Source organism: Felis catus, chromosome E2 (genome assembly GCF_018350175.1).
Source record: "Felis catus isolate Fca126 chromosome E2, F.catus_Fca126_mat1.0, whole genome shotgun sequence".
Taxonomy (NCBI): domain Eukaryota; kingdom Metazoa; phylum Chordata; class Mammalia; order Carnivora; family Felidae; genus Felis; species Felis catus.
In genome coordinates, this window is record NC_058382.1 from 10,409,777 (window position 1) to 10,477,225 (window position 67,449).

A 67,449-nucleotide genomic window follows, 5' to 3' on the forward strand; every position below is an offset into this window, starting at 1 on the left:
CTCTCTCTGCCCCTCCTTTACCTACACATGCATGCCCCCTGTTCTCTAGATAAACAGACTTAAAAAGGTGGAGGGGCAATGAGGTTATCTGCAGAATTGTGACCGCTGATTGACTATAGTTTGTCCCTACTAAGGTCCAAGCTCATTGGGACTCACGAGATCATTTCGTACTTATTTATCAGACCCTTCTGTGGCTCTTTCTACATAGAAGGCTCTAGACAAATATCTCGCTCAATCCTCAGAATGAGTCTATCTGGTAGATAATGTTATGACCCCCATCATACAGATGAGGAGACCGAGGCACAGATGTTAACCAAGTTTCTCAAAGTCACGCAGCTAGAAAGGGGCAGGGCTGGGGCTCACACGCCCTTCCCCTCCCCCTAGTCTGGTTCCAGAATCTTAGCTCTCAAGAGTACCACCGCCTCTCCAGCTTACGACCAGAATGCATTCTGGTGCAGGAGGGTCCTAGAAGAGGGAGGTTCTCATATGATCTTCTGGGCCCTGGCCTTTAGGGAGTCAAGGTCTGTCTGAGAAATGGGTATGAACACTGGAGCTGGATCTTGAAGGTTGTAGGGGGACACACTCGGCGTAGTGACACAGGCTGGCCGCCTGAGGGGGCGCCAGCCCGGCTCGCGGAGCCAGGGGAGCCAGAGGGAACCTTGGAAACCAAAGTCGGGCTCAGACTCTTAGGACCACAGAACGTCGAGAACAGAGCATCTTAGAATGCTGAGAACAAAGCCTCTTAGAACGTAGAACAAAGGCTCCTGGAATCGTAGAATGGTGAACGCAATATCCCGTACGATCTGGGAGACAAAAGACGCTTAGATTCTGTTCTGGTCGAATTATAGAATCTTCCACCCAGGCTGGTCTTCTAATTCCAGAATTTGGGATGTCATCGATCTCAGACTCTTAGTTAGAAGTTAAGACTGTCTACATGATTTGGGAAGCCTGCCGCAAGATGAAAATGCGGAGCCCCTTGTTCAAAAAATAAGAATTTCAAGACAGGAACAGCCGAATATTAAGCCAAGCACAGGGCCCTCCTAAGCTGGTCACACGCCGGTGAAGCCGGTCCCGCTTAGAAACATCATTTTATGGGAGGATGCCGGTCTTAGCCAGCCTGGTCCTCTGGTTACACAGCTGAGTGTCTGGGAAGGCTTCGTGGAAGAGGAGGCAAAATCAGGGCTCGACTCAATAACCCTCTCCGCCCCCTGCACAGCCTCAGCAGCTTAGGGTTGCTAGGGGTGGGGGGGAGAGGAACAGCTGCCAAACTGTCACGTGGACCCATTCCCTATTTATAGATCACCCCTTCCCCTCTCGCGGGACAGTCCAATGGTAGCCTGAGCTCGCCCGCAAGGGGGCGGAACCAGCTGCGGGACCCGGGAGGCACGGACCAATGACGTTGAAGCAAGGGCGGACTTGTTTCATTGTGACGCGAGAGGGGGCGTGACCAGGCCCCAAAGGCTGGCAAGCGGTGGGGCGTGGCGAGGCCGCCCAGAAGCAAAGCGAGTAGGAAGCTGCGAGCATGCGTCGCGTCGGGGGGCGCGGGTGCACCGCCGAGCAGCTTCGTAAAGGAGGGTAGCAGCCAATAGGCGACGGTTGCTCTGTCGCCGGGGGCGTGGCCATGCAGATAAGGCGCGGGTGGGCGGCCCAATGGGCGGGCGCCTATGCAGATGAGACGGTGACAGCCGGGCCAGCGGGCGGGCGGGCAGGCGGGCTGTTGGGGCGGGGAGGTGGGACCCGGAGAGGGGTGGCCGTGGGGCCCGGCCGGGCTGGGGTGGGGGGCCGCAGCCATGATCCGGGCCTTCTCGTTCCCGGTGAGCCCCGAGCGGGGCCGGCTGCGGGGCTGGCTGGAGGGCAGCCTGGCCGGGCTCTGCGAGTTGCACTGGCTCCGGGAGAGGCAGGAGTACCGCGTGCAGCAGGCGCTGCGGCTGGCCCAGCCCGGAATGGGGGGCGCCGAGGCCGAGGACGAGGAGGACGCCGATGAGGACGAAGATGCGGCGGCGGCGCGCCGGGCCGCAGCGGCGCTGGAGGAGCAGCTGGTGAGGGGCCGCCTGTCCGTCCATCCCTCCGCCCCCGTGTGTGTCTATCTGTCTGTCTGTCTCGGTTGGATGCTCAGACACCCGTTGCGGTGGGGGAGGGGGAGAGGACAGGGGGTGGGGCTGGAGACCCAGGAGTATGGGCGGCGGGCGGGATCTGGCCTCCTCAACCCCAAACTGGGGAAGGTGGGGGGGGGGGGAAACTGCATCGCCTCCGCTGGGGCCTCGTGAAATGCACAGACCCTCTCCCCAAAGAAAATTCTTCTAGGCGCTAAGTATGTGTCAAGCCTGGGCCGAGTATTTGGTATGCGTTGTCTTCTTGAAGCTTGGGGGAGAGGAGGGTGATAGTCCTCATTTTGCAGAGAAAGAAGCTGAGGTTCAGAGATGGCAAGTGACTCACCCAAGGTCACACAGCCGGGATCCAAACATGCCCCGCTCTGGCCCCGCTTCCAGGGCTCCATCTTCCCTAAGTCCCGATGTGCTTGGAGATCTCCGGAGGGGGCGGGGTGGGGGGGGGGAGGGGATCCTCGGGCCTCCTGAGGGAGGGACCACTGCTGAGAGGAAGCTTGCAGTCCCTGAGGACCCCGCGGTCATCTTTACTCTCTGGTGACACTTTCCCTCCTTTCCTGCCTGGTCCCAGCCTTGGTTAACCCCAGAAGAGGCAGGTTGAGGCGGCGTGGGGGCCCGACTTCTGAACTCCCCGAGTGCTCTCATGGTGGAAAATGAGGCAGAGGTCTCCAGAAGGACTTAAGGAGCACCACCCCTCTCTCCTTCTCTGTCATTTGTTCATTCTCCTGACCTCTTCCTGGATTCCCCTCACTCTCTCTCCCTGTTGCCACATCCCTGTGACTTTCAGTGTCTGTTTCTATCTTTCTTAACCCTCTGTGTCTATCTCTGTCTCCCCAGGCTTCCCTTGCATTTCTGCACCTCTCTGTTCCGGCCCCAAGTCCCTGTCCCCACCTCTCTCTTCCCCTCCCCCCCCCCCCCCCCCCCCAGCCTGCCAGGCCCCAGACCCTGGCTCTCCCCTTGCAGATCCCATCCCCAAGCCTGTGTGTGGTCAGAGCTTCCCGTTTGGGGAAACCTGAGCCGGGGTGGCGGGGGAGGGGGCTCTCCCTGCTGCTGACCTCCATTGCCCCCGCCCCAGATGGGGAATGGGGAGGGGGTCTGCAGCCAGACTCCGGGGCTGCACGCACAGCCCCTCCCCCGACTGGGAGCGGGACCCTGCACATTCTTCTCTGGAAACAGAAACAGCTGTGGAAGGCCCCACCCCCTCCCAAAGTTGGAGACGCCTTGTGGGGGCCTTCACCCCGCTCCCCCCCCCCCCTAAGCTGGCTGGGCTTGGGAAGGCACCTCCCACCCTACGAGGAGAGGGAGAAAGCACGGGGATGGGCAGGCTGTGTCCTTCCCTCCTGTCCCTCAGTCTCGCCCTCTCTCTGCCTCAGTCTCCTCTCTCTGTCCTTCAGCTTCCCCATCCCTGCCCCTAAGTCTCCCCCCTTCTCCGCCCCTCTGCCTAACCAACACCCCCCCCCCCCCGGAGGTGGTAGTGGAGAGGCCTCTTTCCCCCACACTCTCCAGGCAAAGCTCCGTCCCAGCGTCAGGGAGGAGGCGGTGGCAGGCAGCGGGAGAGAGCGGCACCGAGGGAGGAACAGAGAAACGCTAAATATAAACTCCTCTGCCGTTGGGGGTTCCTGGGTCCTTCTGAGGAGGGTGTGGGTACCTCCCCTGATCCCTGAGCCTCTGTCTTAGGATACTTCCCCTCCCCCCCCCCCTTGTGCCCCCCTCCCCTGCCCCAGGAATACACTCGCTTTGAAGCAACAAAGATTGAAGCCAGACTTGATTAGTTTCTAATAGGAATGGTGGGGGGTGCAGGTGAAGACGAGGGATATTCAGAGAAAAGAGGCAAGAATCCTGGATGGGGGTGGGGTGGGGGTTCTGTTCTCTCCCACCAAGAGAAAGGGTCCCCTTCCAGCAAGAAGGACTTAAGTTAGACTTGCAGAAAGACTTCCTAATAGAGATGAAGGGAATTGGACGAGCAGTGGGGGGTGGGGTGGGGACCAAGGTCTGGAAACGCTTGGGCAAAGGGGTCTCCAGGGGTCGTAACCCCATGCATGTTAACCCTCCCTGGATGGCGGACGGTCCCCTGGCAGAAGGGTTTGCACAAAAAAAAAAAAAAAAAAAAAAAAAAAGGGTGAGGGGCATTGTGGGTACACAGGGAGCTAGATTCAGGCCAACATAAGAGTTATCATTGCTTCGCACCTGGAAGGGATGGGGGTCAAACTTACAAACAGTGAGAGTGTGTAGACTAGGGTGGTGTTGGAGGGTCCAGGTGCGGGGGAAGGGGAGGCCTCTCCTGTCTGTCCCCCTTAACTCCTTCTGGGAACCGACATGACACGGGCAGAACTTCACCCCCCCCCTCCCAAATCAATTGTTTCATCTTTATTTTTAATTACACGAGTGAAACACGACTTTCTATTTTCCTTGTTGAGACATTCAGCACTTTGGGGGCGCCTGGGTGGCTCAGTGGGTTGAGCGCCCGACTTCGGCCCAGGTCACGATCTCCAGGTTCGTGAGTTCGAGCCCCGCGTCGGGCTCTGTGCTGAATGGCTCAGAGCCTGGAGCCTGCTTCGGATTGTGTCTGTCTCCCTCTCTGTCTGACCCTCCCCTGCTCGTGCTCTCTCTCTCTCTCTCTCTCTCTCTCTCTCAAAAATAAGTAAATAGTAAAAAAAGAAAAAAATTCAGAGCTTTCGTGTAATAATCAAAGCTAGCATTTATTAAGAGCTTAAAAGAAACTGCTATTTTAGTTCATTTAATCCTTATGACACCCCATAAGAGAGGGAGTTGAATGCCATGTTGCAGAGGAGGAAACCAGGGCCCAGAGAGGGGAAGTAACTTGTTCCGGGTCTCCTCGGAATCGACACTGTTGTCACCTTGGCGTGAGAGCCTCCAGACGTCTTCCACAGCCTACATACCAAGAAGTGTAGTGTTTTGCTTTGCTTTTTAATTTTTATTGTACTAAAATTTTTTTTTAAATCGATTTACAGAGAGAGAGCGCGCGCGCGCGCATGGGTTAGGGGCAGAGAGAGAAAGAATCTCAAGCCGGCTCTGCGCCGTCAGCCGGAGAGCCCGACACATGGCTCGAACTCACAAACCGTAAGATCATGACCTGGGCCAAGATCAAGAGTCGGATGCTTAACCGACTGAGCCACCCAGGCGCCCGATGCTTTGCTTTCTCACAAATTCCGGTCTCTTGGGTGAGGTCCTTGGGGGGACAATGCCAGCGGTTCTCAAGGTGTGGCCGCTGGACTAGCAAGATGGGGGGGGGGGGGGAAACTTGCAAGATATGCAAATGGAGCTCCAGAAGCTCTGGAGGCGGGACCCAGTAATTTAGGCGCGAACAATGCCCTTCAGGTAATTCTGACTCCCGCTGGTGCTATGCCCTTTCCTTGTCCGCCTGGAAGCTCTTTGTGAGTGACGCCTGTATACACATATGGCCTCCTTCCGTTTTGACAGCTGCATAGTATTCTGCTGTATACGTTCATCCCTTCAGCCAACATCTCCTGAGCGCCTACTCTGTGCCAGGCACTGTGCTATGCACTGGGCTTGGGGTGGGGGTGTGTGTGGGGGCGGGGGGGGGGAAGTGGGGGAAGGACGCTGCGGCCAACAAAGCAGACAAAACGCTCTGCCTTCCAGGAACGACATTTAGTGAGCAGACAAAAAACAAATGACAACCCAATGTATCATTCTGAGCCAGGAGGTCATGTGGGGGTGGGGGTGGGGAATGAAAGCAGGGCAACAGGGTGCAGAATGACTGGGGAGCTATTTTGGAAAGACTGGTCAGAGGAGGGATCATGTAAAGCGAAGATCTGAACCGAGCAAGGGAGGGAGCCAGGGGGAAATTCAGGGGAAACACATCTTACAGAGGTAGGAGCTGGCCAGGCGCAAGGCGTGCTGGGGAGGGGGGGCGGGGAACAGCAAGGAGGCCAGTGTGGCTACGGCAGAGTGAGCAAGGGGGCGATTAGTAGGGGGGGCATGACGTGGGGTACGTGGGCGCTCCGGGAAGGCGAACGCTTCTAGCCACCCCTGATATGACACAGTTGGGCTGCCCTCTTGGGTTCTGCTCAAAGATGACGCCACGCTGAGCATCTCTGCACGGCCCAGGGCAGGAGCCCAAAGTGGACCGATTTGTTGACTTTGCTCCTATAAACAAGCCCAGAAGGGGGCTTCTGTTCTGGGGACGGCGGGGGGGGGGGGGGGGGGGCAGGAGAGCGGCCACTGGAGTAGGAAGCTGGGGGAGGGAGGGGGGGGGCGTCTGCGGGGGAGCCGGCCCGTCTTTCTGCCCTAAATAGGCAGGGCTGGGCGCCTGGCCTCCCAGCTCCTCCCCCCTCCCTGCCTCCCGCCCGCCGTCCAGACAAGCCGCTTTTGTCTGAGGGTCAACCGTCGGCCCGCGGCTGCCGCCACCTCTGGCCTCACCCAGACCCATGTGGGACTCTTCCTGGATCTGTTTTCCAAAATGGGGTTAAGCCCTAGTGTCTCAGAGGCCCCATCTGTGTTGTTTCAGCCCCACCCCCTTCCCTAATGACGGCCGCTCCGCTAAAAGGGTTTTCACCTTCATTCATTCATCCCTGATAAGAAATGGTCATTTCCTGCAGCAAGAAGGATCCGGGATAGACTCAACAGAAATTTCTCCTGGGGATGAGGGGCGATGGGAGACACGGGGGGAGGGGGGGGTAGAAGGGGGGGAGGCTTCTGGGTAGGAATGAAGCAAGGGCAGGAGGAAGATGCCGTCCCCCAGGCAAGCGAACCTGCTGGGGCTTGTTGCTGTAGTACCCACTAAGGCTAGACTCACAGAAGGACTTGCCAGTAGGTGTTGGGGGGCGGGGGAGTGGTTCTTCCCAAGAGAAGGAGCAAAGGCCTTAGCATGAGTCGTGGTCTGCCTATTGTATCCATATGAGGGAAAGAATCGGTCTGCTGCAGGAAGGACTTAAGGAAGCCTTGCAGAAGGACTTTCTGCTGCCGATAAGGGGCGGTGGGGGGAGATGGGAGCATCCAAGAAGAGAAGGTCAAGGACTGGAGAAGGTGGACCCCATGGCCAAGGGATCTGCTAGGTAGCAGCAAATTGCCCTTCCAGCTGGACCACCTGAGCTTAGGCTCGAAGAGGGACATCCTAATAGGTGTTAAGGGGCCACGAGCACAAATGGAGGGAACACCTGATAGGGAGCAGGCCTTCTGAAGCTTAGCACACCCAAGAGACGGTGATGTCGCTGCGGCACGAAGGACTTGAGTTAGACCATCGGAAGGACTTCTACTGGGCTGAAGGGACAGAGAACTTGAGGGGGGAGATCCTGGGGCTTGGGTGCTTTTACCCTTTCGAAATCAGAGCCTCATTGTCAAAGTGAAACCCTACCCATGGTCTGGGAAGATGTGGGGGGCTCCTTGGCAGAGGTTGGGGGGCGCATTCTGACCAATCTGCTTTCCTCATGCCCTCAGGAGGCCTTGCCTGGGCTCATCTGGGACCTGGGCCAGCAGCTGGGAGATCTGAGCCTGGAGTCTGGGGGCCTGGAACAGGAGAGCGGGCGCAGCTCAGGTAAGCAGGGCGTGCCTGGGATACCCCCATCTTCCCTCCTGCCCCTACCTCTCAGGCTGCCTCTTGGTCTCTTCCTTCCCCCACCCCTGGCTTCCCCGCCCAGGCCCCTGATGACCTCTCCTCTTCTCCTTGGAATCCAGGCTTCTATGAAGACCCCAGTTCCACGGGGGGTCCAGACTCACCACCCTCTACCTTCTGTGGGGACAGTGGCTTCTCTGGATCTGGCTCCTATGGACGCCTGGGTCCCGCTGAACCCCGGGGCATCTATGCCAGCGAGAGGCCCAAGTCCCTAGGTAAGGTGGGTGGGGTTGGGGCCCTGAGAACCAGGGAATGGACAGTAGGAGAATGGTTTTGAGCCCAAGCTTCTGAGTCAGACTGACCTGGATTCGAATTCTGGCTGTGACATTCCCCTTTCGTGTGATTTTGAGCCTGTTGCTTCTTTCGGGGCCTCCGTGTCTCCCTCGGTTAAAGTGGGATTGATAACAGCACCTACGACGTAGGGAAGTTTTGCATATTCAGGGAGCCTCAGCCCTAATTGCTATTAGACTTGGCACCCACAGTAGCCACTCGGGAAACAGGAACTGCTGTTGTCCATTTATACAAGTAAGTTTCTGAGCCCCTACTATGTGCCGGCGTAGCCCTATCCTAGTGGTGAGGGATGCAGTCGTGGCGGGGGGGGGGGGGGGGGGCGGGGGGGGGGGGGAAGACCTCTGTCCTCAAGAAGCTGACTTTCCAGCGGGAGAGACAGATAATAAACAAGATAAGTCAGATATAGACAGAGAAGAAAGTTAGGGGAAGGGGACCAGGGAGGGCGTCCTCTTTGGAATCGGCGAGGAAGTTGCCATTTTAGAAGACGCGGCCCCGGGGAAGAGGTCACTGAGACTGTGACATTTGAGTGGCGTCCTAAAATAAGTGAGGCAGTGGGCCAAACAGATATCCTCAGGGAAGAGTGTTCCAGGTAGCGGGAACAGAAAGTGCAAAGGCCGTGAGGCTGGAGCGTGACTGGCAGGTGCAACCAGGAAGCCAATGTAGCCGGAGACCTCAAATTACAGAGGAGAGGCGTCAGAGACGGAGGTCAGAGAGGCAGGGGCGGGACAGACCATTCAGGGTCTTGTGAAGATTTGGTTATGAACCTGGTATGAGGGAAGGGGTGGGGGGGGAGAGCAGGGTTTTTGACGACAGTGGAGGAGGAGGGGTAGGCAACTTGACCCTCCTAGGCTCACCTTAGAAGGGGCTTCGAGAGTCTCTCCACTCTCTTCCTTTTTTTTTTTTTTTTTTTTTGCCTCCCTCCCCAGGAGACGCCAGTCCTAGCGCTCCAGAGGCGGTGAGCGCTCGGGCAGCCGTGCCGCGATCGTACTCGGCGCCCTACCCGACGGCAGCGGGCTCCGCGGGCCCGGAGGCCTGCTCCTCCGCGGAGCGGCGGGCCCGCGCGGGGCCCTTCCTGACGCCCAGCCCCCTGCACGCCGTGGCGCTGCGCAGCCCGCGGCCCTGCATCCGGCCTCCTGCGGACTCGCCGGACGCCCCCGGCACGGGGCGGCCCCTGGACGGCTACATCTCGGCGCTCCTGCGCAGGCGCCGCCGCCGGGGGGCGGGCCAGCCCCGGACCAGTCCCGGGGGCGCGGACGGGGGCCCGCGGCGCCAGAACAGCGTGCGCCAGCGGCCGCCCGACGTGTCCCCGCCCCCCGGAGGCGCGCGGCCCGCGCCCGAGCCCCCAGTGGAGCGCGCGGGGGGCCGTCCCGCCAGCCCGGCGCCTTTGGGGCGCGCCTGGGCCTCGCCGTGGGAGTCGGAGACGGCGCCCGAGCCCGCCGCGCCGCCCGCCGCTCCCTCGCCCCCCGACAGCCCGGCCGAGGGTCGCCTGGTGAAGGCGCAGTACATCCCGGGAGCGCAGGCCGCCACCCGCGGCCTCCCCGGCCGCGCGGCGCGCCGCAAAGCGCCACCACTGACCCGTGGCCGCAGCGTGGAGCAGTCCCCACCCCGGGAGCGTCCCCGGGCCGCCGGCCGCCGCGGACGCGTGACGGAGGCCTCGGGCCGCCGGGGCTCGCCCAGGGCTCGCAAGGCCGCGCGCTCCCAGTCTGAGACCAGCCTGTTGGGCCGCGCGGCCGCGGTGCCTCCGGGGCCCCCCAAGTACCCCACGGCCGAACGGGAAGAGCCCCGGCCGCCGAGGCCCCGTCGCGGCCCTGCGCCCACACTCGCGGCGCAGGCCGCGGGGTCCTGCCGCCGCTGGCGCTCCACGGCGGAGATCGACGCTGCGGACGGACGCCGCGGCCGTCCCCGAGCCCCGACAGCCCGCGGCCCGGGGCCCGGCCCATCCCCGTCGGCTCCGCAGCGCCGTCTTCTCTATGGCTGCGCGGGCAGCGACTCTGAGTGCTCTGCGGGGCGCCTGGGGCCCCTTGGACGCCGGGGTCCCACCGGCGGCGTCGGCGGCGGCTATGGGGAGAGTGAATCGAGCGCCAGCGAGGGGGAGTCGCCTGCCTTCAGCTCCGCATCCAGCGACTCAGACGGCAGCGGTGGCCTGGTGTGGCCCCAGCAGCTGGTGGCAGCCACCGCAGCCTCGGGGGCAGGGGGTGGTGCAGGTGGAGGGGCCCCCGCGGGCCCCGCCAAAGTGTTTGTGAAGATCAAGGCTTCCCACGCGCTCAAGAAAAAGATACTGCGTTTCCGTTCGGGTTCTCTCAAGGTCATGACTACAGTGTGAGTTTGGGGGTTTGCTCGGGCTCCCCCTTCATGGCCTCTGCACCACCACACTCCCAATCACTGACCCTTCCATACCTCCCTTCCAAAGACCACCATTTTCTCTGCTTCCAAAGACCCTTCCTCACTGCCCCCATCCACTGCAGTCTTGGTTGAAAAGGCTCCCCCTCCACCATAGGGAGGAATGGGGGAGGAGCCCTGTTTGACCCAGTTCAGCTGCTGGCTCTGCAGCCCTTGGGCAAGAAAGTTCCCTTTGTCCGGGCCTCACTTTCCTCATCTGTACTATGGGTGTAATATGGTATGCGGAAGGGGTAATTCAGTTTGAATTTCCCCATTTTAGTTTAGACACTTAGTCCGTTTGTTCCCGTTCACCACTGTCACTGAGCCCTCTTATTCCTCCTTTCCATGCCCAGATCTGGTGTCTCCCCGCCCCTCCCCCATTCACAAAGTGCCCCCATCCATGTCCCTGGATTCTTAAGCTATCCCCTTGGCACCGTGGTCAGAGACGCTGTGTCTGACCCGGGTGGTGCCTGCAGAGTGCCCTGGGAAAGGAAGGAGCACTGACTTTGGGGTTTTGAGGGTCAGTTAGGAGGTGGTAGCACCTGGAAAGAGGGACTCTTTCGCCTCTATCCCGGGACAGTTATGGAGGATTAGGAGGTAGAAGAGGGGAAGGAAGATGGTTTCTATCTCATGCCCCCCCTTTTCTCCCCCCTCCCAAAGGGAGTGGGGAGAGCCCAGGATGACCCTCAGCTGTTCCAATCCAGTATTTTTTTTTTCTTTTTTAAAATTACTGTATTTATTATGACGATGGTGACTCCCCAGTGCACAGGGGGGCCAGATTCTGTGTTTCTCTAACCTCTTTGTAAATAAATGCACACTGTTCCATACGTGGTGGACTCTCCTTCTGTGGTAAAATGGCTTCCCTTTGGACTCACGTTTAGTGAGCAACTACTATTTGCTTTGGCAGATCTCAGGGTGGGTCTCAACCTGATTTTCCTACCATGGGGCTGTTTTACCACAATGAATCTGACCTTTGATTGAGTTGTGTTTGGTCACAAACATGGTTTCATAAAAATATAAGTGAAGGGCCAACCCAAATTTCTTTTCTCAAAAGTCATCATAGTCAGTTTGATGTGTATCCTTGAATGTTTCCCTTTATGTGTTTGCATACATATGTGAATTTAAGTAACTATATAAATATATAACTATATTATACATATATACCATGTATATGTACATATATACATATATAAATTGAACCATATGTTTGCATTATTTATCACTTTTATTCTATTATTATTATTATTATTATTATTATTTTCATTTGGTGGTGTTAAGTCATCTGTGTCCAAAGATTTCTTTATGGGAAGGATTTTAATTAAGAATTAGATATTGGGGGGGGGGCACCCGGGTGGCTCAGTCGGTTGAGCGTCCAACTCTTAATTTTGGCTCAGGTCATGATCCTAGGGTCCTGGGATAGAGTCCTGCGTTGGGCTTCATGCTGAGCCTGGAGCCTGCTTGGGATTCTCTCCCTCTCCCTCTCTCTCTTTCTCTCTCTCAAAAAAAAAAAAAAAAACACAAACAAAAAAAACAAAACAAAAAACAAATCGGTTTCTTTGATGGTTATGGTACTATTTAACTTTTCTATTTCTTCCTGTGTCAGTTTTACTAAGTTGTATTCTTCTAGGAAATTGTCCATTTCATCTCAATTTAGATGACATTTTCCTATCGTTGTATAATGATTGTTTTTTAAAGATTTTATTTATTTTATTATTTTTATTTATTTATTTTTTTTTTTGAGAGAGAGTGTGTGAGTGAGCAGAGAGAGAGGGAAAGAGAGAGAGTGTGGAGCCCGAAGCGGGGCTCAAGCTCACCTGAAGCAGGGCTCGAGCTCACCCAAAATGGGGCCGGAACTCACAAACCCTGAGATCATGACCTGAGCAGAAGTCGGATGCTTAACCCACTGCACCACCCAGGTGCTCTAAGATTTTATTTTTAATTAATCTCTACACCCCACATGAGGCTTGAACTTACAACTCCAAGATCAAGAGTTGCATGCTCTACCGACTGAGGCAGCCAGGTGCCCCCTTCACTGTATTATTATTAGCTCCATAAGAGTCCACTGGTGGGATTGTCAGCTCTCCCAATTATTTTGCTGTTAGGGACCTTGCTGGAGGAATGTCCTTGTACATATCTCTATGTGCATATATGTATGTATTTCTGTAGGCTTCATTCCTAGAAATAGAATTGTTTGGTCATTAATGTACACTCATTTAAAAACTTTTTTTTTTCAACGTTTATTTTTATTTTTGGGACAGAGAGAGACAGAGCATGAACGGGGGAGGGGCAGAGAGAGAGGGAGACACAGAATCGGAAACAGGCTCCAGGCTCTGAGCCATCAGCCCAGAGCCCGATGTGGGGCTCGAACTCACGGACCGCGAGATCGTGACCTGGCTGAAGTCGGACGCTTAACCCACTGCGCCACCCAGGCGCCCCTGAAAACTTTTAATTGAGGGACGCCTGTGTGGCTCAGCTGGTTGAGCATCCGACTTCAGCTCAGGTTCACGATCTCATGGTTTGTGAGTTCGAGCCCCTCGTCGGTCGGGCTCTGTGCTGACCGCTCAGAGCCTGCAGCCTGCTTCGGATTCTGTGTCCCTCTCTCACTCATGCTCTGTCTCTCTCTCTCAAGAATTAAAAAAAAAAAAATTAAAAACTTTTAATTGACATTGCCACATTTCCTCCCACTAAAAGCGCCCTCAGCTGATATTTTCATTTCTGTTTTTTTTTAACCTTTTGTGATTTTATTTTTTTTAAGTTTTTAATTATTTATTTTATTTATTTATTTATTTATTTATTTATTTATTTTTTGAGAGAGAGAGACAGAGTGCTGGTGGGGGAGGAAAGGAGAGAGAGGGAGACACAGAATCTGAAGCAGGCTCCAGGCTCTGAGCTGTCAGCACAGAGCCCTACGTGGGGCTTGAACTCATGAGCTGTGAGATCATGATCTGAGCCAAAGTCAGACGCTCAACGGACTGAGCCACCCAGGCGCCCCTCCCATGTTCTGTTTTAATTATCATGTCTCTCTCCCGTTCCCTTGAGGCAACACATACTTTGGTATATTCATTGGCCCACTTGTAATTCAGTGAATTGCCTGTTCATACTCTTTGCCCATATTTCTATTGGATAAGTTCAATAATCATACCCATTTCATGGATGGATAACTAGAAGTTTGGGGAGGGGCCATTACTTACTCTGATCACACAGCAAGGAGGAGGGAGTTAGGGCTAGAACTCATCCCCCACCTGACCCCACAGTCAGGTGGAGAATGGTATTTGTTCTGCTTTGACTTTGTGTCTAGATGGGTGGGTCCACCTCTCGGTAGCTTTGAACTCTGAGAGAGCAGGAGACCAGGCCAGCTGTGCTCACCTGCATCTCCACTGCCCACGGAGGCACTGGGAAAACAGCAAGGAACAAAACAGAAAAAAGAAGTTTCCTTCCTTGTGGAGTTTCCATTCTAGAAGGTGGGTGGGCAGTGCGTGTGTATGGATAAACAAGTATTTCTTTTTGCATACCAATGAATAAAAGTCATTTTTAAAAGTTTGCCAAGGGGTGCCTGGGTGGCGCAGTCGGTTAAGCGGCCGACTTTGGCTCAGGTCATGCTCTCATGGTCCGTGGGTTCGAGCCCTGTGTCAGGCTCTGTGCTGTCAGTTCAGAGCCTGGAACCTCCTTTGGATTCTGTGTCTCCCCCTCTCTCTGCCCCTCCCCCACTCGCACTCTGTCTCTATCAAAAAATGAATAAACGTTAAAGAAAAAAATTTTAATAAGTAATTAAGTAAAAGAAAAGTTGGCCAAGGGATGCCTGGGGGGCGCAGTCGGTTAAGCATCTCACTCTTGATCTTGGTTCAGGTCATGATCTCACGGTTCGTGAGTTCAAGCCCAGCATCGGCTTCTGCACTGATGGTGTGGAGCCTCCTTAGGATTCTGTCTTTCTACCCCTCCCCTGCTTGTGCTCTCTCTCTCTCTCTCTCTCTCTCAAAAATAAATAAAGATTTTTAAAAAATTGCCAGGAAAAGCCACTGCTTGTCAGGCCTTCCTTTGGGAATATTTGCCTCATCTCCATTCCATAAAAGTGGCAACTCAGAAAGGGAAAGGGACTTGTCCAAGGTCACACTGGCCACGGGGGTCAAAATGGTTGAAGTACACATGGATGACCTTTCTTCTTAAGATTTTGGTACAAACTCATTAAAAAAGAATAATAATAAATAAATAGCAGTGGGGCGCCTGGCTGGCTCAGTCTGTAGAGCGTGTGGCTCGTAATCTCAGAGTCCTGTGTCCAAGGCCCACATTGGATGTGAAGCCTACTTAAAAAAAACAAAAAACATGGGGCGCCTGGGTGGCTCAGTCAGTTAAGCGTCCGACTTCAGCTCAGGTCACGATCTCGCGGTCCGTGAGTTCGAGCCCCGCGTCAGGCTCTGGGCTGATGGCTCAGAGCCTGGAGCCTGCTTCCGATTCTGTGTCTCCCTCTCTCTCTGCCCCTCCCCCGTTCATGCTGTGTGTCTCTCTCTGTCTCAAAAATAAATAAATGTTAAAAAAAAATAAAAAAACAAACAAACAAAAAAACCCCACCCCAAACAAAAAATAACAGCTGACTGTGAAATTGAGCATTTATTGCATGCCAGACTCTATTCTCAGTGACTCAATCATCACAGCCTCGAGGGTATATTAGAGAGATGATATATGGATACTAGTATGCCCATTTCACAGATGGAGAAACCAAAGCACAGAGATGTTAAGTAACCTACGCGAGGCTGATAAGTAGCAAAGCCAGAATGGAAGTTCAGGTTGCCTGAGAGTCTAGGCTCTTAAGCGCTGTCCGACATAGCCTATATGGATTCTCTCTAGAAGGCTACAAAAGGAACTGCTTACAGGCGTGGGAGCTGGGGGGGCGGGGCAGGGGCGTTGACATAACAAATAAATAAATTCTGTAATTTGCTAAAGGTGACAAGGACTGAGCAGAACTGAGAACTGAGCAGAGCTATGAGGAAATTGGGTGGGGTGAGGGAGCAGAGATGTTTGTGATTTTAAGTAGAGTCATCAGGACGGTCTCACTGAGAAGGGGACATTTGGACAGAGATCTGAAGGAGGTGGGGGGAGTGAGGCATGTGAATAGCATGGGTGACGGACAAAAGGGTGGGAGTAGCCAGAGTGGGGGGGCAGAGAATCGTAGTGTCTACCACATCGTGTGGGGCCTCATGGGCCATGGTGAGGATTTGGGTTTTTACTTGGAGGGAGGTGGGAGCCATGGGAGAATTCTGAGCACAAGAGGGACTTAGGGGCTTTTTTTGGGGGGGGGGGGTGGGGGGAGGTGAAAGGGTTAACAGCTCTATTGAGATATAAGTCACATATCTGGGCGCCTGGGTATCTCAGTCGGTTAAGCTTCTGACTCTTGATCTCAACTCAGGTCTTGATCTCAGGGTTGTGAGTTCAAGCCCCCAGCTGGGCTCCACGCTGGGCCTGAATCCTACTCAACAAATACAAAAGTCAAGGGGCACCTGGGTGGCCCAACTCTTGGTTTCAGCTCAGGTCATGATCTCTCAGTTCTTGAGTTCGAGCCCCGCGTGGGGCTCTGGGCTGATGGCATGGAGCCTGCTTGGGATTCTTCTCTCTCTTTCTCTCTCAAAATAAATAAACATTTTTTAAAACGTTGAGATACAATTCACAGACCATAACATTCACCCAAATCGAGTTCGGTGGCTTTTAGTGCGTTCACAGAGTTGTACAACTCTCCCCACAATCAATTGAAGAATATTTCCATCCCAATAAGAATTATTTCCATCCAGTATCTCCAGCCCCTGACAACCACGAACCTACTCTCTCTGTCTCTGTATTTTGGCCCATTCTGGACATTCCATACAAAGGGAATCATGCGATAAGTGACCTTTTGTGGCCGACCTCTTTCACGCCGCATGTTTTCCAAGTTCATCCACATGGGAGCACGTACCACGGCTTGATTTCTCTTTTACCGCCGAATGATCGTCCATTGTCTGGACGGACACACCACATTGAGCTTTCCCGCGCCTCGGCGGATGGACATTTGGGTTGTTTCCACTTTGGGGCTATTATGACCAAAGCCGCCGGGAAACATTCAGGTACAAGTGTTTGTCTGGAGGTAGGTGTTCGTTTCTTTTACGTAGATACCTAGGGACTGGAATTGCTGGGTCCTGCGGTGACTCTTCAGCCTGTTAAAAAACTGCCAGGCTGTTTCCTCCCCTGGCTGTGCCGTTTCCCTTCCCACCTCCTCGCCGACACGGGCTATTATCTGGGGGCTCCCTTTCAAACAGGGCCCCTCTGGCTGCTCTGTGGGGCCCCGGATGAGGGAAGCCAGCGAGGAACTGTGGCTGGACCCGAGGGCCAGCCGCAGAGGAGGCGAGAAGAGACTGCCAGCCGGAGTTCATGGCAGTCGTTACCAGACCAGTCGTGGGGCGTGAGGGAGGCAGGGCAGGGGAAGAATGACCCCAAAGATTTACTATCAGCTGGCTGAGCCTGCAGTAGGAGGGGGTTTGGCGGATGGGGCTCAGTGTTGGACGCGTCGAGTGCGAGACACCCGCGGACACGCAGCCGGGAATATACAGTGGGCCATTGGGTATGGGACGCTAGAACCACTCCTGGCGTTCACGGCCCATGTCTTGAATAATTAAAGTCAAAGCGGAAGCCGAATCCAGGGTCTCAGTTTCCCCCTCCGGAAAATGGGCACAATAGCACCACTGACTGCTAGGCTCTCACGAGGCCGGGGCGACTCCTGGGCAGCACAAGGCGGGATTGCACGTCTGAAAACTGAAGTTACACGTCGGGTGGAAAGACGGCTGGGGGCTGCAGCTCCGGCGAGAAAGGGAGGGCATTTAGGTACGGTTCGAGCAGCGTCCGTCCGTCCGTCTCCCCGCCCCCCCGGCGTCTGGCCGCCGTCAGAAAGCAGGATAGGAGATTGGGTCGTCACCCTGGCTTCCCCCACTCTCAGCTGGGTTTCCTCCTTGGGGGCGGCCGGGGCCAAAGTCGCTGATGGAAAGCAGCTGCGGGAGGCGCAGAGGCTCGGCGCACGCCCAGGCCCCTCCCCGGCGCCGGCAGACCCCGCAGAGGGGGGAGGACGAGGGCGCCCTGGCTCCCCTCCCCCCTTCCGCAGCCGGGCCCGGGGCCCTGGCACGTCCGGCGCGCCTGATGCTTTCCAGATGTGAGCCCGGTTCCCTTCCCCCACCTGGCCCTGTGGCTTCTGCGGGGTGGCGGGGGGAAGCGGGGAGTCAGGGTCGGATACCCTCAGATCACCGGCACCCGGGCGGTGTCCCCTCCCCGCTCGGCTCGCGTCCCCGTGCAGTCGGCCAAAACCGCGTAGGGAAGGGCTGACGGCGAGGAGAAGCTCCCTCCAGGGCCTCCCCCTGCTCCCCCAACGCCCGCCCCTTGGGGCGCGCCTCAGCCAGCCCACGCCCCTCCTGGCCCGCCCCCCGGGCGCGCCCCTTGGGGGGAACCACGCCCCCCCGGATCGCCCCTAGGCCACGCCCCCGGGGCGAGCCCCGCAAGCCCCACCTCCGCCACCGTCCCCGGCGGGAGGCTTGGTCTGCGAGTTGGTGTCTCCGTGCGCTTCTGTGCGTGTCTCTCGGGTGTCTGTGTTTCTCGGTCCCTGTCTCGGCCTCTCCATTTCTGTCTGTGGGTCTCTCCTCTACCTTGCATGTCTCTGTCTCTCTGTCTTTGCGATCCTCGGCCTGTCTCTGTCTCACCTAGTCCCTAGGTCTCTGTCTCTCCAAATTTGTCTCTGCGTCCCCGTCTCTCTCGGCCTCTCCCTGCATCTCTCTCCCCTTCTCTTTGAATTTCTCCTATTCCAGTGCGTCTTCAGTTCTCTCCCTCTGGCCTCCAGCCCCGCCACCCTGCTGTGTCCCGGCGTCCCTCCCAGGTCTGCGTCCCCCGCGGGCCCCGCGGGGACGCCCTGCCCTCCCAATTTCCATCTCCGCCTACGGCTTTGGTGTCGGCGGGCCGCGGGCGCCCCCGTGTGGCCATCGGGGGCTGTCATGAGAGGCCCGAGGGTTGGGTATGGGCGCCCCCAGGGGTGTGACCAGTGCAAGACAGAGACCCTGTGGGTGCCCCTGATGACCCCGGGAAACGGCGTGGGACGCCAAGAGACTGTGTGAGCGTGTACCATCGCGAGCTTGTGACGTTGTGTGTGTGGCTGTGTGACCTGGTGACATTTTGCGACAACCAGAAATAGTGTGTCTGTGAAACCATGTGTTACGCAGAGAGGCTGTGTGCGACTGAGTGTGTGACATGAGAGGTCGTGGCACGCAGGTGGCTGTGTGGGACTCCGTGAGGCTGGATGTGCCTGCGACACCATTTGGGGGACTGTGACATCAGGAGGCCGGATGTGACAGCGAGAGGTTGTAGGGCACAGAGTGCAACATGGGGAGGACACGAGGGCGGTGGGGGTCACAGGGTGACAGGGTGAATGAGTGTGACACACCCAGAGGTGGCGTGAGAAGGCAGCGTGACGGGCCCCGGGCAATGGGTGTGACAGAGGGACCACGTGAGTGTGACCGTGTGTGTCAGCCACGCCGGTCAACTGTGAGAAACTGACGATGTGCGACACACGGCAGGTGGGACAGCGAGAGACTGTCACGGTGTTGGGACAGCGCGCGAGGCAGCGCGCCACTGTGCGGGGCACTCGGAGATGACAACACGAGAGAGACCTGGTGCGCGTGTGTCCCTAACATCCTGGGTGACGGTGAAAGCGCGGGTGAAGTTGCCACCGGGTGTGAACAAGACAGACAGAAGTTCCAGCTGCGTGTCAAGGTGTGTGACGTCTTGAGACATGGCGTGTGACGCGGCCGAGCTGTGTGTGCCCATCTGACACTCTGAGACAGCGTGTCTGGCTGCGGCGCGTGAGGCGGCATCGGTGATGCTGGGCCACGCGAGGAGAGACGGGGAGCCCCCGTGTGTGGCGCTGGGGGGAGGGGGAGGGGCCGCGACTGTGACGAGCGAGCGCGGGTCAGTCGTGAGACCGTGTGGCCCCCGCCGCCGCCGCGCGCGGGACACAGCGTGCACGTCGATCTGAGGGACGGCGAGGGTGAGCCTGTGTGCTGGGAGGGGTGGTCTGTGGCGGGACGACGCAGGTGGCCGGCGGGACGGGGTGGGGGAGCACGTGTGCTGGAGGGGCCGCGCGGGACCCGCATCCGAGGTCTGGGGGACATCGGGACGAGTGCAGAGCGTGGGGCAGGCACCCTTGAAGACTGTCTTTCCCTGCGAGTGAGCGTGTGCGTGCGTGTTTGAGAGGGACAGAGGCAGAGGCAGAGATGGAGAGGGGGACGGACAGAGAGAGGGGACCCAAAGAAACAGACCCGAGGCGGTGGGGGGGGGCGGGACAGCGGTGGTGGCGGCAAGGAGGAGGCGGGCCCTCGGGGGCTGCGCCTCGGGGGAGGGGGCGGGGCTGGCTAGGGAGCGTGGGGCGGGGGGGGGGGGGGGGGGGGGGGACCCAGACTCGGTCTCCCAGGCTCTGCCACCTGCCTGCCATCCCGGCCCTGAGCAGCAACAGGTAGGAGGCTCCGGTCTCACCCCACGGCGGATCCCTGTGCCCCATCGCAGCCGCCATCTGTCCCCCTAGGAATGAATGAATGAGTGAATGAATGACTTCCTACGTCTGCGTCTCCACCAGCCTGTCTCTCCCCAGCCCCTCCATCCCCCTCTGTCCCCCGTCCCCTCTCTCCTCTGTCCCTTTATCCACCCCCCCCCCACGCCTCTCTCTGCCCCTCTATCATTGTGCCTTCCTCGTGCCCCTCCCTCTATCCTTTCCCACCCCCTCTCTCCACCCCTCCTGGACCCTCCACCTCCCCTTCTCTGTCCCTGCCCTGTCCCTTCATCCCTCTGTCCCCCTTGGATCACTCTTTTTTTTTTACCCCTCTCCTTGCCCCCCTCCCCCCACATCGCTTCATCCCTCCACCTCTCTCTCCCGGGCCCAGTCTCTTTATTTCTTCCGTGCCTCGGTCTTTCTGTCACTCTGTGGCTCCCTCTGCCCCTCTATGTGTCCCTCTCTCCATCCTCTCTGCCCCTCTCCCAGTCATGGCCGAGTTGCCCGCCGCACCCCACCCCCAGCCCTCTGTTGGGCGGCTAATGAGCAGAGGCGCCTTTGAGGTGGCCAGGCCGGGCGTGGGGGAGCTCCCCAAGGGGGCCGGAGGGGGCAGCTGCTGCCAAGGCCCTAATGAGGCCCCCTCTGCGCCCTTCCCGCCGCGATCTTAATTCCTTGTTCTCCCCGAGCCGCCGCTAATTGGCCTGGGGAGGGCCCCCCTCCTGGCTCATGCTCTGTCCCCGGGGGCTGAGGACACCTGGATCCCCATCCAGCACCTGTGGCCCTGTTCTTCGGTCCCTCCCTCCACCTGCCAGGCAGCCTTATCACTGGACTTCCCTCCGGCCTTCCCTCGCCCGTCTTTGTCCTTCCCTCCATCTAGGTACCCGGTCTCTGCACCCCTCCATCCCTCCTCTGGCCCCTCTGGCCCTCCCTTGGCCTGCCTCTTGGTCGCCCATCTGTAGGTCCCTTCATTCCTCCTCTTTTCTCTGGTTTCCTGTCCCTCCCTCCACCTCCGGGCACCCCGTTCGTACGCTCTTCCATCCACACTCCTGTCGCCGGGTCCCACTACCGCTGCCACCCCTACCTGGGGACCCCGGCTTGTCCTAGCCTACCCCGTCAGCCCCTACTCCCGCCCGGCGTTTAAACTCTTCCCCGCCCTTAGCCATGTCCAACAACATGGCCAAGATCGCAGAGGCCCGCAAGACGGTGGAACAGCTGAAGCTGGAGGTGAACATCGACCGCATGAAGGTGCGGGGTGGGCTTGGGGAGGCCGGAGGGAGCTGCGGGGCCGGGGGCCGGACCCCGCGCTGTTGGAGGCGGGGCCCGCGGGAAGACCCTCTCCGGAACTGGGCGGGACCCGGGGGCGGGGCCGGGGCGGGCCGGGGCTGGGAAGGGGCGGGGGCGGGGCCTTGGGCGGAGAACGGACCGCGCCCCGGCGTCCGCAGGTGTCGCAGGCGGCGGCCGAGCTCCTGGCCTTCTGCGAGACGCACGCCAAAGACGACCCGCTGGTGACGCCCGTCCCCGCCGCAGAGAACCCCTTCCGCGACAAGCGCCTCTTTTGCGTCCTGCTCTGAGTCTTCGCGACAGCTTACCCCCTCCCTCGCCAAAGAGTGAATCCAATAAACGTGGCGGCTGTGGTGGTACCTGTGCTTTTGGGGAAACTGAGGCACGCACAGAGCTTGGGGCCATCACGGGGGACCCTGTCCCTCCACGGCCCTCCTGAGTGTGTTTGGAGTGTGTTGGGGGTGAGGATGTGTGGCGTGGGGGGGGGGTTGTGGATGGGGAGGGTGTACCGGAGGAAGTGAGCACCCCGGACTCTGACCTGCACTGGGCCCTCCGCGACCCTGAACTTATTTAATCATCCCCACAGCCCCAGAAGGCAGCTGGCTACTTGAATAGTATCCATTTTGCAGGGGACGAAACTGAGCCAAAGGAGGTCCCCTCACTCCAAGTTACACAGCTGGGAGGTAATGAGGGGTAGACTGTGGCCTCCAGCGCTGAACCCCCGAACCCCTGAGCTGGCCCCTCTCCTCTCCAGGAGCCCCCGTGCCGTGCCCACCCGTCCTTTCCCTCTCCCTGAGTGACTCCACCCCCTGCCACGGGCTTACCTCTGTCCGTAGCACTGACCTCTGTTCATTCATTTGTCCCGTTCATTCTTCCAAGCCCTCCCTGAGGACCTACCTACCTGCTCTGTGACCAGCCCTGTTCTGGGTGAAGCCGGGGACATAGCTGGGACGGAGACAGCCCTTGGCTTTGCCCTCTTGCGGCTCAGAATCCAATAGGAGACCCAGACCTGTCCCCAGATAGTGATGACCCAGACAGGGCAGGGCTGGGGTCGGGGAGCTCCGAGGGAGCGCTTGACTCAGCTTGGGCGCCGGGGAGGGCTTCCTGGAGGAGGGCACATCTGAGCTGGGACATGGTGGTAATAACACTTGGGGACCCAGAGGAGAGAGAAGCGTGGCGGGAGGGAGAGGAGACAAATTGAGGTGTGACGTTCCTCCCTTCGGTGGTTATTTTCTTTGTTCTGGGGACACAGGGCTGCCTCAGTCACAGTTCCTGCCCTGTGTTCCTCACTTCACACATTGGTGGCCCACAGGACATTTATAGCCTGCAGTTATATATATATATATATATATTTTTTTTTTTTTTTTTTTTTTGGTTCTCTACTTTTGGCCTACATAACGTTTAAAAATGTTCTTGACTTGGTTGCCAAATTGAAAAAATAGGAGTACTTCACATAAAAGTCCTTATTTCTGGCTTCTCCCGAATCGGAAGTTCTGGTGACCTCAGGCCTGCCTAAGGCCCTCGGGGTGACCCGGAGGCTGGGGGATGGGACCCGGGCTTCGCGGTTCACCAGAGTCTCCGCCCCTGTCCTACCGGCTCCTGGTTAAGGCGGCCCGAGTCCCAGGGGGTTCTTACCGCGGCGTGAAGAGAGTGGGAAATGTCTTGAATGTCGAAAATGAGGAGACGCAGACCGCAGACCCGGTGAGGTGGCTGGAGGGCCACTGAGTTAGAGACCCCCCCCCCCAGGGTCCTCACAGACTTCCTCTTCTCTCCAGAGGAACACCTGTGCTCCCCAGCTTGGGGCTAACGGGGTGGGGGGGTTTGCTGGACGCCTGGACCTGGATGGAGCCCCCTCACTGGGCCTCCCCTCCCTAGAGGGGGCCATGCGCGCTTCTGGCGAGCGCTCCATTATTCACATCGGATTGGGGTCCCCTGGGCCCCCACTCCGAGCTTCCTGCTGGATCGAGGCAGAAGCTTCTGTAATTACATCTCCCTCCTGCCTCCCACCTCTCAGCCGGCACCAGCCCCGGTTGCATCATGTCTGTGGGAGCCCCGGGGGAGACTGGGGACAGAGAGAGCCAAGGATGAGCTGGGGAGGAGGGATGCCGGGAGGGAAGTTACCAGAGGATTCTGGAATTTCTCAGGCCGGGCATCCTTGCCTCTTAGAACCTGAAAGGCGAAGGAATCTCCAATTGCAGGACCTCAGAGGGCCGCCATGCTGGAGTCTTTCAACCCCGGGGGGCCAGATTCCTCTTCCCCTGTCCGGCTAGGATCCAGAGCTCTGCACCTCACGAGTGTAAGAATCTCTTGAGCCTAGACTGTTGGGATTTTTAGAGACCCTTTGAGCTTCGAAATCTTGGGGCTGTATAGCGGAGATCCCTTCTCCTGACTTCCTGACCCCGTGTGGGGAAGGGAGGGCGGGCAGGAAGGGAGGTCTACCTGGAGGAGGCGGGGGAGGCCGGATGAGCCGGACAGAGCAGGTCCCGGGTGACCAGCATCTATGCGTGCAAATCTGAATAATCTTGTTAGCGGGTATGACTTGGGAGCACGGGCTTCTGGTGACCCGCTGCTCTATCCGGCCAGCCCCAGCTGTGAGGTCAGCTCTGGGGTCAGAGCCAGGCCAAGAGGCAGAGAGGTGACCGCCTGGGGAAGTGATTGCAGTCAGCAGTCCCCTCCCTCTTCACCCCCAACCCCAAGGGCTGCCCCTGCCAGGCTGTCTTCCCTCTGTACCCCACAGGCCCTGAGCAGTGCTTGGTTCTGCTGAAGGGGTCTGGGGGCGGTCCCGAGCCACAACTGTGACCATCACTTCCTGGAGTCCTGTTTCTGAAGCCCCACCTCACTTGATTGTTGGATAACCCCTTCCCCCCCCCCAAAGACCCGGTTTATCCCCATGTTTCAGACGTGGCATCAGGCACAGGGCGGTGACATCACCTGGCCAGTGGGGGCTTGAGGTGGGAGTGGGGGCCGACGGATGAGCTCTTCCAGAAGCGACTGGAGGTGTCGGGAGGGGGCTTGCAGGACGGAAGCGAGGGGCGCACCCCCCGCCCCCCGCAAAGGCAGGGCAGGGACGACAGGGGAGAGCCCCCTGGAGCAGGGGTGAGAGGCAGAGTCTGGCGGGTAGGCAAGGGCCCATTTGCGGTGCAGGGAAGGGCGGTGGGCAGAGGAAAAGGGCCTCTGACTGAAGGTGTTGGGACCTGCCGATGAGGGACAGGTCAGGATGGGCACACAGCGGCTCTCTGCAGCGGCCAGAGGGCACAGGAGGACAGGTAGGCTTGGCAGGTGTCAGAGCTGACGCGGCTGTGCTCACTCCTGTCTGTGCGTGGGGCGGGGAGGGGTACAGGGTGGGTCCATGCTTCTCCCTTCTCCCGGGGCAAGGTCAGGAGGCTGGGAGCCAAGAGAGGGTTGGGCCCAGGACAAGGGAGGGGCGTGAGCTCAGCCGCAAGGCCAGATGCGGCCCAGGCAGGCAGCCGGAGGCCTTGGCCAACAAGCAAGGGTGGGGGAGACCTGGGGGGCGCAGATGACTCAGGGGAGGGCCTGCCGCTCCAGGCTCCAGCTCTGACCTTCCTCTCCCTCCCCCGTCCCCTTGCCGCACACCGAGGGGGGCCGTGGACGGCGCCCTGCCTCGGAGCCCCTCTGGGGCCCTCCCCCTGGGCACACAGTTAAGCGGGTGGGAGTCTGTGGAAGGAATAACTAACGACCGCCAGCAGTTACCTGAGGGCTGCCTGGAGGCGGGGGGGGTGGCTTCTGCCCCCACTGTCCACACCACGCCCCCAGCAAGCGCGAGGCAGCCACTCGAGGAAGGAGGACATCAGGGCCGAGCTAGACCAAGTCGTTGTCCGGAGTCACACAGCAAGTGGCCGGCGGCGGGTGGCGGAGGGGGGGGCTTTCCAGAACCCGTGTCTTCCCAAGGCGCCGGGCAGCAAACCTTCCCTTGCAAACCGACACGGGAGACACAGCCACGAAGAGGCCCACAGGCCCACGGTACCCAGGCGCCAACACCCGCAACAAGACGCGTCAACAGACACCGACGGGTGAGGGGACCTTCGAGGGAAGGGACACCAGAGTGCACACACCCACACACCCACACACTCACAGCGCTCTTCCAAGGCTCACCCGGGTGACACTAATCCCACACAGACCCGCACGCGAAGGTCACACGTCCACCACGGTCCTTGGCACACCCCGCCCCCGGGTGCCCACCCGCCCCCCCCCCGCCCCACCCTGCCCAGGTTCTGTGCCGGCCGGCGCCAGCTGTCCCTGGGCTGTCCTCTCCTCTGCCCCTCTGTCCGCGGTCCTTCTGGGGACGCCTGAGTGGCGTTCGACCAGTGCGAGAGGGAGGAGGCTGACTCACCCACCCGGGGCGGCTCCTTCCCACGGTTCCCCCGGCCCGTGGAAGCCGCCCGCCCCTTCATAGCACAGCTGGGGCGACCTTTCACCCCAAGGCACCTGCAGGAAGAGGAACCCTTTGTGGCCCTTGCTGTGGGCGTGGCCCCAGCTGGGCAGGATGTCAGGGTTCCCGGAAAGTAAGTGGAAGTGTGTCCAGCACTGACATTGGCCCCGGGACTTCCGGCCCCCAGTGGCACAAGTGGATAAACTGAGGCCTGGAAGGGGGGCAGGGTGTGTGAGGCCTCACTGGGCATGGGAGCAGAGTGGACTTCCCGAAGGCTTCACATCCCCCGTGGGGACAGGAAGCCAGTGGGAGGGAGCCTCCAGGAACCGGAGCTACCCCCGCCCCCCCCCCCCCCCAACTCCCCTGATGCTTCGACAGGACAGAAGCCTGCCAGGCGTCATCTTTCATTAATATGATACAACTTCCTGAGTTCCCTCTGGTCTGTCTGGGGACCGCAGAGCATGGGGCGGTGGCAGGTTGGGGGGGGGGACCACATAGCTAGGAGGCCTGAGGCCCATACACACGGGTGCTTCCCCCCCTCAGAGCCCCTGCTATGGCCGAAGCTGAGGCCGGAAGCCGGGATGCCAGCTGGGCACGGGCGATAGGGAGAGGGGGAGAAGGGGTGCGGGGGTTGTGGTCACTGAGGGGCCTGGGTACAGAGAGGGGAAGTCTGCAGCTACCCAGGGTCCGGCCCTGGAGATCGGGAGCATCCCTCCTGGCCTTGGACATAAGCCAACACGGGCACAGGCTCTCTCCTTGTGACAAAGGGGGCTCTGGGATGGGCCACTGGCCGCGGTTGGCCGCCAGGCCCGTGAAGCTGGTGTTAGTTAGTGGTGGGATGGGGACAGGAGCTCAGGGCAAATGGAGTTTGTCATCCCTCTACTCAAACGGGCCTCCCCTAAGGGGTATCCGACAGGGTCTCAGGCCCTTAGGGGCGGGGAGGCTGAATGGGGAGCCGTTGACTCAGTGGGAACCAGGACCAGTTACCGGCTGTGCTGGAAGCTGGGACACGCAGACCGACCACACTGGCCCGAGGGCGGCGGTGGCCGGGGGTGTGTTTGGGGTGTGGGAGAGAACCATGTGACAGTGATGTTGGAGTCTTGGACTGCTGTCTGTGGCCAGAATTATTCCTGGAAGTCAAGGTCACCAGAGCTTGGCCTAAGGGCCTGGGATTGCTGGAGCAAGAAGCCGGAGGGTGGGAGGGCGCTCCCCTTTGGTGCTCTTGGAAGCCCCGGGTACCCCCCCAACCCCCCACTCCCCGCCCCCGACGGCGGGGACACCAAGTCCCAAGTCCCTCGAATCCCTCTTCCCAGACTCAGCTGGCTGGGTGAGCTTGCAAGTTGGGATGGGCTCCAGGGACTGGCATTTTTTCCTCTGGCTCGGCCACCTCCTTCTCCAGCCTTCTGGAAGGAGCGAATTGTGTCCGGGGAACAGAGATCGCAGTAATGCCTGTAAAACACTACATCGGGGAGGAATTTCCTGGTCATGTCTCAATCCCTGGGCAGTGTCCTAACCCCGGGGCCCGGAGCCCAGAATGGATCCCAGAGGCCACCCCCAGACGGCCTCTCGGACCGGTCAGCTGTGCCCCTTAGGTCTTGTCCCGGTGTGCCCCCGAGTGTGACATTCAGTGGTCCCCACGCGGGGCCACCGGGGAAGGGAGAAGAGCAGACAGAGACCCTCCTGCGAGGAAGTGGCAGGTGGCTCAGTGAGGGCACCTGGACCGGGCAGGGGAGATGGAGAGAGCCCCAGGTTGGGGAGGGGTGCCTCTAGAGCAAGCAGGGGAGGGGAAGGCGGGGCAGAGGGAGGAAATGAAAAAGCCGGGCCAGGCGAGGAGGGAGGGAGGGAGGGAGGAGGAGGGAAGCAGGGAGAAGCTGACACACACAGACCAACACAGACAGACACAGACCTCGGCTGACAGGAGAGCGGGGGACAGAGGAGGCACTGAGAGAGAAGGCAGACAGAGGTGCGGTGAGGCGGGGAGAGAGAGGGAGAGGCAGAGGCAGAGAAGGGGTGGGCAAGGGAGAGGACAGAACTGGGAGACGGAAGGGGGAAAGACAGGGAGAGAGAGGAGAGAGGCAGACAGACCGACGGGTGGACCTTGGGGTTGACCATGGGGAGGGCGGTGGGCATCTGAGTGGGGCTCGGGGGGGCAGACCCGGCTCCCCCTCACCCCCCCCGCCCCCTCGGGACCCCTCTAGTCCAGGAGGCAGGGGGGATGGCGGATTCGTGCAGGAACCTCACCTACGTGCGGGACTCCGTGGGCCCAGCCACCAGCACCCTGATGTTCGTGGCGGGCGTGGTGGGCAACGGGCTGGCACTAGGCATCTTGGGGGCGCGGCGACGGTCACGCCCCTCGGCCTTCACCGTGCTGGTCACCGGACTGGCCGTCACCGACCTGCTGGGCACTTGCTTCCTGAGCCCCGCGGTGTTCGTGACCTACGCCCGCAACAGCTCGCTGCTGGGCCTGGCCCGGGGCCGCCCCGCGCTCTGCGACACCTTCGCCTTCGCCATGACCTTCTTCGGCCTGGCCTCCACGCTCATCCTCTTCGCCATGGCCGTGGAGCGTTGCCTGGCGCTCAGCCACCCCTACGTCTACGCCCAGCTGGACGGGCCGCGCTGCGCCCGCCTCGCCCTGCCTGCCGTCTACGCCTTCTGCGCCTTCTTCTGTTCGCTGCCCCTGCTGGGCCTGGGCCAACATCAGCAGTACTGCCCGGGGAGCTGGTGCTTCATCCGGATGCGCGCCACGGAGCCGGGCGGCTGCGCCTTCTCGCTGGCCTACGCCAGCCTCGTGGCCCTGCTGGTGGCCGCCATCGTCCTCTGCAACAGCTCCGTCACCCTGAGCCTCTGCCGCATGTATCGCCGGCAGAGGCGCCACCAGGGCTCGCTGGTGCCCGGGCCCCGGGCGGGAGAGGACGAGGTTGACCACCTGATTCTGCTGGCTCTCATGACGGGCATCATGGCCGTGTGCTCCCTGCCTCTCACGGTGAGTCCTCTCCGCAGCTGGAGGGGGAGGGGGAGGGGGAGGGCGGCACTCGGCTCCGTCCTCCAGCGGTTGCGCCCGTTTCACGGATGGGGACGCTGAGACCCCCCCGACGAGGCCGGAGGCTTTGTCCGTGGCCAAGCAACTCCCAGCTTTCTGGAGAAGTCTGTCCCCCTCCCACCCCCACCCTGTGCTTCTGCCCTACTGGACCCCTGCTGACCCCTGGTCTCCCAGCCTTGCACATCTCCGGCACCCCTCCAAACACACCCCAACCTTCCCCTACCCCCGCGGTGATGACAAGATCCACCGTTCATTGCGCGCTTGCTCTGGGTCCACCCTGTGCTCTGCGGTTTACAAATTCTCTCCGGAATAATCTTCAAATGACCCGTTGCACCCATTCCACAAGCACTTAGCAAGGAACGGAACAAAGTTCCTGTCCCGTCGCTATTTTTACCGGTGGAGGGTCATGTGTCTTGCCCACATTCACAGAGAGCCAGGTCTGGACCCCAGATTCCAGGGTCTGCTTCCCCCCCACCCCGGCCCTTCCCACCCTAGCCCCACTCTCCCAGCCTCGCCCCTTCCCTGCAGAGCCCCTGCCTGCTTCTCTGGGGAACTGGAACGTGGCAAGGCCACCTGGTCATCCGGCCCTGTGTTCTGGGCCTCGGCTTCTCTTTCTGTAAAATGCGAGGGCTGGGCTCGTTTTGGGGGCCGTCCAACCTTAGGGGGTGGGGGTTATGGACAACTCAGAGGCTGGAAGGTGTGGACACACACACACACACACACACACACACGCAGGGGCCACGGCCCCGGGACACACCCACACAACCCCAGCTCTGTCCCTCTAGGCTGGTACTTTCCTGGGACTTTCTCTCCCTCTGCGCCCCGGATGCATTTCTCACTTAGGTTACATCTTATCTTATTTCCTTCCTTTTCTAAAGGCCGCCCCTCCCTGATTCCTGCCAGTGACCCAAGTGGAAGGCGGGGCGTGAGGGCAGGGGCGCGGGGGGGGGGGTTCTCGGGTGCTTCTTAATGCCCTCGCCCTGTCCCCAGGTCCGAGGCTTCACCCAGGCCATCGCCCCGGACAGCAGCGAGGTGGGGGACCTCCTGGCCTTCCGGTTCAACGCCTTCAACCCCATCCTCGACCCCTGGGTCTTCATCCTCTTCCGCAAGGCTGTCTTCCAGAGGCTCAGGACCTGGTTGTGCTGCCTGTGCCCCAGGCCTGCCCACGGCGACTCGCAGACACCCCTCTCCCGGCCCGCCTCGGGGAGGAAGGACTCGAGGGCCCCCACTGCTCTTGGGGGGAAGGAGGAGAGATGGGTGCCCCTGTCAGCCTGGGGCGAGGGGCGGGGGGGACGCTTACCCCAGGCACCGCGATCCGCCAGCACCACGGGAACGTCATCCAAAGAGGGGTCGGCGGCGGCCTGCTCCCTCTGCTGACCCGGCTGCCGCGATCTCCTGCCCTGTGTCCCGGAAGCAGGAGCCGGACACACAGGGGCGGCACGGCCGCTGGTGGACAAGTGGGGATGAGTCTCGGGGTCCTTGTCTGCTGGAATCTCGACCCCCTGAATGCGGGGGGTGATCAGCTGCTATTCCCCTATGTTATGTCTCCTTCTTCAGGGTGGCCACGGCAGGCTCTGGGAGAAGAGGGAGGGACAGAGGGGACGTTTGTCCTGGAACACAAAAAGGACAGGTCTCTCAAAATAACCGAGGGCCTGGCCGGCCCGCTCTGGTCCTCGCTTGCCCATCTATCTCACTGTCTAAATATTTAGAGGGCGGGAAAGTTCCAGAAGCTTCTGTGCACTCAGGTCTGCCCTGGTTCAGGTTCTGGCTCTGATCCTCATCCCTTCGGGGTGCTTGGCTGGCCCGCCCCCAAACCCCAGGGGACATCCCTGCCCTCTCCCAGGCCACTCCAAAAGCCACCCTCTCTGCTGCCTCATGAGAACCAGAGATTCTTGGACAAGCTCCCTGCCTCCCCTCACTCCTGATTTCCCATCAGACGTGGAAGAGATGGGGCGGGGGGGGGGGGACCGGAGGAAGGAGAGATTGTCATATGCTAGGTGGCACTCCGGACACGTGCCTGGGAAGCTGCATGGCTTGGTGGCCTGCGAGATGTGGACTGTGGGGGCGGGAGCCCGGGTGCTGGCGGAGACGAGGGCGGCCCGAGGACAATGGCACGGGAGTTAAGGATCCCAGGGACCACCCGGGCACAGGGACGCAGACCCAAGTCCCTGGGCCTGTCCCTGAGTAAACAGCCGCCCGCTTACTTACAAAGCCTGACCTCAGCTCATGTGTCCTCGGAGCCCTCACAAAAATGTCATTGATTCCTTCCACAGATAGCGGGCACTGACTCTGCAGGTGTTGGAGACCCTAGACCAGTCTCTGCCCCGCCCCGGGACTCCGCTGGGGTGATCGCCAGCCTTCTGGCTTCTGGCTTCATGGCCTCCGCCTGCCCACAGAGAGGCCCGAGATCAAGGGTGCTTGGGAGGGAGCTGACTGACAGGAAAGGAAGTGGTGTTGGGGGTGGTAGGCAGTGAATAGAGGGACAGCCGGGACAGCCTTTTCCCCCCAGTCCCTCCCAGTTCCCCTTTGTAGTTGCTCTAGGGTTAAAACCATAAATATGTACCTGGGGAGGGACCGGAGAGGGAGGCATGGGCTTCCCATAGAGATAACAGCAGCTGACATCATTGAGTCCTCTGCTCTGCCGGGGGGCGGGGGGTGCACCCTCTCTCCAGCCTGCTCTTCTTGGAGCCTTTCCACAGAAGCTGGAGTCAAGGCCCAGAGAGGGCCATCGCCAGCCTTGGGTCACACAGCGAGGAGGAAGCACCGTCGAAGGGTGCAGTTGATCTTTCTATCTCCGGAACCCAGCTCGCTTGGCTAGTGGCGGTGCCTCCCTGGGCCCTGGCTTCCTTTTGTGCAGAAGGGCGATGATAACGTAGCATTCAGTTCACAGGGCTTTGCTCAGGATGACCCCGTTCCCCCTGGAAAGCCGCGTAGCACAGTGCTTTCCTGGAATAAATACCCCAAGACGCGTTACTGTTATTGCCACCCTTGTCGCTGCTATTGTTGTCTGCGGCTTGAAACATGGGTTGAGAAAAAGCGACACTTTGCTTCCGTTGTTTCCCCATTTCTTTTTTTTGTTTTGTTTTTTTCCCCAGCCACTATGACTTGAATCACATTACCGGAGAAAGAGGGGTGTCTGGGAGAGTTAAAAAATAGGTCCAGGGGCGCCTGGGTGGCGCAGTCGGTTAAGCGTCCGACTTCAGCCAGGTCACGATCTCGCGGTCCGCGAGTTCGAGCCCCGCGTCGGGCTCTGGGCTGATGGCTCGGAGCCTGGAGCCTGTTTCCGATTCTGTGTCTCTCTCTCTCTCTGCCCCTCCCCCGTTCATGCTCTGTCTCTCTCTGTCCCAAATAAATAAATAAATGTTGAAAAAAAAATAAAAAAAAAATAGGTCCAGACGATCGTCTTTAATGGCCATGGGCTTCCTTTTGGGGTGATCAAAACGTTCTGGAACTAGGTAGCGCTGATGGTCGTACAACACTGAAAATATACTAAACGTCTCTGAATTGTACGCGTTAAAATGGTACATTTTATGTTATGGCCATTTACCACCATAAAAAAAATGCTAAACAAAATGCTAACGTGATGCTAAAAAATGCTAAAAAAAATCGAGCGTGTGTAGAAACTTTTATGACAGTCTTGCCAGAGTGACCTCTTGGTTGAATTTAATAATCAAAAACTTGACTTGTACAAAAACCAAACGGGGGGGCCAAGAAACATCAGGTGGTCTGGCTTTTGTCGCCAAACCTGGCCCAGCCTCAGTGAGAACCCACCCAAAGGGCCCTTGGAGGGCGGTGGAGAAACGATGGGGGGGGGGTGGAGGGATTGCAGAGGCGCATTTTGGGTTGGAGGCCAGGGAAAGGGGGCCTGCCTGTCCAGGCAAGACCCCCAGGGGGCGCCCGTCTCCTCTCTCTGTGCTGTCTCGGAAAGTGGGTCAGTTCTGTCTGGCCTCTTAGGGCTCCCTCAATGGCAGCACAGGGCTGGGCAGTTGAACCCACAGCTTCCAAGCCTGAGGTGGGTGCTATTGTCATCCCCATTTTTCAGATTTGGCTTAAAGGGAAGTGAAGATTAAATACCTAAGATGGCTTTTTTTTTTAAATGTTCATTTTGAGGTGGGGGAGGGGCAGAGAGTGACAGAGAGAGAGAATCCCAAGCAGGCTCCGAGCTGGCGGTCATCGCAGAGCCCAAGGTGGGGCTCGATCCCACCAACCGTGAGATCATGATCTGAGCCGAAATCAAGAGTCGGACGGCGCCCCTTGGGGCTGGTTTTCTGCTGGTTTTTAACCACCAGGCCTGACTTCTCAAGAATCTGTCCCCCCTCTGCATCCCACTGTTTAATCGCCGACCCCATCACCTCATCTTCCAGGCCAGGGGTTTTCAAGCATTCCTCGCCCCAGCTCCCAGCAGCCCCCTCCGGGATGATTTGGAAACTCCTCTCCTAGCTGGTGTCCTGACCCCTGACTGCCGGTGTAGTCTCTTCCACAGTCCCCAGCCGAGCGGTCATTCCCCTGCTTGCCAAGCTCCGAGGGCTCCCTCTGGTGGCGGCCAAGGGACAGCTCCCTCCCTGTCTTCTCAGCCACAGCAGACAACCAAGGTTTCCCCGAGGCCTGCGCAAGACCTATGTGGCCTCCACCCCTTTGTTTATTGAGCTCACCCTGGAACAGTGTTTCCCCTTTTCCAACCCTCAAAAGCACCCTGGCCCTTCAGGTCCTGCTTAAACTATTCCTTCTTTTTTCTTCTTAAAAATTATGTTTTTAAGTAATCCCTACACCCAAAGTGGGGTTTTTGAACTCACAACCCTGAGATCAAGAGTTGCATGTTCCACCAACCGAGCCAGCCAGGCGCCCCACTCCTCTTCCCAGAAGACTCACTCATTCCTATCTCAGCACTCTCGGCACTTTTGGGGCAGGTCCAGACTGTGGTGCTGGGGACACAGCAGTGACAGAGACAGCCCTGGCCCTGTTCTCCTGAGGCCCATAGTCCAGCGTGGGCGGGGCTGAGAGATGGGGGGTGGGGTGCAGTCTACGGGGACACCAGGGAGGGCTTCTTGGAGGAGGGGGTGGCTGAGTGGGACCTGAGGATTGCCAGAAAGTGAGCCCGGGAAAGAGGAATGTTTCTGTCCTCAAGGTGCTGTCTCTGGCCTCAGCCTCCTGCTCATCATTAACTCACCAGATTCCCTGCAGCCCCCTGGGTGGGGGGAGGGGGCCCAAGGCTGCTCTGTGCCTGCTGGGGATGTAGCAGTGACGGGACACTACCTCGGCCCCATCTCACTCACTTCCCAATTGGATGACATCACAGAACTAAGCCTCACGCTAAGCAGAAAAGATACAAACTTGCAAGCTGGGATGTGCTGAGAGCGCAGCACCTCTGGGAGAGCAGAGCCGAGGGGCCTGCTAGCGTGGAGTGGGTGTCAGGAAGCGAAGGAGACTTTGTTCGTTTATAACTTCATTTTAGTGGTTTTGGACTTCCTCTGGGAAGGCACTCGGCCTGACCCACAGATGGGACTGGTGCGCGCGCGCGCGCACACACACACTGGTCTCCACCAGGGGCAACTCCGGGGCTTTCTACAGCCATCGCCCCACCTGCTGGTCACACTGGGGATGACACTTAGTGGTCCCAGTGGCCACTACCGGCGGGGGGGGGGGGGGGGGGGGGGGAGGGGAGTGAGGGAGCCCTGGGTGGGCGCCCCCCACCCCCCGCTGGGTCACCTCAGCTAGTCACCTTCGAAGGACAGGTTTGAACTGGCCTGGCAGACCTGCGAGTCTGAACTGGAAATGATTCCCATTCCAAGCATCTCTCTACTCGGGGCTGGAGTCAGCTCCCTCAGTGCCTGCCTGGTGTCCATTAGAAGCTCCGAGTGCCGTCTACGTGTCTTTGATTAATAAAGAATGGGAAGGCGAAGTCATGATTATTTAATAACGCAGCCTGTCTGGGAGTAAAAGTCTTTCAAAACATAGGGCCCAAGGGGGAAAAACGATGACGGGCAGTAGAGCAGGGCAGGCAGTGCGAGGCGAGGCGGTGGTTAAAAGCATTGGGTGTTTGGGAATCCGAATGATCTGGGGTTTGGGGACCCGGTTCGGCCACGTCCAAGAAGTGTGGTGCAGGAGGCTTTACCCGCCCGGGGCCCTCCAGATTTTGATCATTATTTTAGGGCCAGATGCCCCGGCGCAGAGCACGGGCACCCCAACTGGGTGCGGAGTCTCGTTCGGACTCAATCTCGCCCGTGCGCCAATTAAATGAGATGTGTCTAGAAAGTGGTTGGCACAGCCCTCTGAAGTCGGTGGGTTTTTTTTCTTTAAATATATTTTTTAAATATTTACTTTTGAGAGAGAGCATGAGCAGAGGAGGGGCAGAGGGAGGAGAGAGAAGTGGACTCACTCGAAGCAGGGCTCGAACTCCTGAACCGTGAGATCATGACCTGAGTCGAAGTCAGATGCTTAACCGACTAAGCCGCCCAGGTGCTCTGAAGTGGATGTTTTTATGACCTCCCTTTTACGGGATCATTACTATTTTCCATTCTGCAGAAAGGTAAACTGAGGCCCACAGGTTATCAGGTAGGAAGTGGCACAGACGGACTGACCTTGAGGTTTGGCGAGCCCGTGGACTCACTGTAGCGAGTGCTCACACGGCTTGGAGCCCAGTTCCGTGGGTCACCAAAACTTGTCTTCCTCTCAACTGTGAGACCAGAATTTTCCACAGGTGTCCTGGCAGCTAAGAGGGCAGCTGCCCTCTCGGGGGTGGGGGTGGGGGTGGGGGTGGGGCAGGCTCTCATCCATCACACTCCACCTTCTCCACTGCGCCAGAAGGCAAACCACAGCCAGAGGGTAGAAAAAGGGGGCCCAGAAGCTGGGGCTCTGGAAGAATGGCCTGCTGCTCCTGACTTGCGCACCCGCGGCGCTGGGCTCCGGCGACTGGCCCACGGCGGGAAGGCCCAGCCCTGGCCTGAGGTCTCTGCCACCAGGAAGGCCCCCGAGGTTGGGCCCCGCTGCTGGCCTTCTCTAACCTCCCAAGGCCAGGGATGGGGCAGCGAAAAGTAGGTTTTTTTAAAATTCCACTCGGTTCAGTCCGTTTCCCTCCTGCCAGGTGGAGGAGGTGGAGTGTGGGCGGGTCAGAAGTTAGACCCTGTCCGTTAGCGGTTCATCCCCTGCACCCCCGGCAAGGGGAGCAGGTGGGATTTGCAGTTGGGGGCGGGGCTCATGTTTTGCGGAGGATGGTTCCGCGCCTCCCCTACGGAACCACCGGACCCTGTTTCTTTGCACCCCTGTGTCGTTTGGGGCTCGTTTCAAATCTCGTCCCGCGCGCCCGTGCCCTCTCGCCCCCTCCCAGTGAATGTCACCTCTTCCCCAGAGCACCCTGAGAACCCCCCAGCTGGGCCTCGGCCAGCTTGCTGTTGCCAGCTTGGGTCTGCCTCCCTGCTGTTCCCTGGGACGGCCTCCCTCCCAGTGTGAGCGCTCATCCTTCGGGTCTGGGTCTCGGCTCGATGGGACGGGCTGCTCTCATGGCCCGAACTGGCCTCAGGCCTTCCCTGGCCTCATCTTGGGCTCCCTCGCCGGCCGGATACAGGGGTCGGTGCACCCCCATCACTATGGTGAGCGCGCAAAGTTGATGGGCCACGCGGCCGGATCAGTATCCCGCCCTCAACGACCCGGACCCGTGAAATCTGGCTGGGATCAGAACTCCAGCCCAGAGGTCCCCTCTCGGCAGCCAGTGACAAGGACGAGGCTCTTGAGTGAGCATGGAGGAAAGGCTCTTCCAGGGCAGGGCCGCAGGGCCCACGCAGGGAGCAGGCCCAGAAACAGAGGCGAGAGGGGAAGACCCCAGTCAGGTAGTCACTGTATTTTATTGGAAAACATTGATATATATTTTTCTTCACAGCTTGAACTGAACACAATATTGCCCGGTTTAAAAAAAAAAAAAACAAAAAACAAAACAAACAAACCAAAACCTAAACCAAAACACTCCGAAAATGTCCACAGCCTCACGCCTACCTGCCCTTAACCCTCAGCTCTTGGCTGGGTCTCCCACTACGCCCCGTCCCTCCCCTCCCCTCCCCTCCCCTCCCCAGAGGCTGAGAGCCAGAGGGTGGGTGAGGAGATTCTCAAAGCTGGGCAGGTCCCAAGAAAAGCCACTCGAACGACCTGGGGGCGGGGTGTGTGTGTGTGGGGGGAGGGGGGGGCAAGATGAACTGAACAGAAAAAGGAAAAGAAGAATCCAGACGACCGAACTGCCCACATTGACTTACTTGTCCCAGAGGCGAAAATCAGAAGCAAGGTCACGGATCATGCTCTCCGCTGGGGGAGCGTGGGGGCAGGCAGGCGGGCGAAGGGAGAGAGGGCACAGAGACAGCACGGATGTTAAGGAGCCAACCAAGTCACCACGGAGAAGCGGGAGGGGCCGGCTGGCCAGTCCTCCGGGCAGCTAGCCGACAACACCGTTTTATTGCAGGTATGTTCTCTCGAGAGCGTGGTGGGGCTCGCCTTCCCTCTCCCCACCCTTCGGCTAGCCCGGCAGGGTCTTTGACAGAATTACTCTTAAGGGGCATAAAGAAAAAAAGAAAGAAAGAAAAAAGAAAACCAAACCCAAAGGATAACCTGTACATTACAAAGCAACATCCCCACATCCGTTCCAGCGAGGGGACCTCGGTGCGGGCGGGCGGGCGCCTCATGGCGGAGCGGCATGGGACGTTAGCACCAGGTATTTACAGAACAGCCGGAGATCGCTTTCGAATCACGGGTGTGGACAACCTGCAGAGCGGCCCGGCCGGGCGGCCCCCCCCCAGCCCAACCTCAGGAAGTCGATCGGATGGTCTCAGAACAGCGGCCGGTGGGATCTGAGTGTGGTCCGCTCTGTCCGTCCCCTTCGGCGAGTCGGCCCCCTCGACTGGTAAAAGAACACCGGCTTCCAGGACTCCCTTGCCCCTCGACCCCCTCCTGGGCCACAGCCAGTCAATACCACAACTCCTCAACTCCCCCCAAGTCCTTCTGGAACGCCTCTCTCGGCACCCCTGCCCCAAAAGGCTGCCGGGATGTGCACACGGAATCACGGGGCTGGTTGCATGCAACAGTAAAAGGCATGCTCTTCTGTCCGGGTGAGGCCTCGTCCCCTCCCTAGCAGGTCCCGGGACGGGGCTGGCAGCCACCCGGCACCCAAAATAAGATGACACACGAAAGGAAACAAACCAAAACGGAGGAGAGCCCCCGGGCTGGAGGAGGAGGGCAGAGGCTCCCCTCAGGGGAATGGGGCTTCGTCTTATGAACGCATCAGGCCTCGGAAGATGTGAACGGAAGGGGGGAGGGAGAAAGGAAGGGACGGTGGGCACGGGAGGGAGGAGGCTCAAGGAGGGAGAAAGAGCAATCATGCAGCTTGGGACAAATCTTTTGTTGCTTTATCAGATTCTCAGTCAATCGACTGGTGTTTGCTAGAACCGGGGAACGCGGGGGAGTGTTGAAGAGAGCGCGCGCGCGAGAAGAGAGAGATCACGAGAGTGGGCATCACCAGCTGCCCGGGGGGCCTTCACTTGGCCGTCATCATCTGTACAAACTCTGTGGAGTGAAACGGAGAGCGGGGGGTCAGCGGGTGAGCGCGGCCGGGCCGGCGGCCCTCCCGGGCGCCAGGGGCCTGGGGCTTGTTCCCGAAGCCGCGCCTCGCGGCCGCTCCGGAGCGAGCGCCTGGCGTCAGCTCACCTTCATAGTTGACCTGACCGTCCCCGTCGATGTCGGCCTCTCTGATCATCTCGTCCACCTCCTCGTCGGTCAGCTTCTCGCCCAGGTTCGTCATTACATGACGGAGCTCGGCAGCGCTGATGTAGCCGTTGCCGTCCTGGGTGTGGGGACGGGGAAGGGCTCCGAACCTGAGGCTCCGACGGGGGGGGGGGGGGGGGGGCCCAGGGGGAGAGGCAGCAGGGCGGGGACCGGCAGGCACCCATGCTCAGCAGGGGAAGGGGGGCCTCCCGAGGCCGCGCGGCAAGCCGGCACCGGGAACCGTGCCTCGCGGAAGCGGTGACCCGGGGCCCCAGCCACCCGTCTCTCCGCCGGATGCCAGAGCCACTCCGGCAAAAGACCGCTTACCTTGTCGAAGACGCGGAAAGCCTCTCGGATCTCCTCCTCGCTGTCTGTGTCCTTCATCTTTCTGGCCATCATGGTCAGGAACTCCGGGAAGTCAATGGTCCCGTTCCCTGGAAGCGGGGAGAAGGGAGTCGGGAGCGCTCTTGGCCCGGACCCTGGGAGGCCACACCAGAGCCCCGGCAGCGGCGGCACCCGCTCATCCGTCACCCCTAGGAAGGTGCCCCAGAGTGGGGCCGTCCGCCCGCGCCACGGGGCTCACCATCCGCGTCCACCTCGTTGATCATGTCCTGCAGCTCTGCTTCGGTGGGGTTCTGTCCCAGGGACCTCATCACCGTCCCCAACTCCTTGGTGGTGATAGTGCCGTCTCCATCCTTGTCGAAGAGGGAGAAGGCCTCCTTGAACTCTGGGGTACGAGAGGGAACGAAGCAGAGGTCAAGGACCACAGGGAAAACTCTCCGTGGACGAAGGCCAAGGGAGTCCGTCCTCCCTGAAGAAGTCAGAGCGAGACTTCTAGTCCGAGCCCCTCGCTTCGGGGCTCAGGGCAGACCCCTTCCTTCAGTCAACATTTATCGAGCACCTACTTTGTACCCGGTGGAGCTACCCGTTCCGCCAACCTAGCTCAGCGAGGACAGAGGGGGAAACACAGGCTGGCGGCTGCTCTTAGAGAATTCTACAGTTCTTGTTGGTCCCTGGCTTCAGCCTCTCCCTCAGATGATGAAACGGACTAAAGTCACGGAGTGGACAAGAGCCAAGAGAACTCCCTATCTGAAGTAGGCCGGCCAAGGCCAACCGGCTGGGAAGGGAAGGGGAGGCTGCAGAATGCCTTCGCCCGGCCCCGCGTCCCTCCCGACTGGTACCGCGGGCCCGGTTCCCCGGGCCGGCGCCTCCGGCTCCCCGAGGAGGAGCGAGTGGCCGCGTGTGACGCGGTGAGGGGGTGGCCGGCAGCGGGGTGCGGCCGACGGACGGACGGACGGCGCGTGGGGTGGGCGGAGGATGGAAGGAGAGGGGCCGACCGCCAAGCGGGATGGAGAGCTGGTGGCGCTGAGTGGGAAGGCCACAGCTGGGGACGCATCGGGAGCGGGGACAGAAGCACGCGGCTGCCGCCCTCCCACCGGGCCCATTTTCGCACCTGGGGCTCCCTAGGGAACAGATGCCTGGCAGCCTATTCCCAGGGGGTGTGGGCCGGGGTGACGTGGGGGACACTTTGCTAATGGGGACGGGGCGGAGAGCGTGCCGTTTGTGTCACACAAGGGCAGAGCTGGGGCGTGGGTGGCAGGTGCCGCGAGAGCCACACGCACAGCCGAGAGAGAAGCTGTGTCCCCCAGCCTCCGGGCCGCCGGGAGACGAGCCTCCCCAGGGAGACCGGGGAGGCCGGTCCCAGCGCCAAGGCCTTGCCGTTGCTGTGGAGGGCAGGGGGCGGGTCGTGGGGGCTCCCTGAGCTCACGATCACCCAACAGGGCGGTTCCCCAGCTCTCCTTGGCGGGTCTCCACAGCCACTGGGGGCCATTTCCAAACTGAAAGTGTGACCGACTGCAGGCTGGCGGGGGGAGGGAGGAGACGAAGGCAGGTGGACTCCGGCCTCCTCCCACTTCCGACGTGGGGCATTCAGTACTCATCACGCGGCCCGCCGGACCTGACGGCACAGCTGGGGTCTGGGGAGCTGCAGGGGCCCGTTCCGTGAGCCCCTCCCCTGTGTCTACTTCGTGCTGGCCCGCGGTCGTGGACGTGAACCGAGAGGTGCTTTCTGTCCTCGGCAGTGCAGTCTTGGAGAGGGAGACCGAGCGACCCGCTCGATCACACAAAAGTTCCTGCAGTGGTGACCTTTCTGGGCCTTAGGGGCCAGGTAGGTGGCCACAAAAATGAAGGAGATGGGGTCCCGGGATTTCTTCTGGCTTCCCGGGAGATGTACGGCCATTCGCTTATTCATTTATTTGGCCAACAAAACGTACGGAGCACTGACTATGTGCTGGGCACTGAAGATACGGAACGGACCCCCCCCAAAAAAAAGCCCCCAATTCAAGTTGCTCACACCTAGTGACAAGAGACACAGCGGGTAAAGATACAAAATAGTCTCAGATAGTGGGAAGAGCTACGAGGGGAGCGCCTGGAGTGACGTGCCGGGAAGCAAAGGAAGGTGATCTGAGACCGGGAGTTAGGGGAGGCCTCTCCAAGATGACATCTGAGCGGAGGCCCAAAGGATGAGGAGGGGCGAGGGGAAGCCGTTTCTGGCAGAGGAGAGCGGCTGCAAGCACGTGCAGAGGGGACTGCGGAGCGCAGGCGAGCGCAGAGGTGGGAGTGACGAGCCATCTCCTGGGAGGCTCCTAAAGTGGGACGGGAGCTCTGCAGCCCCCGAGGGAGGCTCGCCTGCCTTCGGAGCCCAACTGGAGCCCAACTGGCAGGAGCTGGGACAGACGGAGGGGTTCGCCCTGCAGCCGCGGGTTAACAAAGGCCCCCTGGATGACTCCAGCTCGGGAGAGGAACACAGACGTGGCATCTCAGGACCACGGGGGCTGGTGTAATCGGGGTGCGGTGCGCAAGTATCCACAGTTCCCCACGCTCAAAGCACAAGGCACGGCATTAAGCGACGTAGGGAACACACGAGCATATCTGTCGGGCGCTACTCCTGGCCGGGCGCTCGAAGGCCTTCCCGGGGCAGGACGAGGGGGAGGAGGGGAGAGGAGCTCACCTGCGATCTGCTCCTCGGTCAGCTGGTCAGCCTGGAAAGGCAAGGAGGAGAAAGTCAGTCACTGGGCCAGCCGGTCGGTCGCAGTCTCGCCGGCTCCGCCCAGCCCCCTCTGGTGAGGCCAGTTCCCCACGCCGGCCCACGCCAGCCCACGCACCCAGGCACCTCGGCAAAGGAGGCACGTGCCTGACGGGGCCCGAAGGAGAGCCGGGGTCTGGGAGAAAGTCTGGTGATTCAGGAAGCTGGGGCCTGAAGTGGCCTGGAAACCCAGGCTGCCCGACAAGGGCCCTGAGTAGGCTGCCCAGACCCAAGGGCTTCCGGTCTCAACCTAGCGTGCCTCGGGGCCACAGCGGCTGGGGGGCCCCAGACCAGCCGCTGGCACAGCACGGCCGCTGGGAGCCCCAGAGGCTGAGTGAAGGGAGCAGTTGCCCTGGAGGCCCGACCGTGCAGCTCTAGAAGGCTCCACACTGAAACAGGCCAGCCCTTGGGTAGGACAGAGGGAAGATGTCTGGGCTCTTCGCTAGTTTCTGTGTCACCTATTTGGAGGTGCCAGGTCTGAGCACAGTGGACCCAACTGGCAAAAATTCTCCTAACTGGTGGTGCTGAACGGCTCTGAGTACTTGACAGAACCCCAGGCGGGCCAGAGGCGGCAGCTGTGCGTCCCTGGCCTGTCCTGTGCTCTGTTCCATTTCTTCTGGAGGGGCAGGAGGGGCAAATGTTGGGGAGGGACTGCGGCGGCTGCGGCACAGCACCACCGGCAAAGGCTGGAGGACTGAAGTCAGCTTCCCCGGCTTCGCTGCAGTTTTTAACCCTTTCCAGTCCCGGCCACTCTGGGGACCGGCCAGTCGGTGGCAGGCAGCCCTTGCTGCATGCGGGGTTTGGGGGTGGGGCAGAGGAGAGGAGAGGCCGGGACCGGCTTCTGCACTGGTGTGCTGGGAATCAGCCAGGCCGGGGGACCTTCTGGACGAGGAGCTGGGGGCGGGGAGGGGGGGAGCCGGAGTCCCAACATTTAGCTCCAGGCGGCCAATACCCGAATTCTCCCTGGTTTTGGTGAATGCTGCTGACAAGGTGCCACCGGGCCTGGTGCCCAGGCGGCTGCCCCCTCCTTTGCTTCCACCGTCAGGGGGAAGGGGCTCCGCGTCCACGGCACGGCTCTCGCCGTGAGGCTGGACGCCCTCAAAACTGAGGCGAACTATCTGCATGGTGCTTCCAGAGCTTCCACCGGAAGCTAGCCACGACCCTCCCACCCCCACCCCGTCCCAAACACTAAGAACTGGTCACGTTAGAATTGGTCTGAGATGTCCCCTTTCCTTTCTTTTTTCTTTTAGATCTAAGGAAAGAGGAACTTGAGGCCAAGCCCCAAACAGGCGGAATGGGAGGGGGAAGCACAGTGATGATGAAAGAGAAAGAGACGGCTGAGGGAGGAGGGAGGAAAGAAGGTGGAGAAGGAAAAACACCACACGTGCACATTCTAGAAAAGTCCGAAGTCTAAAGGCGAGGAGGACGACCGGAGGGACGCTTCTGTACCGCCTTCAAAAAGGACTCGGGGCTGCTGGGCTCCTAAAATGCCGGCCCGGCAGCCCCAGCCCCCGAGCCCCCTGCTCGGCCCGCTTCCCTTGGCTCCCATGGGCAGAGCAGCCCGGTCCTGACACCCGAGGAAGCCGCCGGGGGGGAAAGGGAGAAGAGCGGATGGGCTTCTGGTTACCGAGGGCCAGGCAATGCCAGGGGAGTGGGAAGAGAGAGAGGAGGGCCGAGGAACAGTCCGGGGAGGAGGGCTGCCGTGCTACTGGTTCTCTCTCTCCCCCCCCGGCCCCGGATGGGGAGAGCCGGCCCCATCCGGGGCCTTCCACCCCTACTGCACCACGCTGCCTTCGGGCAGCACCGTCGGGGGCTGGGACAGGTTGACCGGAATGCCCGGAAGGGGCTCCGCAGGCCTGTGTCTGCCACTCCCCCCCCCCCCCCCCCCACGGCCAGCTGGAGGGTCCAGATGAGGTATGCCACGCGGGGTTCCGGGGCCGCTGCAAACAGGCGCGGCTCTGCCTGTAGAGCCTGTCAGACGCTCCCCCTCCCCGCACTAGGAGACCCTCTCCCCCGCCTGGTGAAGGAGAGGTCCAGCTCCCGAGCTCTCGATCTCAAAGCACGGTCACTGGCCAGAAGACCGATCACCCAAGAAATTATCATCGCCGGGCGGGCGGAGGTGGGGGGGGGCCCTCCTCGGGGTTTCTTCCCTTTCCAAATTCTGAAGATTTTAAGCTTTCACAAAAAGTGTCTCCAAGATCACCCAGCCGGTCTACTGCTTCCTTGGCCCTCATCCTAGGCTCCGGCCGGGGGCTGGACAAGAAAAAAAAAAAAAACAAAAACAACCCTTGGGGTGGGGGAGGGAAGAGGGTATTATTTCTCTGCCCTGACCCAGCCCCCAGCCAACGCCAGGGAGCAGTGTTAGATGAGATCAGAAACCAAGGCCAGGGCCCCTCACCCGGGCCAAGGTGGAGCCACAGCGCTCGGCCAAAGTCCAAGGCCGGTTCCCAGGGACTTGTCCCACCCATACCTTGCTGATTACAAACGGGAAGAGAAACCAGCTGGGGCCAAAGCTCAGGTCCCGTCCGGGACGTGGGGGGCCTCCTGGCACCCGCCGGCGCTTCTTCGGGGCCCCTCTAGCAAGTCCGGCCGGGGGAAATCGGGGTGATGGCAAGAGGAGCCACCGGGTCTGTGTCAGCAAGTGTGAGACCTGATACAAGCAGCGGCTGCTTGCGCTCCCCAGCCTTGCCAGGGAGGATGGCTGTGCACGGTTCCGAAGCTGAGCCTGGGGGGGCTGTGGGTGCTGTGGGTGGCAGGGCGCAGAAAGAGCTCGTCTGCTAGTTTTCTCCCAAAGCCCTGGCTGTGTGAATTCACAGAAGCGCCCGGGGAGGCCCCTGGGCGGAACAAGCGGCCTTCAGGCCGACGAAGGGGTCCCTCTGGAGGTCCGCTCGCTCGGTCCCAGCCCTGCAGCCCTGCAGCCCCCACCCCGAGGCCCCGGGAACAGGCGTCCGATTGTCACCGACGCCACACTGTACTGCACTGTCATTTGGCACAAGTGAGGAGAGCAGCACGGGGAGCGGGAGACCCGCAAGAAAACCGGGGCTCCTGTTTGGAAAAGGCCGCCCTCTTGGTCCGAAAGGGGCAGCGAGGGGGTGAGATTCTCCGCTTACAAGGCTGGCTCATTTGGTGCCTCCCAAACTTTGATCCCCCCACCCCCATTTCATGCGGCTTCAGTGCGCAATAAGGGGCCTGAACAACTCCGCCCACCTGCTCCCACTGCTGGGGCGCCTCCTGCCCAGCCCCATTCTTCCTGGGGAAGGGGGACCGTATGGCCACTCCCTTTGGCCTCTGCAGCCCCCTCCCCATCTACACGGACCAGTCTTTGTCCTGGTCTTTCCCTGGAGACTTCCAGGGCGCTAGCCACATCCACCTCCAAATCTAGGCCCACCTTGGCTGTCGTTCATCTTCTCTAACAACCCCCACCCCCACCCCCAGGCCTCCTTTCACCTCGCCTCCCACCACCGGAGCCAGAGTCCTCTCCCACCCCCACCTTCTGCTGGACCCAACACAACACTCAGCCCCAGCCCCCTCCCAAGAACACCAACCTCCCCAGTTCAACAGCCTCAACCCACTAGTAACCTCAGAGCCCTTTCTGGCCGCCCCCCAAATCAACCACGAGGCCTCCTGCTCCCCCACCACTGGCAGGCACCGGCCTCGCCATTCTCTCTTAACCACCTCGCCGACCCCAATCCTTTTCAGGCCCCGCAGGCTTCCAGAGCATCTTCTAACCTCCGCCGCCACCCACCGCAGGCTCTTCCTCCCCTAAGCTTGCACCTCGCCCTCCTCCTCCTTCCTCTGCAATGCCGGTCTTTGGAGAACCATCCCCCCCGCCCCCCTCCAGGGTCTGATCTGCAGAAGTCACCCCCATCCCTGCCCCTCTCCCCCACCCAGGTCCAGCTACACACGGCCCCCTCTCGGGAGCTCCCCGGCAGCCTGGCCTTCCTCTGATCTCCCTTCCCTGCATCCTTTTAGGACCCAAAGTCTTCATTAGGGCCCGGACACCCCCTCCTTCCCCAGCCAGTGTTTCTTACCTCGCCCCCTATGGGGTCCCAACACCCCACCTCAGAGACCAAACGCCCTTTCTGGCTCCAAACGCCCCCTCCGAGGGTCCAGATGTCCCATCCCGGGTTCAAACGTCCCCTTTGAGAGCTCGGGTGCCCATTTTGGGGTCTCAACACCCCAGCTGGTATTAAAAGTCGCTTTTCAAGCCCCAACCCCCCTTCTGGGATCCAAATGTCCCGCTCTGGGGTTGAACGTCCCCCGGGCCGAAGGGGGTCCAGAGGCGCTCGCCGGGGCCCCAACACTCCCCGTTCTGGGTCCCTTCGCCCCTTCGGGAGTCCTGCCCGCCGTGCCCGCCTCAGAGCCCCAGCTTGGGCGGTCTCCCAGCCTCACTCACCATGGCGAGGCCGGGGTGTCCGGAGCGCGGGGATCAAGGTTCCTCCGGCGGCGGCAGCAGCTGCAGCAGCTCGAGCTCCGCCGCGCGTCCGCGCCTCCACACTCACTGCCCGCAGCGCGCGCCGCCGCCGCCACCTCCCGCCCCAACGGTCCTTCAACGGCCGCCGCGCGCGCGCGCCCCGCCTCGCCCGGCCCCGCCCCGCCCTGCCCGCGCGCCGCCGCACTGCGGCTCCCACGGATCCCTCCGCGCCCCGCTCCGCACCGACGGGCCCGCGGATCCCTCGCGCCCACCCCGCGCAGGGCCGGGCTTTGCCTCCAGTCGCGCGCGCGCGCGCGCGCGGGCACGCGCCCCCGCCGCGGGACTACTTTCCGTGGCCGCGCGCCCCGCCCCCTGGGTCCCTTCCACTCGCCTCTCCGGCGGAGGGGCACCGCTCGGCGGCGCGTGATGCGTCCCTGTGTGAGCCGCGCCGCTATTGGGTCCGGTCCATGGCGGAAATGAGAGCGCGGCGCCGATTGGTCCGGCCTGCCCTGCAATGCGTCAAACTGGGGCGAGCCACTGCGCGGTCGTGGTGGGGAAGCCTGAAATATGTGGCTGCGGGCAGCCGTGAGGTGTAATGAGGCGAAGGGGGAGACTGTGTGGCTATTAGAGACGCAAGTATATTGTCCTGGTGGTCAGGGAATGGTAAAAGGGCTGGCGAAAGATGCAGAAGGCCTATCTCGGCCCTCCCCTCTCACAGGGGAAAGATGGTGCAATCCAAAATGCTGGGGTCTGGAAGCCCCGCCCCCAACTGGGCCCTACTGGCTGGCGGGGTCTTCAAGGTTGTGCTCGCGAGGGTTCCGCCTGTCGCGGCTGGTGTCTGCGCCCTGAGACACACCCCGCAGGTGTGCGGGACCACTGTCCCCGCGTCACGCGTGATCAGCTCAGAGTCTAGGAAACTGGGGCCGTCAGAGGACAGCCTCTGGGAACAGGACATTCATTCATTGACTTAACGAGCACGAATGGGGCGCGTGCTGTATGCAGCGACCTGTGTTGGGCTGGGCTGGGGAGACCATAGGTCCCAACCATTCTCCTTCTATCTCCTAGACCCACCCGAGTCTTGCACTTCTCCAAGGTTCCAACCATAGGAGGAAAGAGGATGCAAATATTAGCTGAAAACTGTTTACTGGAACTCCAAAACAACCTTGATTAGGAGCTGCCGGTTTTTAATGTGTCCCGCCCCTCATACCCCCACGATTGGCTGAGGAATGGACAAGGAAGTCAAGCTGGGCCAATCATTATGTCCCTCCTGGAACCGACTGTAGGCGGAATCAATGAGAGTCTTTCCCTGGGTTTTTGGCTGCAGGCTGGGGGGGCAAGAAGCCTTTTCCTTATGGGGGCCCCTGACTGATTCAATTGGTAAAGCATGTGACTCATGATCTTGGGGTTGAAGTTCGATCTCCACATTGGGCGTAGAGATTACTTAAAAATAAAATCTAAAAAACAAACAAACAAACAAAAAACCCACAACAAAAAACCCCACCGTTTCCTTATGCGTGGTGAGGCTTTGAAGGAATAGGTCCAGTGCTGGCTGTGGCCATCTTCCCACTGCTGGAGGAGAGAATAAAGTTGACACCAGGGAGAAGCAAACAAGAGATGGGGTGAGAGTACTGTTGGTTTTTACTTCCCTGGTTCCAGTACTCTCGAAACCAACTGCATACCGTCATGTCGGAATTTTGATCACATGAGCTGTTAAAATTTCCCTTTGTCCCAAACCAGTTAGAATTTTTGTCACTTGTAACCAAAGAATTCCTGATGGATATAATGTAGGCTACACTCGGTCTTGGTCGTCAGCACTGGCCCTGAAGTAGAAAGCCAAGGACCCCAGTCAACATTTACTGAGCAAATAAACAAAATGAAGTCAAGTTCATGCTCTCTCCTTCCCTCTCTCTTTTTCTTAGCTCTGAATTTCTACCAGGCAGATCTTAACTTCTGAATTACTTAGGGTTATGAAATAGTAAAATATACTACTAGTAACATCTTTGAGCACTTATACTCTGTTCCATGCACTGTTCCAAGCACTCTGCGTGCTTTAGCCCATTTAGTTCTCACAGCCTCTCTAGGGGTTTGTGCCTTCCATTTCCGCATTTGATGAACCTATTCTGTTGCCACTGGAATTAGATGAGACCAGAGAGGTCTGAAGGCTTGACCAAGAACAGAATTGAAGTACTTTGTCCGTGATCACACAGGAGAAGGTAGAGTCAGGACGCGAACCCAAGCAATTTGACTGAAAAGCCAACACTCCCTTAAAAAAAAAAAAAAAAACTTATTTATTTATTTATTTATTTATTTATTTATTTATTTATTCATTCATTCATTCATTCGTTCATTTTGAGAGATACTTTTTTCTCGTCATTAAAATTCCTTTTATTTTTCCTCCAGTGAAATTTAAGTATTCCCAGAGTCCTGAATCAATGATTTCTTCTCAGTTTTCCAACAGCTGTGATTTATCTTCTTTTGGTCTGTTCAGCGGAAAGTGAACTATCTGAAGTAGGACCCTCAGTGTAGAGCCCGATGTGGGGCTTGAACCCACAAACTGTGAGATCATGACCTGAGGCGGAGTTGGACACTCCACCGACTGCGCCACCGAAAGCCCACCCTCTGAAACACCACCTCACCACCAGTGGGAGAGATCGTATTTGTCTTCGATTCCCCTTTCTCCCTAACTTCCTGGAGCGCAGCCCATCCTTCCATCCCCAGTGCCAGACTTCTCCTGAAGATGGAAATAATCGGGACGCCTGGGTGGCTCAGTTGGTTGAGTGTCCACCTCTTGGTTTGGGCTCAGGTGATGATCCCAGGGTTGTGGGATCGAGCCCTGTGTCAGGGCTTGGAATTCTCTCTTTCTACCTCTGCCCCTTCCCTGCTCATACATATACATATGCTCACACACACACACACACACACACACACACTCTTTCTCTCTCTCTCTCAAAAAACAAAAGACAGAAATAAGCTTCTGTATTGCTTAAGCCACCCTTAGTTTGATCACTTTGTTATACCAGCCAAACATACGCTTGAAGAAGCTAAATCATCTCCATATCCCCTTGTTTGCCACCCTTGGTAACTGTCCTTGCTTTGGTGGAAGCTGACTCTTAAGATGCCCACAGTGTGGTTCAGACATAAGCCAATCAGCAGGTCCGACTTCCTTGCCTTTGATTGGTTCAGAGCCCCGTGTGTGTGTGTGTGTGTGTGTGTGTGTGTGTGTGTGTGTGTGTGTGGTATAATTTACATTCAATGATGTGGCACAGATCCTAAGTAGTCAGTTCAGTGAGTTTTGACAATTGCATATGCCCGAGTAACGGCTACTCAAGACAAACTATAGAACATTTCCATCACCCCAGAAATTAGCTCCCCTGTGGCCCTTTCCTGTCAATTCCTGTCCCCTCTGGGCAACTACCGTTCTGGCTTCTGTCATTAGAGGTTATTTTTGCCTGTTTTAGAGTTTTGTAGAAATGGACTCGCGTAGGGCGCCTGAGTGGCTCGGTGGGTTAAGCATCTGACTTTGGATCAGGGCATGATCTCATGGTTCGTGAGTTTGAGCCCCACTTTGGGTGAGCATGAGCCCCACATGGGGTGATGCGGGGTGAAGCCCTGCTTCTCTCTCTTTCTGCCCCTCATGGGATTCTCTCTTTCTCTCTCTGTCTCTCTCTCTCTCTCTCTGTCTCTGTCTCTCTCTCTCTGTCTCTCTCTCTCCCTTGCTCACTTGTGTCCTCTGTCTCTCTCTCGAAAAACAAACAAACAAAACAAATGAACAGCGGCGCCTGGGTGGCTCAGTCGGTCAGGCGTCCAACTTTGGCTCAGGTAATGATCCCCTGGTTTGTGGGTTCGAGCCCCGCGTCAGGCTCTGTGCTGACAGCTCAGAGCCTGGAGCCTGCTTCAGATTCTGTGTCTTCCTCGCTCTCTGCCCCTTCCCCGCTGATGTTCTGTCTCTGTCACTGTCTCTGTCTCTGTCTCTCTCAAAAATAAATGAACATTAAAAAAATAAAATGAGGTTTTCTTTTACTGACTTTTACACCAGGTCCAGTGGACCCATGCCACAATCTGGTGACCCAGTTATTTTTTTGATCTCACCTCCCTGTTCTCTGCCCCTTGCTCTCTCTGTTCCAGCCACACTGGCCTCTGCTGTCCCTCAAACATTTGTGTCTGGCTCCTGCCTTAGGGCTTTTGTATTATTTCCTCTTCTTAAATATTCTCCTCAAAAGAGCCAAATGGTGTAACTTTTCCTTAGCTTCAAGTCTTTTTTAAAAAAATTTAAAAATGTTTATTTATTTTTGAGAGAGAGAGAGAGAGAGAGAGAGAGAGAGAGAGAATGAGTGGGGGAGGGGCAGAGAGAGAGGGAGACACAGAATCTGAAACAGGCTCCAGGCTGTCAGCACAGAGCTCGAAGCGGGGCTTGAACCCACTTCAAACCGTGAGATCATGACCTGAACCGAAGCTGGACGCTCAACCGACTGAGCCACCAGGCGCCCCAGCTTCAAGTCTTTGTTCAAATGACACATTCTCGGGTCACTTGGCTGGCTCAGTTGGTAGAGCCTGAGACTACACTCTTCGTGGGAGTCTGTGTTGATAGAATCATTGTCGCGAGTGTATTAGTCAGTTTATTTTTTTTAATGTTTATTTATTTTTGGGAGCGGGAGAGAGACAGAGGAGAAAGTAGGAGCAGGGGAGGGACAGAGAGAGAGGGACACACAGAATCGGAAGCAGGCTCCAGGCTCTGAGCTGTTAACACAGAGCCTGATGTGGGGCTTGAACTCATGAACTGTGAGATCATGACCTAAGCTAAAGCCAGATGTTTTTAAATTTTTTTAAGTTTATTTATTTACTGTGAGAGAGACAGAGACAGCATGAGTGGGGAGGGGAAGAGAGAGAGAGAGAGAGAGAGAGAGAGAGAGAGAGAGAGAGAGAGAGAGAGAAAGCCCAAGCAGGCTCCACACCGTCAGTGCAGAGCTCGATGTGGGGCTCGAACCCATGAACTGTGAGATCGTGACCTGAGCCTAAACGAAACTGAGACTCAGACGCTTAACCAAATGAGCCACCCAGGTGCCGCTGGTGGATTGCATTTTAATTTTATCGAGTTCAAGGTATTTTTAAATTTCCCTTGTAATTTCTTCTTTGATCGCTAGATTGCCTATTATTGTGTGTAATTTCCAAATATCTGGGGTTTCCCCATGCTTCTTGTTATCGATTTCTAAATTAACTCCGTTGTGATCGGAGAACATACTCTTCAATCCTTTGAACTTTCTTGAGGCTTGTTTTTATGGGCCGCCAGTAGGTGGTATATATTGGGCAATTGGAAAGAATGTGGTTGTTAATGCGGAGTATTCTATAAATGTCTATTAGGCAAAATTGGGTAATAGTGTTGCTCAGGTCTTCTATGTCTTTACTGCTTCCCCTCCCCCCCCCCCACTTGTTCTAGCATTTACTGAGGAGGCAGTGTTGACACTTCTAACTGTGATTGCGGATTTGTTTATACCCCCCTCTCCCCAGACCTGTCAAATTTTGCTTCGTGTATTTTGAAGCTTTGTTATTTGGTACATCTACGTTTCTGATTGTTCCCGACAAATGGTGTCATAATTACGAAGTGACTCTCTTTATTATTTTTTTTTTTTGTAATGTTTCTTGTTCTGAGGTCTACTTGGTCTGATCTCAATATAAACACTCCACATTCTTATATTTTCTTTATATGTTTTGTTTGCATGATATATCTTCTCTACCTTTTTGCTTAAACAATTTTTTAAAGTTTGTTTATTTTGAGGGAGGGAGAGAGACAGAGAAAGAGAGAGAACGAGTGTGGTAGGGGCAAAGAGAGGGAGAGAGAACTCCAAGCAGGCTCTGTGCTGACAGTGCAGAGGCCAACGTGGGGCTCGAACTCATGAACTGTGAGATCATGACCTGAGCTGAGATCCAGAGTTGAATGCTTGATCAACTGAGCCACTCGGGTGTCCCTCTACCCTTTTACTTTATTTTTTATTTTTTAAATGTTTATTCATTTTTGAGACATAAGAGAGAGACATAGTGCAAGCAGGGTGGGGCAGAAAGAGAGGGAGACACAGGTCCCAAAGCAGGCTCCAGACTTTGAGCTGCCAGCACAGAGCCCAACGCGGGGCTTGAACCCACAAACTGAGAGATCATGACCTGAGTGGAAGTGGGATGCTTAACCAACTGAACCACCCAGGCGTCCCTCTACCCTTTTGTTTTTGATGTGACTCTATCTTTATATTTAGAGTGTGTTTCTTGTGGACAGCATAGAGTTGGGTCTTGTGTTGTTTTGTTTTGTTTTGTTTTGTTTTTTTGTTTTTTTATCCAGCCTGGCAATCTCTGTATTTTAATCCGAGTTTTTGGCTCGTTTATATTTAATGTGATTAATCATATGGTTTGAAGTTTGCCATTTGCTGTGCACTTTCTATTTGAAATCTGCTATTTGTTCCTATTTTCTTATCTTCTTTTAGGTTAACTGTGTATGTTTATTATTCTATTCTTTCCTCTGTACTTATAAAAACTGTATTTTAGGATAGTTTTAGATTCTAGAAAAGTTGTAAGAGTACAGAGAGTTCCATATACCCCACACCCAATTTCCCTTATTATTGATTTTACATTTGTCACAAGTAGTGAACCAATACTGATACGTTATCATTAACCCAAATCCAGTTTTTGGTGTTTATCTAAGGTCCTTTTTCTGTTCCAGGACCACACCACTTTTACTCATCATATCATTAGCCTCCTCCAGACTATGGCAATGTCTCAGACCTTCTTTGTTTTGATTACCTTGACAGTTTTGAGGAGTACCGGTCAGGTCTTCTGCAGAATCTCCCTCTACTGTTATTTATCTGGTGTTTTTCTCATTATGGGATTGGGATTATGGTCATTCTCATCACATCATAGGAAGGGTAGATGACTTTACCACTATTGACGTTAACCTCGATGAGCACCTGGCTGACATAGTTGTTCATCAGATGTTTCCACTGTAGACTTACTGTTGTTTCCCCTCCCTCCCCAGATGTGCTCTTCAGAAGGAAGTCACTGCACAGTCTACGCCTAAGAAGTAGAGAGTTCTGTTCCATCTCCTTGAGATGGTAATATCTACATACATCTTTTGAATATACGGTCCACATGAGAAATCTGTATATTCTCCCCTATTTGTTTCCTTATTCAATCACTTTATATATACCGCTATGGAGTTGTGGATATTTATTTTATGTTATAGCTTATAATACAACACTACATCGTTTATTTTGTTGCTCAAATTTTTCCAGCTTTGACTAGTGGGAGCTCTTTCAGTTGCCTCCTGTGTCTCTTTGGCTTCCCCTCACTGTGTGTGTGGGGGGGGTGGGGGTGGGTACTTCTTTACTCTCTGGCACTATAAGATATCCCAAGCTCATTTTGTACATTTCTTGCTGCAGTCCTAGAATTAGCCATTTCTCCAAGGAACCTCCTTTTATTGGAGAATGTTAGAAACCAAGATTTTGGCTCTGAGTGTGCTCATTGCTTTTGATGATTGTTTTTCTAATTCTACCTCTCTGCATTATGTTTTAGTGATTTGCTCCATGTATCTCTCAGTGATCACAATTGGTCACTTGTCTGCCATTGTTGTATCATATTAAGTTTTCATTAAAAAAGTATCTCACTGGGAATGCAAACTGGTGCAGCCACTCTGGAAAACAGTATGGAGGTTCCTTAAAAAATTAAAAATAGGACTACCCTAGGACCCAGCCATTGCACTACTAGGCATTTACCCAAGGGATACAGGGATGCTGTTTCGAAGGGACACACGCATCCCCATGTTTATAGCAGCACTATTGACAATAGCCAAAGTATGGAAAGAGCCCAAATGTCCATTGATGGATGAACGGATAAAGAACACACACACAATGGAGTATTACTCGGCAGTCAAAAAGAATGAAATCTTGCCATTTGCAACCACATGGATGGAACTGGAGGGTATTATGCTAAGCTAAATTAGTCAGAGAAAGACACATATCCTAGGACTTCACTCATATGAGGACTTTAAGAGACAAAACAGATGAACATAAGGGAGGGGAAACAAAAATAATATAAAAACAGGGAGGGGGACCAGACATAACAGACCCATAAATATGGAGAACAGAGGGTTATTGGAGGGGGTGTGGGAGGGGGGATGGGCTCAATGGGGAAGGGGCACTAAAGAATCTACTCCTGAAATCATTGTTGCACTATATGCTAACTAGTTTGGATGTAAATTAAAAAAAATAAAATTTAAAAAAATTTAAAAAAAAAACAGGGAGTGGGACAAAACATAAGAGACTCTTAGATATGGAGAACAAACAGAGGGTTCCTGGAGGGGTTGTGGGAGGGGGGATGGGCTAAATGGGTAAGGGGCATTTAGGAATCTACTCCTGAAATCCTTGTTGCACTGTATATTAACTAACTTGGATGTAAATTAAAAAAAACAAATAAAGGGAAAAAGGAAAAAAAATGTAACATCCAAATATTTTCTAAGACATTACCAATCTACTGTATTCACATAATTTTCTTCCTGAATGATACACACTGGCTTCATTTGATTGTATTCTTTTTTCTTTTTTCTTTTTTAATTTTTATTTAAAAAAAATTTTTTTAACGTTTATTTATTTTTGAGACAGAGAGAGACAGAGCATGAACGGGGGAGGGGCAGAGAGAGAGGGAGACACAGAATCGGAAGCAGGCTCCAGGCTCCGAGCCATCAGCCCAGAGCCCGACGCGGGGCTCGAACTCACGGACCGTGAGATCGTGACCTGAGCTGAAGTCGGACGCTTAACCAACTGAGCCACCCAGGCGCCCCAATTGTATTCTTTTTTTTAAATACTGTTTTATTAAGCTTAATATATTTATCCAACAAGGGGAGGAAAAATGAAACTAGGAGGTTTCTGGAAACATCTGAAATACTGTCTCCTATATATTGAGAGATAATTCACATTTTCTCATCAAGACCAATGGATTTTTATAGTATTCCGACTTGAGGAAATAGAGATTTCTGATGAATAATAGCAAATAAAGCAACAACATTGAACAACAACAACAACAACAACAACAAAGTATCTCACATAATAGAAGGTCAGGAGGCAGGGTCAGCCCGGGACTGGTTCAGTAGTTCAATGATGTAACCAAGGCCTCAGACTCTTTTTCTGCGTCTTGTCTGCCATCGTCAATATTCTCTATTTTCAGGCTCTTTGCTTTATGGTTGCAAGGTGGCTGCCATAGCTCCAGACATGACCTCCCAAGGCAGTAATCCAAGTCAGGATGAAAAGGAGTAGGGCTCTTCTGTTTCTTTTTATCAGAGAAGTTAAACCTTGCCCCAAATCCCTTCAAGTTTCACTGGCCTCTAGTGGGTCACATGATCACCCCTCAACCAATCACTAGCAAACAGGAACAAGGCTCAGGCCAATCCCAGTTCGCCTTTTGGGGCAAGGCTCACCTCCCTGGAGCACATTGTTACTTAGCACCTGGACAAAACTGAGGTTGGCTTAGCAAGAGAGAGGGGTGTGGTGGGGGAAAGTCCTGCCACGTGGAAACGTCTAGATCTTTTCTTTGAACATCCTGGGGGCAAAAGAGGAGAGTTAAGTTGTCCATCACGTGGAAACACATTCTTAATCCCCTTCTTTGCACATTTCTATTCTTTCTCCCAAAGCAGTGTCCTCAATCAAACCTCAGCTTTCTTCTGTAATGCCTTCTAGTCATTTCCAGAAGCTCGCCCATCTCTAGCATTGCTACTGACGTCATCCGGGGCTGGTGGCTTGGCCCTGCCGTCCCCCACGTGTGGCTTCCCTGTCTGCATCCAAATGGCTGCTATGGCTCCTATGGCTTCCCCGCTGGCAGAAAGGAGAAAATGAGGAAGAAGGGCGCTCACTGTTGTCACTAGGAAGATGCACCTGTTACAGTAAGCGATGTGAGCTATTCTAAGAAATAAGTCCCCCAAATCTCAGTGGCTTTAACACCGTGAAAGTGTGTAAACCTTACTAATGTGGCAGTGTCTAATGGGGCAGTTCCTTCTTAAAAACAAAAAAAAATTTTAATGTTTTTATTTATTTTTGAGACAGAGAGAGACAGAGGATGAGCAGGGGAGGGGCAGAGAGAGAGGGAGACACAGAATCTGAAACAGGCTCCAGGCTCTGAGCTGTCAGCACAGAACTCAACGCGGGGCTTGAACTCACGGACTGTGAGATCATGACCTGAGCCGAAGTCGGACGATTAAGCCACCCGGCTGCCCCACATGGAACGTTTTCTGAATCATTTGAGAATAAGTGGCAGACCTCATGCCGCTTTACCTGTAGATACTTAAATGTGAATTTCCTAAGAACAAGGACATTCACCTACAAAACCACAGTACAATAATCAAAATCAGAAAATCTTACACTGATAACAATTATCAGGCTTATTCAAAGTTTACTGATTGTCTCAATCTGTCCTTATAGCAAAAACAAAAACAAAAACAAACACAAACCAAAAAACCCACAAAAAACACAAAAACAAAAAACCTTTCCCCTCCCTCCCTCCCTTCCTCCCTCCCCCTTTCTTTCTTTCTTTCTTTCTTTCTTTCTTTCTTTCTTTCTTTCTTTCTTCCTTCCTTTCTTTCTTTCTCTTCCTTCCTTCCTTCCTTCCTTCCTTCCTTCCTTCCTTCCTTCCTCCCTCCCTCCCTTCCTCCCTCCCTTCCTCCCTTCCTTCCTTCCTTCCTTCCTTCCTCTTTCTTTCTTTCTTTCTTTCTTTCTTTCTTTCTTTCTTTCTTTCCCTTCCTTCCTTCCTCCCTCCCTCCCTCCCTTCCTTCCTTCCTCCCTCCCTTCCTTCCTTCCTTCCTTCCTTCCTCTTTCTTTCTTTCTTTCTTTCTTTCTTTCTTTCTTTCTTTCTTTCCCTTCCTTCCTTCCTCCCTCCCTCCCTTCCTTCCTTCCTTCCTCTTTCTTTCTTTCTTTCTTTCTTTCTTTCTTTCTTTCTTTCTTTCTTTCTTTCTTTCTTTTCCTTCCTTCCTTCCTTCCTTCCTTCCTTCCTTCCTTCCTTCCCTCCTCCTTCTTTCTTTCTCTCTCTCTCTCTTCCTTCCTTCCTCTTTCTTTCTTTCTTTCTTTCTTTCTTTCTCTTCCTTTCTCCAGCCAGGATCACATATTCCAGTTAATGGTCATATTGCTTTAGTTTGGAACAGTTCCTCGATCTTTCTTTGTGTGTTTTTTTTAAAGAGATTGACACTTTTGAAAATTTTATGTCAGTTACTTTATAGAATGTCCATCAGTTTGGGTTTGTCTGACATTTTCTCATGACTAGATTCAGGTTATACATTAAAAGAATGATTATCATAGAAATAACTCTTTGTCCTTGGTGTGTCTTATCAGGAGGCAGATGATGTCCGGTTTGTCCTGTTACTGGCGATGGTGAGGTTTGTCACTGTAAAGTTACTCTTTTCTCTTTTTGTAATTAATGAGCAATTTGTGGGGAGATACTCCAATACGGTGTAAATATCAGTTCTCACCAAACCTCTAGCGACTAACTTAAAATTTAAAAAAACATTTTTTTAACGTTTATTTATTTTTGAGACAGAGAGAGACAGAGCATGAGTGGGGGAGGGGCAGAGAGAGAGGGAGACACAGAATCGGAAACAGGCTCCAGGCTCTGAGCCATCCGCCCAGAGCCCGACGCGGGGCTCGAACTCCCGGACCGCGAGATCGTGACCTGGCAGAAGTCGGACGCTTAACCGACTGAGCCACCCAGGCGCCCCTAAAATTTTTTTTAAATATTTATTTCTTTTGGGGAGACAGAGAGACAGAGTGCAAGCAGGGGAGGGGCGGAGAGAGAGGGAGACACGGAATCGGAAGCGGGCTCCAGGCTCTGAGCTGTCAGAGCCCAACTCGGGACTTGAACTCACAAACCGTGAGATGGTGACCTGAGCCAAAGTCGAACGCTTAACGGACTGAACCACCCAGGCGCCCCATCCAGCTCCTGACTTTAGATGACTTCGTTTTTCCGCACAGATTGCTACCCTAGAACCATCCAGTGTGAGCCCCAGGGCGCTCAGATGTAGAGAGCTCTTCAAAGTCAAGGCCGTCATTAGCGCCTTTCTGTCTTTAAGTAAATTGTAACCCTCACCATATCTTTCTCACCCAGAAACGTAGGACAACCTAATCTCAATCCCGTCATGACGCCACTGGCAGAGGCTACGTTCACCAAAGATGTCTCCAGGGTCCCCCGTGCACGTCTGCGACCATCAGACTGCAGCGCATGAGACCATTTGCCTAGATTTCTGCTCCCTGCCATTCCTTTCTAGAAAGGCTGTCCCAGACACCAGCTCTCTGGAGCGCCTGGCTTTGGACTCCGTGAGCTCATCGCGGGTTCCACCTTGGGGCGTGTGCTGTTCTGGGTCGCATGTCGTTTCATCCGTTCGCACTGCGCCAGCTCCAGCTTGTGGGCAGTTCTGACGGGGACAGGGACCGTGAGCCTGGGTGACCCAGTTGTGGCAGCCCGTGTGCCCACAGGGGCAGGGAGCGACTCTGGCGCTGATAGAAATAGACGCCAGCCACAGCGGGGCCCCAGGCCGCCTCCGGCAATACCAATCCTGCTGTGGTCCACGTCTGGCCCAGCTGGCTTCACCTGACCCCAAAGGCTGGGATCCAAAGGCTTTGTCCCCAGAGGCTGGGATCTCAGGCTGATGTTATTTGGTCTCCAGAACTACCCACTGCGTGATCCAGAGGTCTGTGGTAAGCCACCCAATAAAAAGCGGGTGCAGCCCGGGGACCCTCCCCGAAGAGATAAGCTCTCACCAAACGACACTTCCTGTCCTTAAAACAATTCTTAGGTTCTTGTATTCTTAGAGCTCCAAGGCCAAGGCAACGCAGGATATTCAGCCTCCCATCTTTCCTCCCAGAAAGTGGGTAAGGGGAGACTGAGTGAGAGGTTTCACTCTACCCAACACTGCCTTTATTTATTTTTATTTTGTTGAGATTTTATTTATTTAAAAAGTTTTTCGTGTTCATTGATTTATTTTTAATGCTTATTTATTTTTGAGAGACAGCGAGAGAGAGCACGAGCAGGGGAGGGGCAGAGAGAGGGGGAGACACGGAATCCGGAGCAGGCCCCAAGGCTCCGAGCTGTCAGCACAGAGCCCGACGCGGGGCTCGAACTCGCAAACTGCGAGATCGTCACCTGAGCAGAGGTCTGATGCTTAACCGACTGAGCCACGCAGGCGCCCCATATATCGTATTATTTAAAAAGAATTTTTTTAAACATGTATTTATTTTTTTGAGAGACAGAGACGGAGCATGAGCAGGGGAGAAGCAGAGAGAGAGGGAGACACAGGATCCGAAGCAGGCTCCGGGCTCTGAGCTGTCAGCACGGAACCTGACGCGGGGCTCGAACCCATGAACCATGAGATCATGACCTGAGCCGAAATCAAGAGTCAGATGCTTAACCGACTGACCCACCCAGGCACCTCTAACATTTTATTGTTACGTAACCTCTACACCGAACGTGGGGCTCGAGCCTACAACCCTGAGATCAAGAGTCACACACTCCACTCACTGACTGTGTCCATCAGGAGCCACCAACCAAGGCTATCTTTAAAAGTGTGCTAGATTTTATCTTCCAAAGATGGTCACAACAATGTCCACATCCCACATCCTCTTCTAGAGCCTTGTCTCTCTGGCATTTAGAGGTGGCTTCTGGGGCATGCCTGGGTGGCTCAGTCAGTTGAGCGCCCAACTTTCGCTCAGGTCGTGATCTCGCGGTTCAGGGGTTCGAGCCCCGCGTCGGGCTCTGTGCTGACAGCCCAGAGCCTGGGGCCCGCTCCGGATTCTGTGTCTCCCTCTCTCTCTCTCTCTCTCTCTTTGCCTCTCCCCTGCTTGTCTCTGTCTCTCTCTCAAAAATAAATGCACGTTAAAAAAATTAAAATATATTTCTCCTTAAGTTTGTTCAGAGGATTTGGTGAGATTACACACCTAAAGTGCCTGGCCAAGAACATGGGCCAGAGGAAGAGCTCATTAACTATTAGTCATGATTTACCGTGACTGGTGGACAGCTGGATGTTGAGAGCCTCTTGCTGACAAGCCCAGTTGGTACTGGGTAGTCTCTCTTGAGCCATTAGGAACCTTCCTCTTGTTCTCTGATCTCCCACCAGTGGGCGCTCTGGTGACGTTAAGATCACACCTCATTGCCCCTTGGGTGCAGATCCGACTGTTCTCGGGACCGAGGGCTTGGGTGTCTTTATTTGAAGGGCACAGGACTCCCCACGCCTTCGTTAAAAACAAGAAATCGAGCAGAACCACAGGCTTTTATTCCCCTGGTGTTGGTGGGAGAAACGGGCAGCGATCTTCTTCTGATTGAGAGAGGGAGGAGGCAAACCCCGCGCGCAGTTACTCCTTTTAATAATAGAAAGATGATGTTATCACCATGGCAACAAATGATCAAAGACGACGGCCAATCGGAATCACGGTCTTCTCCGGGAGGTTATTTTTCTCAGGAGAGAGCGACAATTTCTAGGCGACTCTCACAAGACTCTCTTGTTCACACGATCCTTCCAAGGACAGTCTTAAAGGAACAGACCAGGAACGCAGGCCTGGGGACGGCACCAGAAGAGATGGGTGTTCCTGGGAAGGGTCACAGTTCGTCACCTTAGGGGGCAGATTTTTTTCGATGGGCTTGGTTATGCAAAAGGGTATCTGTGTGTACCTGTAGGGACAAGAGAACCTCCTCACCTCTTTGTTTACATTGAAAAAAAATGATCTTTTTATTAAAAAGACCTTTTAATCCGGGCCCCTGGGTGGCTCGGTCCGCTAAGCGCCACACTTCAGCTCGGGTCATGATCTCAAGGTTCTGCGGGTTCGAGCCCCGCATGGGACTCTGTGCTCACGGCTCAGAGCCTGGAGCCTGCGTCGGATTCCGTGTCCCCCCACCCACACTCTGTCTCTCTCAAAAATAAAGAAACATGAAAAATGTCTTTCCAATTTTATTAATTTATATTTAAGACAAAGAGAGAGGGCAGGGGAGGGGGAGAGAGAGAGAATCCCAAGCCGGAGTTCACACTGACAGCACGGAGCCCCACACGGGCCCTGAACTCATGAACCTCGAGATCATGACCTGAACCAAAGTGAAGAGTTGGTTGCTTAACCGACTGAGCCACCCAGGTGCCCCTGGCTGCTGCCATTTTGAAGCACGTAGTCTTGGGAGGGTTTGTCACACAGCAAGGGACACGTGACACACCTTTCGGGATCACGATCGGTGAGATCATATATATTAACCGTCTGATACGCTGAAAAATAGGAATCACCTTTATTATCACTTTCTACCTGCTGTGTCCCACCTCCACAGCCAACCCCTCCCAGATTCGTATGTTGAAACCCTAACTCCCAACATCATGGTATTTGGAGGTGGGGCCTTTGGGAGGTAATTCGCTTTCAATGAGGTCATGCGGGCAGGGACCCCAGGATGGGATTGGTGTCCTTATAAGAAGAGAAAGAGATCCCAGGGCTTTCTCTCTTCCTCTCTCTCTCTCTCTCTCTGCCATACAAGCACACGACAAGAAGGCAGCCGTCTGCAAGCCAAGAAGCGGGGCTTCACCAGGAATCAAATCAGCTAGCACTTTGATCTTGGACTTCCCGGCCTCCAGAAAATAAATAAAAGCTCCCCCAGCCTGTGGCATTTTATTAATGAAGCCTGAACAGACTAATACACCGAGTCCCCTTTTCTGCCCAGAGGCTCAGCAGCCCTTGGGGTAACACGCCTCTCTCGTCCACCGCCGTCCTTTACCTGCCCTGGAACAAGGCTGTGCCCCAGACCAGCCTGAGCGGGCAGGGTCGAGAAAACGTTCTGTTTTCCTAGAATCCTTCCTTGGTTGTGGCAGGTGTAACAACCACCCTTCCTCTCGCTCGGCCCAGAACAGAGATCCTCACATAGAAGCTGAGGGCGATGGAACAGAAGCCACTCTAGGTATTTCCAACCGAAGGAATTGAATGCCGGGGATTTATGACAACAGCGTCGGAGAGGCCAGCAGGGCAAGAGCGAGACAAGGATGGTGGGGAGACCGAGAAGGAGGCGTGAGTTCCAGAGGCCAGGAGCCACTGGAACAATTTTGCTCTAACGGTGACACCGTGTCCCCTTTACGGATGCTCCAGTTCAGTCCTCGCACCTGTGAGGTTGCAGGTCTTCCTGTTTTAGGGGCATCTCCCAATTTTGAAATTAAAAAAAAAAATTAGAGGGACGCCTGGGTGGCTCAGTCGGTTAAGCGCCCGATTTTGGCTCAGGCCACGATCTCACGGCTCATGAGTTCGAGCCCTGCGTCGGGCTCTGTGCTGATGGCTCAGAGCCTGGCGCCTGCTTCGGATTCTGGGTCTCCCTCTCTCTCTCTGCCCCTCCCCTGCGCAGACTCTGTCTCTCTCTTTCTCTCTCTCAAAAATAAGTAAACATTGAAAAAAAAGAACATGCTGATGAAAATGTTCTAAAATTGATTGTGATGGTTGCACAAGTTGGTAAATATACCCCAAACCATTGAGTAAGTAGATGTTCAAAGGGTGGGTTTTATGGTACATGAGTCCTATCTCAATAAACCTCGACAACAAAACTGCAATTGCTTTAACGTAAGTTTGCGTTTCCTTACATAAACTGACGAGAGGGGACATAGCACGCGGGTGCTTTGTGTAACTCCAGAAGCTTCTCTGTCATTTGTGCTCAAGGTGAATTAATTATTATTTTTTTAAGTTTATTTATTTTGAGAGAGAGAGAGAGAGAGCACGCATGAGCAGGGGAGGGGCAGAGAGAGTGGGAGAGAGAGAATCCCAAACAGGCTCCACTATCATCACAGAGCCTGACTTGGGACTCGATCCCACCAACCATGAGATCATGACTTGAGCCAAAATCAAGAGTCAGACGCCTAACCTGACTGAGCCCCCCAGGCACCCCTGTTATTCCACTGTGTGTGGAGCCCAACGTGGGGCTTGAACTCTCAACGCGGAGATCAGGACCCCGGCCAAGATCAAGAGTTGGACATTTAATCTACTGAGCCACCCAGGCGCCCCAAGATGAGTCAATTTTAACTGGATTAGTGATGATATCATCGGGGTTAAATTTTACAAGCTTGAGGAATAAGTTCTAGCTCCTGTCAAAACCACTCAGTAATTAAACACACCTCTCTGTAGCAAACATGTGAACCAAGTTTTGTGGTCTCCTCGGCCTCAAGGTCAAAGATGAAATGCCGGCTGGGATGAACAGAGATGCTTATGGGTAAAGACACCCCTTATTGGCTGGCCGTTGGCTAAGAAGCCAGCCGGGAGACACTATTTAGTCACGAAAATGAAATCATCTGTACAGATCCAGCTTTCAATCATTCATGCCTTTAAGAATGTTTAAAATTCTCCCTAATGTTTATTTATTTTTGAGAGACAGAGTGCAAGTTGGGGAGGGGCAGAGAGAGAGGGAGACACAGAATCGGAAGGAGGCGCCAGGCTCTGAGCCATCAGCACAGAGCCCGACGCAGGGCTCGAACTCACGAGCCGTGAGACCATCACCTGAGCTGAAGTCGGGCGCTTAACCGACAGAGCCACCCAGGCGCCCCTGTTTTGGTGTTAAAGATCAGAAGTGCAAGATGGACCTTCACAAGCTAAGATCAAGATGTCGGCAGGGCTTTAGCGGAGAATCTGTTCTCTCTCTCCTTGTCTTTTCCAGTTTCTAGAAGCCACATGCTTTCCTTGGCCCGTGGCCCCTTTCTGCGATCCTCAAAGCTGCAGGACAGGCCTTTCCCATGCGGCCGCTTGTCAGGTTCTCCCTTCCTGTCCCACCTCCACTGTTAAGGGCCCTTACACTGGCCACACTTGGGTAACCCAGGATAACTTCCGTATTTTTAGGGAACTTGAGTTAACAGCTTGCATTCATAGGTTCCGAGGAATAGGACTCGGACATCTGCGGGGTCTCTTGTTCTGCCCTGCATAGGGCAGGGTTATTCTTTTGCGTGCGTGTGGACCCTAAGCATCATTCCTGGCCTCTACCCACTAGATGACGGTAACCCTGCCCTTGAACCCAGCTGTGACACCCAGGAAATTCTCATTGCCAAATGTCTCTCAGCGTCAGCGCCCAGTTGAGACTCGCGGTTCCAGGCCCCGGGGACCCAGAGGTGAGCGACACAGGCCGGTTCTTGCTCTCATGGGTTTTATGTTTCGCCAGTCGACCCAGCACATGTATCACACGTCACTGGGAGACGCTGTGTCCCCAGTCACTCCATGCCTGTCTCCCGTTTATACCTTTGGAACGTGCAACCTATGGGTTGCACGTAATTACAGCCAAGGCCGGATGGAACCTGGGCTCTGGTGACGGGGCTGGGCAGGAGAGCCACACAGGAAGCCATCAGCACAGAGGGGGACATCGGGACCTTCCCTGAGCCATGGAACTCCATGCTGCCTCATGAGTGACAGGTGTCAGCCTCTGACTTTTGTCCTTAGTGCCTCTGCTCTCTCTCTGATGGCTTCCTGTCTGCCTCCCTGGGGTCTCCTCTTCCATGGTCTGTGCCCCTGTCGCGGCTGCCCTGCCCGAGGCCAGACCCTGACGCTGCTAATCCCATACTTTTCTCTCTCCTCCCTCCCCTCCCCCCCTGCACCTCTGCCCTCAGCCCGCTGCGTTCATTTCCTGGGCCTGCTGTGACGAATCACCCCACGCCGAGCAGCTTAAAACAACATGTATGAATTCTCTTACCGTTCTGGGGCACAGAAGTCTGACGCGGGTCACAGGGGGTTTATTTTAGCTGTTGGCCTGGCCGTGTTCCTTCTGGAGGCCCCAGGGGAGAACGCACCTCCCGACCTCTTCCAGCCTCGAGAGGCTCGCCTGCCTTCCTGGGCCGGCGGTCCCTCCACCTGCAGGGAAGCATCTTCCTCTCCTGTCCCACCTCTGCTTCCCTCCTTACCCCCCACCTTGCACCCCTCTTCCCTTGTATTAGGTTTCTAGCACCGCTGTAACCGAGCGTCCCAAACAGGGTGGCCTGAGACAGCAGAAGGGTATTGTCTCATGGTTCTGGAGGCTAGAGGTTCAAAACTGAGCCCTTCCTTGCCTCTTCCAGCTTCTGGGGGTGGCCTTGGCGGTCCCTGGCGCGTGGCTCCCGTTGTGTTGCAAGTGGACCCACCCGCCCCAGATAATCCAGAAGATTCTCCCCGTCTCCACAACTTTTACCGATCTTATCTTTTTATTTAAAAATGTTTAATGTTAATTTTTGTGAGAGAGATAGAGAGACAGAGTGCGGGCAGGGGAGGGGCAGAGAGAGAGAGGGAGACACAGAATCGGAAGCAGGCTGTCCAGACTCTGAGCTGTCAGCACAGAGTCTGACGTGGAGCTCAAACTCACAAACAGTGAGAGCATGACCTGAGCCAAAGTCGGATGCTTAACCCACTGAGCCACCCAAACGCCCCCACAACCTTAATTTAAACATAGCCACACATTCCTTTTTTGCCATGGAGAGTAACATTCATGGATCCCAGGGATTAGGATGTAGCTATTTCTCGGGGGTCAGGATTCTGCGAACCATACAGCCCTCTCTCTGAGCTCTAGGCTTGGGTGGCCGAAGGCCTCCTGGATGCCCCCTCCCTGGATGCTCAATGCGTTATTTTTAGTATAAGTATATCCCAAGTGTTACATGGGATATACTTATACTTTTTACCAAAAAAAATTTTGTTTTTCAAAATTCAAATTTAACTAGTCATCCTGTGTTTTTTCCTGGCAACGCAACTACGAAGTTAAAATTGTTACGGGGCGCCTGGGTGGCTCAGTCGGTCAAGCGCCCAGCTCCCCGATTCCGGCTCGGGTCACGATCTCGCGGCGGTGAGATCGAGCCCCCGGTCGGGTTCCGCGCTCAGCCTGGCGCCTGCTTGGGATTCTCTCTCCCTCCCTCCCTGCCACTGCTCCTGTGTGCATGCTCTCTCTCTTTCTCTCAAAAAAAATTTGTTAGAAATAAAACTTTCTGTCTTGTCACGTCCCCTGCCGTTCGCCATCCCTTCCCACCAGATGGAGCCCTGGTCACGTTGATTATCACCTTAGCCTGTCTCCTTAGGAGAGGCGACCTCTAGCATGGCCTCCTGGTATTCGCACGATCCTGGGGTCTATGCCCCTGTGAGTGTAGGCTGGACCTGGTGACAGGCTTCTAACAAATAAATGGCGAAAGGGACGGGATGCCCCTTCAGGGATTAGGTTACAAAAAGACTGACTTCTGTCCTGGCCACACTCCCTGTCTTGCGGGGCCTGGCTGTCATATTGGGAGCTGCTGGATGGACAGGCCCAGGGGCGGGGACTCATGTCTGTCCCCAACAGCCTGTGAGCCCCTGAGGCCTGCCCACGGCCAGGTGAGTGAGCTGGGAAGCAGTCTTCCGCCTCGAGATGACAGCAGCCTTTAAAAAAAAATTTTTTTTTTTAATGTTTATTTATTTTTGGAAGGGGGGCGGGTAGGGGCACAGAGCGAGGGAGACACAGAATCGGAAGCAGGCTCCAGGCTCCGAGCCGTCAGCACAGAGCCCGACGCGGGCCTCGAACCCATGGACCGCGAGATTATGACCTGAGCCAAAGTCGGCCGCTCAACCAACTGAGCCACCCAGGTGCCCCTGTTTTATTCATTTTTGAAAGAGAGAGGGAGAGAGACAAAGGATGAGCGGCGGGGAGTGGGGGGAGGCAGAGAGAGAGAAGGAGACACAGAATCCACGAAGCAGGCTCCAGGCTCTGAGCGGTCAGCCCAGAGCCCAACGCGGGCCTCGAACCCACGGACTGTGAGATCACGACCCGAGCCGAAGTCGGACGCTTCACCAGCCCAGCCACCGGGCACCCCAGCCAAGTCCTCAGCTCCGTCCCTCCTACATGAACGCCCTTGACATTGGACACATCAGGATGAGTGGGAGAAACACTGTTCCGTAGAAACTTCCCTTCTGACGGAAGGAACGATCAGAGGAAGGGTGGCTATTTTGGGGTCCAGAGACAACAAATCTAGAAGAGCCTTGGGCTCTTATTTCAACGTGCTCGTGGAAGGGAAGTGATCCTTTCCTGATGTGACGGAGAAGACCCACGACGATTTATTCTTTAAAAAATTGAGGCCGGTTAACCTCGTCGTCACCATGGCAACAAACAGCCAAGGGAGACAGCCAACCAGAAACGTAGGCTGCCTTGGGGGGCCGTTCTTCTTCGGCTATTGCAACAATTTCTAAGAGACTCTCCCAGGCTCTTGTTCAAATTCTTTCCAAGGACAGGCTTCAGTGAACAAGGGAACCGGCGAGGTTGGTAACGGAGGCTACTGGCTGCACAGGAAAACCAGATAGATGCTTGGGGAATGGTTTCAATCTGTCACCTTCTTGAAGCGGATTCTTTTTTTTTTTTTTTTCCCTCCCCCCCCCCCTCCGGAAGCTGATTCTGTAGATGGATTTTATGATGCAAAATAGTATCTCTCCCACTGCCACTGCGGGAGAGAAAGAATATCTCCATCTCTCTCTCTCTTTCTCTCTCAATGTTTAAAAATTATTCTTGCAGTGGGCATGAGGTCACGTCCGTCACCGATAGTGTTGATTGGCTGATCTAACAGCCACGAACAACTCCTCTCCCATTTACCACCTCATACCAAAGTGGTGAAAAAAGCCAG

The 67,449-nt window shown here is 56.3% G+C and overlaps 4 protein-coding genes and 2 long non-coding RNA genes across 12 annotated transcripts in view; 3 read left to right on the forward strand and 3 right to left on the reverse strand.

Moving 5' to 3' along the window:
* The first annotated feature begins 1,704 nt into the window (after nt 1-1,704).
* Nucleotides 1,705-11,195, forward strand: DACT3 (dishevelled binding antagonist of beta catenin 3). Its single transcript, XM_023245286.2, has 4 exons — nt 1,705-2,039; nt 7,524-7,620; nt 7,761-7,913; nt 8,916-11,195. Exons 1-4 carry the CDS (start codon nt 1,791-1,793, stop codon nt 10,310-10,312), a joined length of 1,896 nt encoding a protein of 631 aa, XP_023101054.2. The 5' UTR covers nt 1,705-1,790; the 3' UTR covers nt 10,313-11,195.
* A 4,812-nt stretch (nt 11,196-16,007) lies between these two features.
* On the forward strand, nt 16,008-21,549 carry GNG8 (G protein subunit gamma 8). Of its 7 annotated transcripts, XM_006941087.5 has the most exons (4): nt 16,008-16,477; nt 18,942-19,137; nt 21,069-21,154; nt 21,352-21,549. In XM_006941087.5, exons 3-4 carry the CDS (start codon nt 21,071-21,073, stop codon nt 21,478-21,480), a joined length of 213 nt encoding a protein of 70 aa, XP_006941149.1. In that variant the 5' UTR covers nt 16,008-16,477; nt 18,942-19,137; nt 21,069-21,070; the 3' UTR covers nt 21,481-21,549. The 7 variants fall into 7 exon arrangements, with proteins under 7 accessions (XP_006941149.1, XP_006941148.1, XP_019674865.3 ...); XM_006941086.5 differs by lacking the exon at nt 18,942-19,137 and having other exon boundaries at nt 16,009-16,477; XM_019819306.3 differs by lacking the exons at nt 16,008-16,477; nt 18,942-19,137 and adding an exon at nt 16,490-17,533.
* Nucleotides 21,550-22,520: 971 nt separating this feature from the next.
* LOC123382283 lies at nt 22,521-25,392 on the reverse strand. Its single transcript, XR_006590426.1, has 2 exons — nt 23,630-25,392; nt 22,521-23,359 (listed from the first exon to the last, which is right to left on the reverse strand). It is a non-coding gene; the product is annotated as an uncharacterized LOC123382283 (long non-coding RNA).
* A 2,146-nt stretch (nt 25,393-27,538) lies between these two features.
* Nucleotides 27,539-31,671, forward strand: PTGIR (prostaglandin I2 receptor). The gene is made up of 2 exons (XM_006941088.5): nt 27,539-28,563; nt 29,611-31,671. Exons 1-2 carry the CDS (start codon nt 27,796-27,798, stop codon nt 29,995-29,997), a joined length of 1,155 nt encoding a protein of 384 aa, XP_006941150.3. The 5' UTR covers nt 27,539-27,795; the 3' UTR covers nt 29,998-31,671.
* A 6,310-nt stretch (nt 31,672-37,981) lies between these two features.
* Nucleotides 37,982-45,992, reverse strand: CALM3 (calmodulin 3). The gene is made up of 6 exons (XM_023245109.2): nt 45,840-45,992; nt 41,369-41,399; nt 38,942-39,085; nt 38,686-38,792; nt 38,302-38,437; nt 37,982-38,160 (listed from the first exon to the last, which is right to left on the reverse strand). Exons 1-6 carry the CDS (start codon nt 45,840-45,842, stop codon nt 38,132-38,134), a joined length of 450 nt encoding a protein of 149 aa, XP_023100877.1. The 5' UTR covers nt 45,843-45,992; the 3' UTR covers nt 37,982-38,131.
* A 21,222-nt stretch (nt 45,993-67,214) lies between these two features.
* The window catches only part of LOC123382336, a 5,636-nt gene continuing 5,401 nt past the window's right edge, over nt 67,215-67,449 (reverse strand). Inside the window, exon 4 of the long non-coding RNA XR_006590563.1 lies at nt 67,215-67,449. This exon is cut by the window's right edge and continues 224 nt beyond it. This is a non-coding gene — a long non-coding RNA (uncharacterized LOC123382336).

Bases quoted from the DNA above. Each gene is read 5' to 3' on its own strand.
- PTGIR (XM_006941088.5), top strand. From the start codon at position 27,796: ATGGCGGATTCGTGCAGGAACCTCACCTACGTGCGGGACTCCGTGGGC. The intron at 28,564-29,610 runs GTGAGTCCTCTC...CCCTGTCCCCAG, and splicing joins TGTGCTCCCTGCCTCTCACG to GTCCGAGGCTTCACCCAGGC.
- DACT3 (XM_023245286.2), top strand. From the start codon at position 1,791: ATGATCCGGGCCTTCTCGTTCCCGGTGAGCCCCGAGCGGGGCCGGCTG. The intron at 2,040-7,523 runs GTGAGGGGCCGC...TCATGCCCTCAG, and splicing joins CGGCGCTGGAGGAGCAGCTG to GAGGCCTTGCCTGGGCTCAT. The intron at 7,621-7,760 runs GTAAGCAGGGCG...CTTGGAATCCAG, and splicing joins GGAGAGCGGGCGCAGCTCAG to GCTTCTATGAAGACCCCAGT.
- CALM3 (XM_023245109.2), bottom strand. The intron at 38,793-38,941 runs GTGAGCCCCGTG...CCCCGCTTCCAG, and splicing joins CAACGAGGTGGACGCGGATG to GGAACGGGACCATTGACTTC. The intron at 38,438-38,685 runs GTAAGCGGTCTT...CCCCACACCCAG, and splicing joins CTTTCCGCGTCTTCGACAAG to GACGGCAACGGCTACATCAG.
- GNG8 (XM_019819306.3), top strand. From the start codon at position 17,365: ATGGAAAGCAGCTGCGGGAGGCGCAGAGGCTCGGCGCACGCCCAGGCC. The intron at 17,534-21,068 runs GTGAGCCCGGTT...CCCCGCCCTTAG, and splicing joins GCGCCTGATGCTTTCCAGAT to CCATGTCCAACAACATGGCC. The intron at 21,155-21,351 runs GTGCGGGGTGGG...CGGCGTCCGCAG, and splicing joins TGAACATCGACCGCATGAAG to GTGTCGCAGGCGGCGGCCGA.